Source organism: Bidens hawaiensis, unplaced genomic scaffold (assembly GCF_021521415.1).
Source record: "Bidens hawaiensis isolate Kalapana, Puna unplaced genomic scaffold, B.hawaiensis_p1.1 tig00035898_1, whole genome shotgun sequence".
NCBI classification, from domain to species: Eukaryota; Viridiplantae; Streptophyta; class Magnoliopsida; order Asterales; family Asteraceae; genus Bidens; species Bidens hawaiensis.
In genome coordinates, this window is record NW_027496245.1 from 32,214 (window position 1) to 104,302 (window position 72,089).

At 37.5% G+C, this 72,089-nt stretch overlaps 4 protein-coding genes and 2 pseudogenes across 6 annotated transcripts; 3 read left to right on the forward strand and 3 right to left on the reverse strand.

The window, feature by feature from the left end:
- Nucleotides 1-10,053: 10,053 nt before the first annotated feature.
- Nucleotides 10,054-19,622, forward strand: LOC143587827 (putative pectin methyltransferase QUA2; annotated as a pseudogene). The gene is made up of 14 exons (XR_013144976.1): nt 10,054-10,234; nt 10,580-11,290; nt 11,359-11,494; nt 12,111-12,351; nt 13,096-13,321; nt 13,455-13,630; nt 13,721-14,024; nt 14,540-14,678; nt 15,374-15,571; nt 17,626-17,631; nt 17,837-17,854; nt 17,935-18,122; nt 18,248-18,372; nt 18,931-19,622. The product of XR_013144976.1 is annotated as a putative pectin methyltransferase QUA2 (transcript).
- Nucleotides 19,623-19,989: 367 nt separating this feature from the next.
- LOC143587833 (CASP-like protein 4D1) lies at nt 19,990-20,766 on the reverse strand. Its single transcript, XM_077069005.1, has 3 exons — nt 20,582-20,766; nt 20,381-20,516; nt 19,990-20,277 (listed from the first exon to the last, which is right to left on the reverse strand). The coding sequence occupies exons 1-3, from the start codon at nt 20,725-20,727 to the stop codon at nt 19,990-19,992; spliced, it is 570 nt and encodes a 189-aa protein (XP_076925120.1). The 5' UTR covers nt 20,728-20,766.
- Nucleotides 20,767-21,261: 495 nt separating this feature from the next.
- Nucleotides 21,262-23,363, forward strand: LOC143587826 (nodulin-26-like). Its single transcript, XM_077069002.1, has 5 exons — nt 21,262-21,653; nt 22,160-22,378; nt 22,514-22,720; nt 22,792-22,853; nt 23,084-23,363. The coding sequence occupies exons 1-5, from the start codon at nt 21,516-21,518 to the stop codon at nt 23,310-23,312; spliced, it is 855 nt and encodes a 284-aa protein (XP_076925117.1). The 5' UTR covers nt 21,262-21,515; the 3' UTR covers nt 23,313-23,363.
- Nucleotides 23,364-23,421: 58 nt separating this feature from the next.
- On the reverse strand, nt 23,422-26,779 carry LOC143587825 (putative mitochondrial adenine nucleotide transporter BTL3; annotated as a pseudogene). Its single transcript, XR_013144975.1, has 4 exons — nt 26,192-26,779; nt 25,558-25,861; nt 24,516-24,983; nt 23,422-23,690 (listed from the first exon to the last, which is right to left on the reverse strand). The product of XR_013144975.1 is annotated as a putative mitochondrial adenine nucleotide transporter BTL3 (transcript).
- Nucleotides 26,780-32,902: 6,123 nt separating this feature from the next.
- On the forward strand, nt 32,903-33,580 carry LOC143587835 (uncharacterized). The gene has a single exon (XM_077069008.1). It carries the CDS (start codon nt 32,903-32,905, stop codon nt 33,578-33,580), a length of 678 nt encoding a protein of 225 aa, XP_076925123.1.
- Nucleotides 33,581-70,217: 36,637 nt separating this feature from the next.
- Nucleotides 70,218-71,962, reverse strand: LOC143587834 (uncharacterized). Its single transcript, XM_077069006.1, has 2 exons — nt 71,276-71,962; nt 70,218-70,897 (listed from the first exon to the last, which is right to left on the reverse strand). Exons 1-2 carry the CDS (start codon nt 71,456-71,458, stop codon nt 70,472-70,474), a joined length of 609 nt encoding a protein of 202 aa, XP_076925121.1. The 5' UTR covers nt 71,459-71,962; the 3' UTR covers nt 70,218-70,471.
- Nucleotides 71,963-72,089: the final 127 nt, after the last annotated feature.

A 72,089-nucleotide genomic window follows, 5' to 3' on the forward strand; every position in this document is an offset into this window, starting at 1 on the left:
AAATGAAATTAATGTGTTAAACGTGAAAATCAAGCAGAGTAATTATATATACAAGTAGAGTAATTATGTAATTAATTATCATAGAGTAATTACATAATTACTCTACTTGTATATATAATTACTCTACTTGATTCTCACATTTAGCACGCTAATTTTGTTTGTATTTGATCCAAGTCCAATAATATTATGTGACATTTATGTGTGTAGCGATTAATAATTAATCATGGATAAGCTTTTTGGGTTTTTAGTTTTGAGGCGTCGGCAATGTACACAAGTCACAAGGGAAGGAAAGTAAAGCTTAAAAGCGTCACCGACACAGTAACGCGCCTCCACTTGGGCCCCATACACATATTTTATAAATAACTATTTGTTTATGGAACGTGTCTGCATGTGAGCTTCCTCTCCTACATTAATATGCATCATCATTATGTCATATATTTAAAGTTATCATGCCATGAAGAGGTAATTAAATGAGGTACACAACTGACCAAACAATTAAAGCTTATAAGAATGTATAATAACTAGTATGATGGTTTGGACTTGATCTTTATGGTTTTAGATTTGAAATTTGATAAGGGTCAAAACTTTGTTCAATGTTTTAAAAGGACCATACTAAAATTTAAAAGGCTTATAGAAGAAATACAAAGATTTATAACAAATGAATACTCAACTTAAAAAAAGGTTTTTTCTTTTTAAGATATCAATTATAAGAACCTAAGGCTATATGCTGTGATTGAAGCCACCATAAGATTCATCATATCATATTACGTCACGTGGTTCTGACTGGATCTAACCCTTCATTCATTGCTAGCAGTTCGCGCCACATACCCTTCTTTTAGCGACCGCTAGCCGGCTAGCGCCACCGCTGCTCGCGCCATCTCGATGCGGTGTTCGCCATCAAGGTGACTCGCGACAGCCGGTAAAGTGCCACAACGGACAGTCTAACCTGCATGTAAACGCAAAACTCGAAACATTTGGGCTGAATATTTAGGTATGGGATGATTGGGATCCGATATGTGAATATGTTTAAATTTTTTTATTGGTATCAGTTGGGTATGATATTAGATGATGCATTGTAACATCCGGCCCCTCGCACCACCAATATTGTCCGCTCTGCTCACGAAGAGCTCACGGATTTGTTTTTGGTTGCCCAAAACGCGTTGGTGATTGAAGAGGCATGACATTACTTATGAACCAGTGATCTCTCTTGTCCACGGCCGATGTGGGATAGCCTAAGAGTGGGACGATGTTGTGTTTGCCAAGGGTGTTACAGACAACCCCCCTTTGGACTCATCGTCCTCGATGAGGCGTGTCCCAACATCCCGAACGACACAAGAGTGACTTTGATACCAATTGTAACATCCGGCCCCTATCTGTCACACCCCGACCAAAGCCGGCGGAACATGCCGGGGTGCAACGTGATTGGACAAATACACAAGACACTATTTAAAGTGACAATATTTATTTAACTCATTTTATTTCAACAAATCAAATAATCAACACGTCTCGTCCACACAAACAAGTTGAATACAAGTAACAATTATATTGTTCGTTTTACTAATATCCTAATGGTCTTGTTAAAGTTTTCGTCAAGTCCTCGAGTCAACAAAAGTCAAACCTGTAACATTTCATAAAATAAAGCTTGTCAATACAAATGTTGGTGAGCAATTCATAAGTTTGAGCATATAAATATATAGTAATAAAAAGCCATAAAACTTGTATATAAAACAATAAATAAAAGCAACAACTTGGATAAATTGACAATCGCTAATAGAATTACGTTAGCGTCACCTAGCTACAAGGGGTTTCAAAGTAGTCTAGGATTTAATAGAATATCGTTAATTGCATTACGTTAACGACACCTTGCTACATGGGATGCCAAGTAGTCTAGGATTTATAGACTTCCACCAACCAAAAGCGATAAACACATAGACAAATAAGCATAGAACACCAAATCGAGCAATTATTCAAGTAAGGTATACAATCATGTTTGTGGGTTTAAGATTCAAATAAAATAAAGCATTTAGTTTGATAGGTATGAAATGTCACCCCAAAACGAAAGATGGAAAAGGGGTATGAAAGTACTCACCTCGATTGACGAATCGAGAAATAATAAATGATCGACAAATAGAAAGCTTGTTAACGAAACGAACGAATCCGACTTGAAACGATAAACACCTTAGCTAAAATAAATAATGTAATATATATTAATGAACTTGAAACCATAATGAAACTATATTGGAAACATTGAACAATGAGGTTCGGTTGTAAATCGGATTATCAGTTAATTTGTTAATGGTTAGGGACTCGTACTTAATTGACAATTAAAATAAAATAATATTATTTTATTGGGCTTCTAAGTAACTAAACCAATCTTAAATATAAGCAAGACGGGTTTTAAATCAAGGGTTCGGTTTTATAAAAATGAATTGATAATAAAGTTTATAATAATATTATTAATGATAAGATAGTAATGATAATAATAATGCTAAAAGATATGTTGGACATATATATATATATAGATATATAAGATAATGATGTTAATAATAGCAACAATAATTATTTTTAATAATACTAATATAGTATAATAATTATAACAATAATTATTATTAATAATACTAATATTAATAGTTGTAGAATAGAAATCTTGGTATTAATTATAATGTTGTTGATAAAAATGATAATAATAATAATAATAAATAATATTGATAGTAATAACGATACCATACTCGATGTTGGCTCGATTTCTAAACGAGTTCACAAATTAAAATAATAATATTATTGCTAATAATTATGAATAAAAATATGATTTTACTAAAATAATAATAATATGATTCTTTATTAATAATAATAACGACTTCAATATTTATAATATTAATGATAAAAATAATAGTATTATTAATGGATACATATAATAGTAAGTTAACCATAATAACATTAATAATAATTCTTATGCAGCAATATTAGTACTAATAATAACCCTTATTTGATAAGTATAAAAATAGCATCAAAACCGGTCTAGGACGAGACCCGAACCCGCGACCTCTAGTTTAATAATTAACGTACCAACCAACCGAACCAATATAACAATTTGTTAAACAAACCCAAAAATTTAGTAACATATCCATTTCCCGGGTGTTCATCCTTTCCCCAAATCAAAACAACTCTATACTCAATCCAATCCGTTTCAAAATTATATAACCAAACATATATAACCGGTTATTAACGACTTTAAATCCGACAATCTCAATACGAAAATAAACGATACCAAAACCCAAATTATTTACCTATTATTCTGTCCCCGAGCCGTGGCTCTATACTAGAGAGTAAACGAACCGAAACCGCCGGAGCCGAAACTGCCGGAGGTGAGAGAGATAGCCGAAGAGAGTGAGAGAACGGAGAGAGAGAGGTAGAACAGAGAGAGAGATAGAACGGTGAGAGAGAGAGAGCGCCGAGGGAGATGGAGAGGCTGCGGTACAGTCGCGGCTTCTCGCCGGAATCCGGGTTCGCCGGAAAAACGCAAACAACGGGAAAAAAGGGCTGCCGGTGTGAAACCCAGGAAAAATTAGCCTTAAAACCGCGACTTATGTAACAGTGCTTATCCGAATAAAATATTGTAATAAATAAAATAATAATATTTTATTCCAAAGTCTTCAAAATATGTGTTTTAAAACTGTTTATGTTCAAAAAGTTTAAATTTGTCGCGTAGCGGACATTGCGCATAACAAACACTGGCGATACCCCGGGAAGTTGAAAAGTCCAAAATAGTCGGGATCAACCCGGAAAATTTTATTATTAGTAAAAATAGTTGACATAAGTGACGAACCTATTTTTAGGATTTTTCGTTGTGCAAAAATCAATAAGTTTGTGGCTGAGAGCCGGTAGCGGACACCGTATGGAGCCAAAACCCAACACCACCAAAAATTATGTTCTTAGGCTTATTGCGTCAGGAATCCAAAATCGGATAAAGTCTGACAAAATTTATTAGAAATGGAGTTCGTTTAGATAGTTAAAGTTCGACAAACGTTAAACTAAAAGCTTAAGACTTTGTTTAAAAAGCCACATCATCACAAAATTTCCTCCCTATTTTCCCCACCTAAATCGTATACCACTGGTGGAATCCATTGTTTTGTAAGAAATCTTTCTAATAATCATTAGTATCTTATGGGAAACCTGGAACACCTCCACCTCACACCAATCAATTCATTTTACTTACACATGTCTACTCTATCACCAACTCATCAACCTACAAACTACTTTCCTTCTCTCTTTAAAAATCAAACGAACACTCTATTAACCATCACCGAATATTTTATTTTTACTCTTTAACTTACTTTTCAAGATGCAAGACATCAAGTTCTAATCACAAATCCCAAAACACACTACCACTCTCTCTCTCTCACTACCGTCAGCCACCATAATACCCCACCATTTCCATCATTTTCTTTTATTCCATTAAAAAGCACTCAAAGAAAACACCTAAGAATGGAGGTTTGAAGTTATTTAGGAGATAACAAGAAAGGATAGGAGCATAAGCAAGCTGTCACATAGAGATTATAATCATTCTCACATTCCCTATCACTGTTCGTCCAAAAATTAAGGTAACCATTTTAGATAATATATAATCTTGCTTTTGGATGCTTAAAATGCTTCACACAATAATAAAAGATCTATATATATATATATTTAATATGCATGATTGTGTGTGTCGTGAGTTAGAATGTGTGTGTATGGTGGGTAACAAACACTTACCCACATGCATACATGCTATGAGTACTATATTATTTGTTTAATCAAATATAAATAATGCAAAACCTTAATTATACATGCATGTTATAGTTTTGGGTCGTGTGATAAGTTTTGTTTAAGTTATTATTTGCATTCTGTTGAAATGGGTCACGTTGTTAAAACAAGTATATGTATGTGTTCTTGCATATATATACTAGTCTCCACATTATAGATTTTAATGTTCAAATTTGGGGTAATATATATATATATACATACGTGATTTTATTAGCTTCATGGGATTAATGTTTTATTTGAGTACAGTGTGATTCCAATAAATATATATAGTCTCATTAGTATACCTTGATGAAATAATGATTTGGTTTTGCACATGAACATAGGTATGCTTGAAACTTGTTAACATTAATTAGGTCCATATTAGAAATTAAACATCATAGTTGTATGTTATTAAAATGGCTTTTTCACTTGGATCGAAAATTATGGATAAATTATTGACAATAAGATGATATGAGAAAAATAGAAACTTTGTTTGGTAAAAATAAGAAATCACTAGTTGTGCAATAGTTTAATTATGCTAATATAAGATAGAACCATTGTATGAAGTAGTCAAAATGGTTGAATAAGATAACTAGTCAAGAATGTTTGCTTCTTAAAGTGTACAAGTTTTAATGTTTAGGATGCGTGCTAGAATTCATAAACATACTTAAATATGAAACTAAAATAGATTAAATATTTGAATGTCTTGTATGAAAGATGATATAATAAATGTTGGGTAAATGTAAAGGAATCATGATAAGATGACTAGATATATATAATATGAAAACATGCAGTATGTTAGGCTGAGGGGTGTGGAGCGCTAGGAAGGGCGCAAGAGGCCAGACGATCGCGCCCCGGGGCGCGAGCACCACACCACCGAGGCGCGATAGGGGCGCGAGAGCGGAAAACGATGCAGGCGCCAGGGGGCTCGCGGGAGCTGTTGCGCGTGAGGGTGCTTGGGGAATGGTGAAAGAGCCGTTGGAGGCTTAAATGTGAATAAAAAAAAAAAAATTTTTCCTCTATATATATCACAATATATATCACATATATCCACACCCAAAACCATTCTCACATACCACACCCAAAACCAATATCACATACCACACCCAAAACCCGAAATCACCCCATATTCCAAACCTTTTTTTAAAAACATGGCTGGAAATTGGTACCCAAACCTAGAATCAGATTACAGTTACGACGATTTATGGTCGGCACCGGACCAACCGATGTTTTATTCGGGGTCGCAACAACCATCCGGCTTTCAACCATCCAACATACAACCGTCTCCTAACTTTGTAGTTCCGGAGACACGAGAACCAGAACCAGAAGGTGAAGCTGCGGGACAAAGAAGACGCGTCCACCGGAAAAAACAAGTTGCAACGGACGGGTCGGGTTCGGCTTCGACCGGAAGGGCGAAACGGAAAATCACTCCGTAGTCATCGGATGAGAAGGAAGCCCTGTGTCGGGCTTGGATAGCCACTTCTGAGGATCGGCGTTGCGGTAATTGTTTTAACGTTTTTAAAAATGATTTTTAATAAAAAAGTTAAATAAAAAAGTTAAATGACATACAAATTTATTATGCATTTTGCAGCGGACTACCAAAAGAGCAAGGTCTTTTGGACAAAGGTTAGGGAGACGTTCTATTCGCTCGTTGGGAGTACAGAGCGGAACGCCGATATGATTTCGGGTCGGTGGACCGAAATCAGAAAATTTGTCGGCTTGTTTACTAATCTGTTCAACAGGAACGCCGGTCGTATGAGACCAAGTGGCAGTGACGATTTGGCGGTCTATAATTTCACTGTCGAAGAGTGGAGGCAGGAGTGCCTGCGGAGGTATGGGACGGTGAAGACGTGGGACGATGTAAAGGTGTGGGAGAGGTTGAGAAGGTGTTCCAAGTGGGTTGAGCTAGTGGCGCCGGACCTTGATGCGGAAGTAGGGCCGAAACGGACTAAAACTAGTTCGTCTGGAGCGTACAGCACTTCCGCCGGGTCGGATTGCCGGGTTGGATTCGACCTAAACGTTGCGGGGGAGGAAACGTCTTCACCGCCGAGGAGGCGGCCATTGGGAAGGGACGCCAGGGGGAAAAAACCGGCTGAGGGGGAAGCCGTAAACATCAACGATCTTGTTGAATCCCTCAATAAATTCGACAAAACCATGGAGGTGGTCTCTATTGACAAAAAGGAAAAAAAAAAGAATGAGAGATTTGGACTTCCTTGCAAGAGACTTCAGCCACCTAAATCCGGTCGACCAAATGCTGATGGAAAAACAAAAGGAACGTATCCGGAAGAGGTTGATCGAAGAAGACGAAGCCGAATAATAAGAATAATGTTTTTCTTTAGTACTTTAATTTTTTTATATATATTAATGTGTTTTTTTAATTAATGTGTGTTTTTTTAAATAATTTCTTGTTTTTTTAATAATACGTTTTTTTAATACATTTATAAAAAAATAAAAAAATAAACCGCTCGCGCCCCCTCTCGCGCCCCTCCACACCATGGCCCGGGGCGCTATCACCACTACCAACACCCATCTTATCAAGTTTCTCTCTCTGCCACACGTCACAATATTATTGGCTGACGCCCCCACTCACGCCCCCTCTCGCGCCCCCCCACACCCCTCAGCCTTAGAATGTTAAAAAGTTAGATTTTGGCATATATGGAATGAATATGACATGAGCATGCATTGAGATCTACACATTTAAAAATCATTTTATATCACATGAAAAATGATTTTTTTTTGAACTTTACTATATTTAGTAAATTAAGATTTGTCTATTATGCTTGAAATTTGTTAAATAGAATATTTATGTATAAAATGTGCTAGTTGCTACTTGGGTTAAATTTATAAGTTTAGAGACCGTGTGTGTGTTGAATGATCATATAGGAGTTGGACTTGAACGGAATCGCCAATGTATCGTTAAAACTAAAATAAACACACGAACAAAAGAATAATTTTTTTTAAGAAATAAGATGTGTGAAATATTTTAAGTTGAAGAAACAACTTGAAATATGAATAAATTATTAATTGTGTGCTATATAAATTAGGACACGATTCAAGTTGGAATAACTGATCATCTACCAAAACGGTGAGTTTTCTCGTAAAATCCCCACTTTTAAATGTTTTATGATTTATAATTGTTTTTGGGGGAAAAGTGTGTAAATTAAAGAGATATATATTTTACAAATTGTGTTAAATGGAATGAGTCATTACAAAGGGAAAAACCGTTAACCGAGGAAAAGGGCCTAAAAATATTGATAGATCTATCGGGGCGACGCCCCCCACTCTTCCAGTCGCTCTGGTTGAAAAGGTGGGAATATTTTGATTTTGGTATGTTTCGAGTTTATTATAATGATAGTCATACATGTGTTGTACTCTTTGCTCGTTTACAACTAACACGTTTTGTTTAAGAAATATATAACTATGTTTGAAAAAGAGGAAATTAAATTCCCATTGAAAAGAATGGTGAATAACAAAATTATCATTGATAAGAATGATTAATAAATGGGTGTAAAAGCCGAGAACTGTTACACCCCGGTTTTAAATTGAGAAACTCACCAACATTCGTGTTGACAAAATTATTTTACCATACTTTTCAGGTAAATGAGAAAGATGAAGGCACCGCGAGGGCTGAATGGGATGGAACCGAGAACGCGTGTGTTTTGATGATGTGGAACTGTAGGCTTGTAATAATAATAAACTATGTAAAATATGACACGTGCACTCTGATGAATAAACAAGCCTTTTTATATATTTAAGCGTTCTGTTTCGTGATTTGGCTATCGGCATCTGTCATAACCCGAAATTAACCTAGTTAAGTCTTCCGCTGCTAAGATAAGATTTTCGGGGTGTGACAGCCGGAACGCGAGGGGGAAATGAGGGGTGGTGGAAAGTGGTGGTTGGAGGTGCGGTGGGAGGTAGTGGCCGAAGGTGGAGGTGGCGTTGGCCGGCGTCGGCTTCTCGTCGGAATTGTGAGAGAGAAAGGGGGTGGCTGTGTTGTGGTGGTGGCCGAAGGTGATGGCCGGAGATGGTGGCGGTGGCGACGGCGGCTGGGATTAGAGAGAAAGAGATGGAGGTTGTATGTAAATGTGGGTAGGGTTTGGGTTGGGTGTATATGTATGCATATTTTCATAACAGCCCCCTCAAGTTTCAATAAATGTTTAAAACGAGTTTAAAGGTTTTAAAAGCTTTTAACAACTTAACGAAAATTAGTTTGAACCACTTATGTTTTTTTTATTGACGACTCTATAATATGACTAACACCGATTTATTGGTGATCGAGATATATAATAATATTATATGATAAATAAATAAAGAAACAAAAAAATGCTGAGTCAGGTTTGTATAATAAAGGTTTGCAACACGAATACAAATTGATATCCGAATTTTGACGAATGTCACATACATGCTCTTATGATTATTCAAAACATGCATATCCATCACTAGATATGTCAAGTGAGCAATTGCCAAAAAAAAAAGACCTCAAAAACTTTTTTCTCACAATACAAACACCTTTTCTCCCTCCTTTTTCTTTCCTCACGTTTTTTTCATCCTCTCTTATCTACCTATCAACTCATCTAGAACTCGTTTTTACCAATCTTTAATAGCATGTTTAGTGAGTAAAAAGGTAAAAGTGTAACTGCTCATTCATTTCTTTTTTTACTTTGATGTGTAATGATTTAACTTGTAATGAAATAATAAATAAAATAAAAAGTGCGAGATTGGTGAAATGTTGGCGGCTCCCCCACCCAATGAGTAATTAATTACATAATAAATATTTGACATTTGTTTGTAGGGTTTATTATTATCTGACTGACCTGGTGGAGCCTCACACTCCCATGCCGTGTAACTGTGAAAGCGAAGACACACACAATCTATACATATAATATAAATGTGTATATATAGTGCGTAAACTCCGGCGGTAGATCTACTAGTAGAGCTTCACGGTGGCGGTGGCGGTGGCGGTGGCGGTGACACCAGGTAAATCTCATTAATTAGATTCTCGTAATTCAAGTCGATATTATTCTTTTATCTATTCTATGAAACTAATTCTCTCTGTCTGTAACATAGTAATGGATCAACTTATTATTATTATTATTATTAATATTATTTATTCCATTCATTCAATTCAATTCAATACATTACATTATTTAGCGGCGAATCTCATAGTGTGATCCATTAATCACACATCTAGTTTCATCACTCTCTCTATTAACGCGTCTATAATATATCTATTTATATATTATTCTCTCTTTCTGATCTTGTTATTATTATAGAGTGTTCAAGTGACTAGCTAGCTAGTGTCTTCTCATTGGATCCTTCAAATCCACACCTCTGTTTTTAGCTTTCTTAATATTAATAATTCAACTTCAAACCCTAACTCACAACAACAAATGATGATGCCAAATTGCTCAATTGTTGCCTGAATTGCTTCAATTCATCACATCTAATTGAGGTATCTGCTTTTCAATTATCTCAATAAGAACCCTAACTTATCAATTTGGTATTTTTGTCAATTCAATTTCAATTTGTGCTGTTCTGTTGTGAATTTGATTATCCTTCAAGTGTAGGATCTTGAATTTTATTATGATTATTGGATCTGATTGATTGAATGATTATAAGTAGGGGTGTAAACGAGCCGAGCCTGAGCTCGATTAGGCTCGACCTCAGCTCGTGTTGCATTCCTTATTATATGAAAATTTTGAAATAATATGAATAATTTGTTATATGTATCATTGTTTCCTTTGAAATTGAGCTCATTTGAATGATCTTATGATATGATTTTGTGGTTTAAAACCAGTAAAATGGCCCGGCCACTTCATCGAGGTGTTGGAAGACTTTCAGGAAACATTCAAGATTATTTAGAAGACACGCAAATGAAGATCAAAGAAGATTCTGATAAAAACACTAAAACATCCTCTGATCCTGTTACTTTATCTCTAAGGAACCCGTTCCAGATCTTATTTCCAGAAAACAATTCATCCAAACAAGATACCATTGAAAATGGAGTTCTAGCTTCTGACCAATTCACCGCCACAAATTCGAAAAACCGTCATTTGTTAACTTTACTTATCCTCAAATTCAGTTTGATTTTGATAGTGATTCTTGGTCTCACGATATCTCTTTTATGGACTATTTCACTCACAACCGGTAGTAAAAGTCCTATGATTCGTGGGTACAGACGGTTACAAGAACAGCTTGTTTCAGATTTGTGGGACATTGGTGAGCTGTCACTTGGTGCCACTAGGTTTAAAGAATCTGAGTTTTGTTCTCCGGAGTTTGAAAATTTTGTACCATGTTTTAATACTACCGAGAATCTTGAGATGGGATTGACCGATGGGAAAGAGTTTGACCGTCGATGTGGGCCCGTTTCGAAACAGAATTGTTTGATTCTTGCTCCATTTAAGTATAAGATTCCTCACAGATGGCCTACTGGAAGAGATGTAATTTGGATTGATAATGTTAAGATTACAGCACAAGAAGTGCTTTCATCTGGAAGCTTGACAAAACGGTCCGTTTTACTTAATTATTTGATTCTGATATTCAAGATCTTAATTTATCATCATTAAATTATTGCAGGATGATAATGTTGGATGATGACCAAATTTCATTTAGTTTTGCATCTTCCATGGTAGATGATAATATTGAAGATTACTCGCATCAAATTGCAGAAATGATTGGTTTAAGAAATGAATCTTATCTTGTACAAGCTGGAGTAAGTATAAAAAAACCACTTTCCAAAATTATACTCGTATGGTAACAGGTCAAAATGAGTCTGGTCGGGTTGGGTTGACCTGCAAACACTGTTTCATTCCATTCTTTGAACTTTTATATTAGCTAATGTAATAGTTATGATGACTAAAACAAAGTTATTACAATAATAATCTGAATCTTTGATAACACAATTTAAGAGATTGTATGAATTAATAATAGACTTTTGGTGGTTGTCAACCCTTTCTTGACATGTTTAATCCAAACATATTGATTTTTTATTTTTTCACACAATGATACTTTCAATGTACATTTTACAACAAAAAGCACAAGTGTATATGAAACAATTACATTTTAGTGATATATTCTTATGTCAATTTCTCTTTTTAAGTTTATAAAATTTAGCAAAAGATACCCAACCAATTAAATTAATGGTATAAAACACATTTTAGAAAATAAAAAATAAAGATAAATGGGTTAAGCGGGTGAACATGCAAACCCATTGGGTTGACACGAATACGACTCGTTTAGCTAAATGGGTTGAAATGGCATCTCTACTGTCTACCATCCTTACGATGAAATTGCGTAGTTTAATCACAGTTTTTATCCATTTATTTCAGGTGAGAACCGTATTAGATATAGGTTGCGGTTATGGTAGTTTAGGAGCACATCTATTTCCAAAACAACTTCTAACAATGTGTGTTGCAAATTATGAGTCTTCTGGTAGTCAAGTTCAAATAGCACTTGAACGCGGTCTCCCTGCAATTGTCGGCTCGTTTGCTTCAAAACAATTACCGTTTCCATCACTTTCGTTTGACATGATTCATAGTGCATGGGATGGTGTCCAATGGGATAAAAAAGGTATTTTTTTTCTTTTTTAGTTGTATGCACTAAATAGAAAATTAGTTTTCAGTTTTTCTCAATTTTAGCAACTAACTAGAAATCATCTTACACTTCATTTCCAATTGTTGCAACGAGAATATGCTGTTTTACCAACTCTATATGCCATTCAACGTCTAATTTTATATTAAATAAACTATTTTGGAATACAACACTAGAATAACTTCTTTTCTAGGTTTATATAACTTTTTAAGAGTAAATTACGCTTTCTGTTGTTTAGGCCTGTAGAAAATTTCAGGTTGTCCTTAAACTAAGGAAATAACAACAATCGTCCTTTATGTTCAAATTTCTTACACATTGCGTCCTTTCCGCTAATGGGGCGTTAGATTTTCGTTAAGTCTGGTAATGTGACTTGCATGTGAGGTTATTTTCGTCTTTTTGAACATAAAGGACGACTGCTGTTATATCCTAAGTTTGAAGACAAACCTGAAATTTGCTGTATACTAAAGAACAAAAAGCGTAATTCACTCTTTCTTTTATTTCAAATAAGTAGTTTTTCATATGTGGCATCAATAAGGTTAAAAGCAAAGTTGGTTTCTATAATAAATAACAAAATTGTAAGTTGGATGCTAAAATCAGGAAAAAGTGTAATTTTTGTTTTTTTTTCTTGTTGTTTGCCCTTTGTCTTATTTTTGCATTTATTTGTTGTTTTCATGAAGATTGAATTTGAAATTAATATTTATTTTTCATTTTTTTTTGTTATAGATGGTGTATATTTGATAGAGGTTGACCGAGTTTTGAGGCCGGGTGGATACTTTGTTTGGACCTCACCGTTTGCAAACACACCAGCTTCTGTTCGTGATAAAGAAAGTTTAAAAAAATGGGATTTTGTTCAAAATATCGCTAAAAATTTATGTTGGGATTTATTATCACAACAAGATAAAACGGTCGTGTGGAAAAAACCTAGCAAGAAAGATTGTTATGCTTCTAGGTATGTTACCTATATTTTCCTTTTTAAAGATAATTAGAAGTGATATGATGAGCTTGTTGACCAGGTCAAGCTGGGTTTCGGTTGAAACAGGCCACTTTTATTATCTTGAGTTATCTTATTTTAACTATTGTAGGAAACATGGGCCAGGCCCATTAATTTGCAAAGTGGGCCATGATGTCGAATCTCCATATTACCATCCACTTGAGGCTTGCATAGGTGGAACCCACAGCCGGAGATGGATTCCTATTGAAGAAAGAGCCAAGTGGCCTTCTAGAGCTACCTTGAGCTCCAAGGAACTTGCAGTTCATGGTAATCTTCTATTGTTCTTGATTTTTCATATTAAATTTATCTGGTAACTAATAATAAATGTATTCACATAACTGTATATGGTTTTATTAGGTGTACTGCAGGATGATTTTGCAGAAGATGATATTAACTGGAAATCATCAGTTAGAGATTATTGGTCTTTACTCTCCCCACTAATATTTTCAGATCACCCAAAAAGACCTGGTGATGAGGACCCAATTCCACCATATAATATGGTTCGGAATGTGTTGGATATGAATGCACATTTTGGTGGTTTTAATTCTGCATTGTTGGATGCTAGAAAATCTGTTTGGGTGATGAATGTGGTCCCCACTAGCGGGGTCAACCACCTTCCACTTATCCTGGATAGGGGATTTGTTGGCGTGTTACATGATTGGTATGTTTTAATATTGTTTATACTATCTTGTCCCCTTTAAGTTGGGGTGTAAACGAGTGGCTTGTTTAACTTACGAGAGTACTCATGAGTAGCTTTTCAGCTTGGGCTAGGTTCATTTATTTATAAATAAAATAAGTTATATATTATTTAATTAACTTTATCATAACTTTATATATAATAACAATTATTGAATATATCAAATAAAAAGTTATATAAATAACAGCCTCATTTAGGCTTAGGAGCCTACTCGAGCTCGATATCTTTTATTAAACATGCTTGTGTATAGGCTCAAGCTCAGGTAAGCACGGCTGGATTCAAATTTTTGGCTAGCCAATCTTGAGTCGCACACGGGCGCCCGTTTACACCTTTACCTTTTAGCTGATCTTTTATTTTACTCTTTTTGAATTAAGCATAACCCAAACGGCAACTATCACATCTAGTTGGAACAATTTGTGTGAATATAACAATCTACATAACAGTTATTTATTCTTTTTTTGGGCTGGTAATGTTGTTAGGTGTGAAGCATTTCCAAGTTACCCTAGAACTTATGATCTGGTGCATGCTGATGGGCTTTTATCCCTTGAAACCGTAAAGCAGTCTCGGTGTAGCTTGCTTAATCTTTTTTATGAAATTGATCGGTTACTCCGTCCAGAGGTATTTATCTTTATTGATTTTCTTATTATATCATTCATCTAAACAAGATATTATAGATTAAGTAGCTAGTTGATGCAAAGGTAGGGTGCATGGATACAAGATTTATGTGCTTATCTATGTGTGTATTTTAAGTTGTGTGTTTTTTAAACTGATTATGAAATACTAAGTAATTAGATTGAATCACTTTCTCTCATCAAAAGAGTTTAATCTTTTACAAATTTAAATGTTAGTTTAATCTTTGACAAATTTAGACATTAAAGTTTAGTTTTATACGAAGTTAGACGTTAAAGTATAGTTTTTGACAAACCTAGACATTAAAGTTTAATTTTTTATTATTTTAGATATTAAATTTCGACTAGTTTTTTATGTTAAGTAAAATATTTGACGATTTTTTTTTTCAAATCATAATTTTTGACGAATTTAAACGTTAAAAGTGTAGTTTTGACAAATCTAGATGTAAAGTATAATTTTTGACGAATCTAGACTTGGTGCTAATTTTTGACGAATTTAAACGTTAAAGTGTCGTTTTTGACATAAGAGGAGTGAAATTTTATTTTGACAAATATAACCATGGACTTCGCCTTCATCTCTGATCTTGTAATTAGTGAATTTCTTTTTCTGTCTACTAATCATTTAGTTTTAATTTCACTTCATTTTTCTAATTTCCTAACCCTTACTATGGAAATCGAACACAGGGTTGGGTGATACTCCGAGACACAACTTCGCTCATCGAATCAGCAAGAGCCATCACATCAGGATTAAAATGGGAAGCGCGTGTTGTTGAAATCGAGAGTAACAACGACGAAAAACTCCTTGTGTGTCAAAACCCGTTGATAAGAAGCCAAGCAAGTTCATCATGACAATATAATTCAACCTTTGTTTATTTCTTTGTTGTTGCATCATTTATTAATCACCAAACCGAAAGGACTTTTTGGCAGAAACAGAAAGCTTAAAGGAACTTAAAGTTGGTGATCTTAAAGAGAGAACGAGGTCTTTGCTGACTTGGATATAGGCGCGGGATCGTTATACTTTGATATGATATGTTGAATTTAATGGTTATAAGAATAAGGTGAGGTTAGTATATATATAGATTTGATGAAAGCAGATATCTTGAAGATGTTGACAATATTTTTTTCGATTCATAACATTTCAATTCCATTCTTTATTACTTTATTGTTGAAATCCATTATGTTTTTTCTTTTGAGTTTGTGTTCTTTGGGCATTAAATGCGTTGCCGGTTGAAGCAAAAGGTCAATGGTCAACACGACTGGTTTGGTTGGTCGATCAGGGCTGGTGAGACCAGCATGAGTAGATTTTAATTAAGGGGTGTGTTCATCATTAAAAAAACAAGGTTTTTGAAACTAAGGGAAGGGCGTCGCTTAAAAGCAACGCTTTGTTGGAGTGTTTAGGAAAGTCAAAGAATGCCCTAAGTATCCCGATCATATTCGTGTAGAATTTAGACACTATGAAAAGATGCAAAACAAAGTAGAGAAGAAGCTATTTATATTACATAAAAACGGAAATCAATACAGACAAGATAGTAATAACAACCTAACCAAAGACGTTACCATTTCTAAACAAGCAATCGGCCCCTTCGTATGATGATTTCGATTTGCCATATGAAGAGGAAAACATATGGTCACGGGTTGTGAGAGAAATTGTGATTCTCAGTCTCAAAACTATCAAATATTTGATATAGCCTAAGCACAAATTTAAGAGGTTTAAGGTATGAGTTTCTTTAGCTCGAAGCTTAAAATAAGTCATGATGTCGCCATGTATGACCAAATCACCGAAAATTGTGGTGGGTTTGTGACCCATGGGCGGAGGAAAATGCTAGATGTCTCTTGCTTAAAAGTCGTCTACTTCTGCTTTAGAAGGATGATTGATGCAGATGAAGATCTACGCTGTCGGTTTTTAAGTCTGATAAACGTTTTGGTGTAGAGTCACAATATTTGAACAAATTGAGACATGAACTATTTGAACAATATTTGAATAATATATTTAGTTAGTTGATTAACGGTTGAACCTGTATCTTTTATTTAAAATTCAGTTAAAAGTAAACAAACCTATTTAGTACATACAAGTCAACCAATTATTAATATTATGTTGTCAACCATTCATTTCAAGGGATGATGACTAATTATGACTACCAAACAATTTCTTTTTCTTTTTTTCAGAGTGGATGATGCATTGATGATACCAATAATAATTGTAATAATATTATTATTATCTTCCTCTCCCCTACAATATACCTGAGATTCAAAAAACCCATTCATCTCATCACAAACACCATTTGCAGGTTTTTTGTTTCTCAACATATTCAATTCAATACACCATAACTTCAATTCGCTTGCAATTGATCCTATATAATATACAAATTAATATCATCGTTAATCATGAGTCAAACCATCATCTCGCGATTAGGGTTCCTTCTATTGGTGATATTATATGGTACGCTAACATCTGCTGTAGAGGAATTTGAGGATGATTCTAGGGTTTCTAATTGTATAGGTCCGCCCAAATTGATTATGGATTTCATCTTTAGCTCTCAATCTCCTATTTGTCCGTTTGATAATTCTTCAGGTGCCATTGCTGTTATTGAGGTATTATCATTACAAATTATTTCAATTTTCTCATTATATTTCAAATTCGGTGTGCATGGTTTGGTTTGGGCTAAAACCATAACTTCGGTTTTTGAATTTTTGTTGGTTTTACTGTTTGAGCTTGAACATTTTGGGCCGATAAAAAATTGGCCCCAAAATAATGAATTCGAGCTTAAATCATTTTGTTAATTAATAACTAATTGATTATTATACATTTGGGCTTAAGTATTTGAGTTACATATTTAATAAATTCTTATAAATTACTTAAAATATAAAATGAAAATCTATAAATTCGGTTTGGGGTTTTCGGTTTTTTTACATGCAGCACCAAAACCGAACAGTAGTTTGGTGTTTACAAAAACATAAAAACCAAACTGCCCATTTCATGCACACCCCTATATTCTATAATAAAATTGCTAATTGATTAACTTGATCATGATTCTTAATTGCAACAGAAATCTGATAATTTAAGGACTTGAAAGAGGTCAAAATAGTCATAATCAGATTAAGATAATCTGTTTGAATTAGCTGCATTTTTGTCCCTAAAATAATCAGAATATATTGTTTGTAAATGTATGATTGGATAAAAATAGGATTTTTATTGTATTTTTAATTGGAATCCTCACACCATTTTGCAAAATCTTTAATTTTAGGGAGATGAGTCATCTTTGCAAAAGGCGTTAAATACGATTCACAAGAACACACAAAGTTATGTTATTATCCTCTTCTATGCATCTTGGTGTCCATTTTCGAAAACATTCAGACCAAAGTTATCAATTATGGCTTCATTATATCCTTCAATTTCTCATTTTGCCTTTGAAGAATCTGTCATAAGACCAAGGTTTGAGAATTTTATATTCACAAATATTTTCCTCTTTAATGAAAAAAGTTGGATATTGGGTGTTATATACATACATTAATGATTAACTTTTATATAAGCTATTGATATTTTTCATTAATGTGTAGCATACTCTCAAAATATGGTGTTCATGGATTTCCTACACTCTTTGTCTTGAACTCAACAATGCGTACGCGCTACCATGGATCCCGAACTATAAGTTCGCTTATGACTTTCTACACTAATGTTACGGGTAAGGGTAATTTTACTTTTCCTTAAATACCCTTAGTTTATCCGTATTTTCATAACCGAGGTTTTATTGCATGCGATGGTAAAAATGGAATATAAAAATTGTTTTATTCCCACACTCTCTGAATTAGTCTATGTACCCAAAAATGATAGAATTTAATCACGGTTTATCTAAAAATGGTGGAACCGATAAAACTTTTAAACTTAGTTATAAATGAAACAAGTCAAACGTGTCAAAAGTCAACCTCGCTTTGTTATAATATAGAGTTACATTAGATGTTAATAGTTTAGTTTTCTAAAGTATATTTAACACTTTTTGCTATATATGTTTAGTCCAGTGGTTTTCAAGCGGGTTGGATGGCCTTATCATTTTCGTTAACTGACCAAAATACCCCTTTACTCGCTCCACAACCACCGGATTAAACATGTAAATTTTAGGGAAAAAAATGTGTCAAAACGCGTAATATAGTAGGTACACCACAGGGACCAACCGTGTATGTAGTTCTAAATACAAGTAATCCTTTTCTTGATTACAATTAACATTAAACAATTGTATGTATAGGTATCCAACCTGAATCCATCAATGGAACATCTCTCGGTGAAACCATATACGAGCACGATACCCAAAACATGAAGGGGCCCGACAGCTGCCCGTTTTCATGGGCACGGTCTCCTGAAAACATGCTTCAACATGAAACATACTTAACATTAGCCACCATTTTTGTGGTTTTAAGGTTGTTGTATTGGAGTTATCCATATATCATGGCACGTGCTCGGGTTTCTTGGAGAAGAAGGATCCCAAACATAAGGTTTAAAAGCTTGTGGGAGCATCCTTTATCGTACATGAAGCGAGCCATACAATTATTCACCTCATTGACCGAGCCTTGCAAAAGAAGCAACCTTCGTGGGACCATGAACGCCAAGGCTAAGGCTGTGTGGGCTTCAAAGTCATTAGCTTCGGTTTCGTTTGGTAAGGCGAGCACGAGCCGGGATTGAGTTTGACTCGTTGACTGAGATGATTTGTGGTTTATGTGTATACTTGTGGAAGTTAATGTGGTTTCTTGATAGGGAGGGTTTTGCACTTTTGCCAAATTGGCTTTTTGTTGAATGTATATATTCCATTGTGGTGATAGGAAAAAAAGTTGTAACAAGCTTTTTTATAATTTTCTATTTTTTTTTATTTAATCTTTTGTTTGTTATTTTTACATCTTGGTTGTAATTCTAACAATCCACAGTAGGCAACCGCACACCAACAGGTGATTCGCGTTATCATGTTTGACAGTCCTGATCCGTTCGTTGGTGTCTTAATCGATCAAACGTCACCGCTGACTGATTCAAATGTAATACAAGTTAACTACTTTATTTTCTCCTATTCTACTTTTTTTGGTGCAAAAGAAATTGAATAACTAATCTATGATTCTTGATTAAAGATCCAAATTTGCATTGCAAATAAAAGTCAAATAAAATCCACTGATTCAGATGGTTTGACATGGGCTAAAAAGGTATAATATAGAAATATATATTATTCTTGTTGTATTAAACAACTAAGACTTATTAGTTGGATGTTTTAAATTAATCATTTTCATTTAGTTGAATAATATCATTATTCATAAAAAGTACTTTAGCCAAAGAACTTTCTTTCATGAGGCCTTTGGAGAGAGGAGAGAACTGAGGTCACAGCCATGCAGGCAAACCCAAGAGTCAGGAGAACCGTAGCAATGATACCGCGATCGAGAAACTTATCTACTTTGGAATGGAATTGATCAATGTCAAACCCCAGGTTGATGCCTGATCCTACAGCAATTAATATTAATGATAGTAGAGCCACCACACTATCCACAACTTCCTTCAACTCCATTGATGCTGCAAACCCTGCACCAACCGCGGTTGCCAATACGTAGCTGATCAACTGTAACATTTCAAGCGATCAATATCAGTGTTACGGCTTATCCACATTTTTTACATGGATTACAACATATTATTAAAAAAAAACTCATTTTTACAATACGAACCTTATCAGCGTAGAAGTCGAATTGAGGGAGACACAGATGGCGAATCATCCTCTTCCCATTGCATGCATAGTAAAAAGCGAAAGGAAGCTGAATCAACGAGTAGACTGCACCAATGACCGCAGCTGCAAAAACAAACCTATTGGCCATACAAAATTTGAGTTACATGGTTGGACAATGAATTAAAGACGTTTAATAACCGACCTGTAAGTCTTGATGTCCTTCCAAGTAGTCTTATCACCGGCAAGCTTGTAATTGTTGCACACCATGTACACAGCAGATGCAACTAAAAGCGTTAGAGTCAGGATCCTCAACACCAGGGTGGTGTATGCTATAACTTTTACTGCCATGATCTGTACTTAACTCAGTTAGAGTTATTTTTGTAAACTACACAGATCAGTTAACTGTTCCTTGTTTAACTTAAATATTAATTTATATATTGATCTGTTCGTTACAAACAACAAACAAATATTGTTGTGCTTAGATAGATGTTTTCATTGTACCTGCAGCCGGCCTGTTCTTTTAACATTTTTTAATATGTTCTCTTTTTGTCTAAAGCATCCAATAAAATAAAATAAAGATACTCTAGCTCTTTATTCATATCTGAAAAATAATAGTACCGTACCATGTACATAAACAAATAAATATAAGAAAATAAAATTTCATGGGTAGAAGGTCAAGTGCTAAAAACAAATTGATTGAAATTCCATTTTGCTCTAAATCCGTATTTACTCGAACCTGTTCAGACTGAACCATTTTTGACCCATTACCGAACCCGTCAAGTTTGATGGGCTTAACTGGAATGCTAAAATGTAAGATCGAAACGTTAAACAATTTGCTGTTTTGTCCATCTCTTTTTGGAAGCAAATGTTATCACTGAATGCAAACAAATAATAATATATCCCGGTAGCCATATTTCACATAAAACTCAGTCAGATTATTCGCTTACAACTTTCCATTTCAACGGCCGGCTTCATCTTTGTATCAACATTTGGAGATTACTGTCTTCTTCAATCAAATTCCAACCACATATATCCAAATATGCCACAAAAACAGTACTCAGTTCAAGTTTAAAAACACTACTACCCACAACACTAACATAAGCATATCTATCTGTTCAAGCTCCAGACCTCATACAATGGCTGCCTCAATTTCAACATCTTACCCATTCTCACCAAGCAACAACACCCTGCCAATCACTCAAGAACAACCCAACATCAAACGTAACCACAAGAGATCTTTAAATAATGTTGTGCTTCCATCTTACTGTCAAAAGGTAGTTCATTTTCAAGAGTACGTTAATAATCAGTTTTCTTGGTTCAGTTCGGTTCCAATCGGTTTAGTTCAGTTACGTCCGTTATTTGTAAAAAAAACATAAAACCAAGTCGTTGATTTTTTCCTATGCTCGATCATTTTGGTTATGTTACGTTAATTGGTTTGGTTATTTTGGTTTCATGCATACCCTACCCACTATAAGCTTATACGGACCATATAATCAACTTATGTGACAACACACCACGATCACATAAGTCAAGTTCGAAAAGTTATATAGGCCGTATAACTGTATAAGGATACATGGGTCGTAAACTAGCATAACACCTAAAATGATTCATGTTCCATGTATCATACTTTTTTTTATACGAGGTTGTATAACATTTTCCACATATCATATGGAAAAGGTTGTATAGTCTTTACAACCCATCGATGGTGCGCGTATACCCTGCCTCTTGTTAATAAAGTTTATATGTATTCATGTCGCTATTGCTAAGAACATAAAAACAGATTGTTGCAGAGTTTCTAGGGACATATATCTTGATCTTCACAGGGTGTGGGGCTGCAATGGTAGACCGAGATCAACCTTTAACAATTATAGGGATTGCAATGGTGTGGGGCTTATGCCTAATTGCTTTACTATACACACTTGGACATGTTTCCGGTGCCCATTTTAACCCGGCGGTTTCTATTGCGTTTGCTGTTACCGGAAGATTACGTATATTACAAGTAAGTATTAGAGAAAATATATTAGTTAGGGTTATTATATTATTATCATATCTTTTAACTATGGTATCACACCTTCACCTACAACTCTACAAGTCACTTTTTGTGTGTTAACAAGATGAGATTTGGTTCTTGTAGGTTCCAATGTATGTGATGTCTCAAATATTAGGTTCCACACTTGCATGTCTCACTTTGAAGGTTTTGTTTGATTACCAAAACGACATGTTGCCAACTTTAACTCGGTTTTCAACTCCGGTAACTGATTTCGAAGCTTTCTTGTGGGAGTTTATCATCACTTTCATCTTGATGTTCACCATTAATGGCGCTGCAACCGATGATAGATCAGTATGGTTTATCTTTTTATTTAGAAAGTTATTATGGAAGGTACTAACTTTGATTTTGAAATGAGGGTGTAGAGCAAGGAGCTTGCAGGAGTTGCGATTGGAGTGACATTAATGTTTAATGTGCTAATTGCAGGGTAACAATATTCCATCTTTCTTTCACTTATATAAAATGATTAAAATGCAATTGAAGGGTATAATAGTCATTTTACTAAAAACATATAATTCTCGAATTCGAAGGGTATAATAGTCATTTAACTGACTTTCAACACAAATTTATTGGATTTGGTGTATATAACAACATTCGAAGTAAAAATAAGTTTATATTATTTCTAACGACAAACTCACGAACTTTTTATTTCTATAGGCCGATCACGGGAGCTTCTATGAACCCTGCGAGAAGCATAGGCCCCGCCATTGTGGCTAACGAATACGAAAACCTATGGATTTTTATCGCGAGTCCCATTCTCGGCGCTCTAACCGCAACCATAGTTTACAGTCTTCTTAGACAACCAAAACAAGAAAATCAAGATACCGAGACCGAAAGGACGAAAAGCATCATTTACAACAATGTTTATTCACACTCGACTGTGTAACACATCACGAAACCGAGGTTGTCAAAGTAGTTAGAACGCATTGATAGGTTGTGCATTCGAGTACAACAATATCTATTTACTTATAGCATATTGTTATATGTAGAAAGAATTAAGAAAAAAAAAAGAGGTTGAGTTGAATTTATAGCTAAAAACCAAATATTTATTTCCTTAACACCAAATATTTATATTCTTTAAAGCAATCAACAATCTTTACTGGAGCTATGGAATATAATCAAGACAATGGTATCAGTCTGTAGTAAAATTACATCTATGAAATCAAGAATTATCTATGGACTGTTATGTAAAAACTCACTCCACCTTGAGAACGATCTTCATGAACTCGTACACAAAATAGCTTATTGCAGCCGACGGCAACACCTGCGAATACAAGCAAGTCAAACTTCCAACAGTTATTTTCACAAAATAGGTCATCTTAACTGACAATGCAAAACAATATCATAGAATTTGTTGACAACGTATATTTTCATGCAATTTGGTAAGACTGTTCGCATGCACAAACATCAACACATGAGTTTACGCTAATTGACTTTGAAAGTCAGGCTGAAGTTTATAGGGGTCAAATAACAATCATCCAGAAAGATTACTCTAATTCATTATTATTGACTGGTGTTTTAGACACTTAAGTAACCGGCAAGAATTGTAAAATCAGATCATGCATTCATGCATATAAACGTTCGTTCATTAATTTTGAAAGTGAACCTTTTGACCTGAAAAAATTAACTACCGTTGTCCCAATGTTTAAGGGAGGTGTTTGGGATTCCTTATTTTATCTCCTTATGACGTTTCAATAAGTTAATAAGTTACAAAAGTGTAACTTATTAACTTTTCTCTCTCACATCAAAAGCAATCCCAAACACCTTATTCTTTTTTAAAAAGTTAATAAGTTATAAGTTGGTGAAAATAAGGAATCCCAAACACTCCTAAGTATAAATGAAATATCAAATACGCCCCTTGACTTCCATTGAACTTACTTATAACTAACTATAAGCCCCTAAACTTTAAAAACCTCCACAAAAGGTCCTTTATATAAAGCTTAGGGAGTTAATAATGCAAAAGAGACTACTTCAATCACATCTAAATTCAGGGGTATATTTCTCATTTCACAACTCTAGATATGCTAACAATTATCATGCTTATTAAGTTATTAGCCAATAAAAACCATTAAAAATATAATATACGTACCTGTAACAAGCTCGGAATAAGTCCAGCATAAAGAGCCGAAACACCTCCATTTTCAACAATTTTAAAACACGTTGCTAATGCGCTCATTTTATTTGCTCTAACTTGCAACTGTAACTGCCTTCTAACAACCTCAAAAGGGTATGTCGCCACCTCAGCACACGCACCAGCAATGGCACCGTGCAACAACGTTCTCATTGGTCCCAATTCTAACTGCTCCAGAATATTTAAATCTTCACCCTGCTGCTTCATGTATTTAATTCTTTGTTTTCCTTCGGGTGAATTTAGATAAGCTGATTTTAATATATCATAAACACCATAAAATACTGCACTCGAAGGCGCCATGCTTAATATTGAAGGAACTAATCCTTTGTATAAAGAAAAGAATCCTTCGGTTTGAACGATGTGGTTAAATGCTCCTATCACCCCACCTAAGGATTCGCCACCTGGTGCCACCAGCTTCGTTCTAATCTGAAAGAAAATTGAAACTGTGATTATAGTTACCTTTTTAATAAAGTTAATCCAGTTTAATTAAAAACTAAAGCAGCGGGATGCTTAATATCTAGGTGATGATTAGCACATAAGTGTACATTTTAAGAACCTTAAAATCTATTACTAATTCAATATAAATATTAATATAAATACCATCCTTTAAAAAATCCTAAAAAAGCAAAAATCTTTACATATCTAAATCAAATTCCGGGTTCTTGTTTGACCACAAAAGTCAAATGTATTGGGAAGCTCTCATTTGCAGCAGAAAAGTAACAAGAAATGCCGAAAAAACCCTAGACTTTCTCTGAACTCGCACAAAAGCCCCTAAACTTTATTTCTGCAAGGTTAAATCGCTTAACTTATAAAAAACTCTACGAAAAATCAACATACTTACTTTTAACAAATTGTCATTAGCATAAGTCCCTTAACTTATAATAACTCAACATAAAGTACCTCTTCGTTGAGTTTGATATATTTACCAAGAAGATAAAGTCCAGGGAATTTAATTTAAATCCAGCAATAGTCCAAGGGTTATAACTAAAAAAGAGCTTACAGTGTCGAGCGGTAAGCAAAGAATACTAGCAGTCATGCCAGCACCAGCGCCAGCAAAAAGCCGTTCAAAATTCGTTGTTTCTTGATTTCCAGTGAACCTCATAAGCTGCTTTCTATAAGAATCGTACGCACAAAAGTTTAACACTTTAAACGGTGCGGTTCGAAGAATATTAACAAAATTTCCCTTCCAAAATCCTCTTAAACCTTGAGATGAAGCAATGTATTTAATTAACTCAAATAAATTCTTCTGCTCACCACGAACCATATACTCCAGCTTTAATCTTTCAAGTGGCGCCACAAACGTTCTGTTAAAAAAACATAACCTTTTTCATCATATTTCAAATTTCATATCATAATTGTTTTCATTTGCATCTAAATCTTTCATTTCAGTATCCACTGGTTCTAAACTTCTAACTTCTAAAGTTCACTATTGGCACATAAGTTTGACTTTTAATGGTCACACCTAACAATTTCAAGACTCAAAATTTAACAAACTTCTTCATTATTGTTTTCACATTGGTACTACTAGTTTCAATGTTTCATCAACTACCAAATCTTATCACCCTAGACTTAAACTACCACTACCATTTGACCAAAAAGTCAACACAAACTCCAACAATCAAACAAGCACAAACCTAGATACCATTGCAGCCACAGCACCAGCCCACAAATGCTTAGTAGTATTCATAGCGGCAGGCTTTCTTCTCACTCTCAAACTCACCTTCTTCTTATTCTCCTCAACCACACCCGCAGCCGCCGCAGCAGCCATAATATTATTAGTTGCATTTTTATCAACCCAATCACCATTTCCCTTAACCGATAAACTAACCGACAAAAACCCACCTCCAAACCCAATCTTTTTCGCGGGAAAACGCCTCCGCCGTGATTCCGCCTTGAAACGGCGGCGTTGATGATACAATTGGGAAGAGCGTTGTTATCGAGAAACAATCCGCCGGGTTTGTAAATACCCAATTGGGTATCCGGATGTTGAAGTGGGTGGTTGTTCAATTGGGAGATTTGACATGTTTTTTGTGAATTTGGGATTTTGGGTATTAGGGTTTTGGGATTTGAAATTAATTAATTACAAGAACATAGGAGGAAGAGTTGTTGGTGTGGAAAGTGACGTGGCGGAGTCATCGCACTGCTACTATCGCCGCACACTGCTGCTGCATGTTGGTTAGTGAGTGACTGAGTAGTTTCAGCCACAAGCTGTGGCTCGATTCGGTTGCTTATTCGTCTCGGTCTTTTAATATTACAAGGAAGAAAAACTATACATTAGAAACAAATCATGAAATAATTAATTATTATAATAGTTTGATATTAAACAAGGCTAAACGTAGTGGGGCGACAAGCCCAACGATTTTAGGTGAAAATTGCCCTTCATGCCAGCCCAGGAGATTTTATGGTGTTTTTTGTGTGTGTGTGTGGGTAGGGGGGGGGGGGGGGGATATTACTCCCCTAAATAGCCCCTCCATTACACATTATATAATGAGTAAACGGAGGTTTTCATCCATCTTGTTTGTCTAAATTTACAGTATTAATAATCCCATAGTTTTAAATTTACGATTTTTGTTTCTATGATTTTATTTTACTTACAATTAAACATGAATTCACTACCCTCATTAAGTTTGGTTGTTAAAGCCATCAGCATGCCCCTCACGTGAGGAGCAGTTTTGTCCTTTTTCTTCCCAAATACAATTCAGCCCCTCATGTGAGGGGCTTGCGAATTAGGACAGAGGTTTATTTTAGGAGAAATGATAAAATTGCCCCTCACGCGAGGGGCATGTTGATGGGTTTAATGACCAAATTTAACGGTGTTAGTGAATTCGGGTTTAACTACAAGTAAATTGAAACCACATGGACAAAAAACATAAATTTAAAACTATTGGACTAAAACCGTAAATTTGGACAAACCACATGAACGAAAACCACAGTTTACTCTCATCTAAGTAATAATATATGTCACGTGTTTTAATATATAAGTTTAAAAATTTCAAAGTTAAAAACATATTATTTAATTTTTTATTTAATCAGCATATTATACGAATTTCTAACGTAGTATATGTATATACGAAGAGAAAAGTAATAATAAATCAAACTGATTACTAATTAAAAAAATAATATTTTTATTACATCTTTAAAGGTAATTGAGAAAAAATGTATACTCTATAATTATCAATAGTCGAATCTTTTTAAATGAATTCACGTGATTTACTTTCCATGCATCATTAATTTGTCGGTTCATAAGGCGGCATCGGACAAGGTTGCTAAACATAATAAAACTTGTTTGGGCATCGGGCAAGGTTGCTAAACACAATAAAACTTGTTTGGAGAATCAAAATGTATTTATCCCCTTTGTCTTTAAGACATTTGGTTTCTTAGCTCTGGATTGCGTGGACCTTTTGAACAAAGTTCAGAAAGTCGTGCATATTAATTTGTCGGCCCATAAAAATTGAAACTTTATTTTTAGCAGCATTAAGTTTGTTATTCAAAATGGGGTTGCGACACAGCTTGTTGCCCGCTTACCTGCCACTTTATCATAAATCATTACTGAAAATATGTTTCTTTATTTTGAACTTTTAACTTGTTTAATGTTTTGAAATGATTTCACTTGATTTGCTTTCCCATGTAACATGTTTCATTATTTTAAATTATGTTAAAACCCATGTATTATATTAATACATGGTTTGAATAAAATATATTAAGTAGGTATTAGATAATAGGTAATAATTAATGATTTATTTTTTTTTGGGTGGGGTGGGGGTGATTAGGAGTGGAAAACAAATCTTACTATACTATTAAAACAAATGAGACTGTCTCCACATGGTCCTTCTCTATTGGTCAATTCCTTTTGTTTCCAAATATATCTTATACTTCTTTAATTTTCTTAACAATTAAATAAATCAAAAAAAAAATTACTAATAATTAATGTAAGCATTTAACTTTAAGTTTCAAAACCAGCTTTATAATAGTATATTGTTTCAACTTTAATACTCGGTTTCCTTCATATTCAATTCCTTTTAACCTAATCACCCAAAATCCTCTTTCAATAAGCCATTATTTTACATCGATCCTATGATGATTTCATTAGATCCTGAAAATGTAATCGACACCGGAGTTTGGCTAAATAAGCGTGATCGACGATAGCGTAAGGCTCCATTATTTGAAGACAACGATTGATTTGATTAGATCCGGCAATTGATTTCACTAGATCCATAACGAAGTACATTTGCTCAGCATGTGGAAGTATACTGTTAATCATATCTTCACATTCATGGTTGTTTTCCCGACAATCGAAGTTTTTTCGGGTTAGTATGTTTAATGTTTAATTCTTAATGTTAATTGATATGTTTCCTACGTTTAATGTTTAATGTTTAATTGATTCCAAATTTCAATTTATGTTAAAAAAAATTACTTGTATTTTAGATTATTAACCTAGGTTAGTATTTTACATTCTTAGGTTAGTATGTTTAATGTTTAATTTGTTAATTGATATTGTTAATTGATATTTTTCATATGTTTAATGTTTAATTGAATCCAAATTTCAGTTAAAGTATATCTTAAATTTTATTTATTTGTATTTCAGATTATTAACCTAGGTTAGTATTTTACATTCTTATGTTAGTATGTTTAATGTTTAATTGTTAATGTTAATTCATATTATTAATTGATATGTTTTCTATGTTTAATGTTTAATTGATTTCAAATTTCATTTATAGTATTTGTTAAATTTGGAATATTTGTATTTTAGATTAGTAACTTAGGTTAGTATTTTACATTCTTAGGTTAGTATGTTTATATTCAGTTTAATGTTTAATGTGTAATGTATATGTATGTTTAATATTTAATTTAATATATAATGTTTAATTGAAATTGCATATATACGATTCAATATAAAAGATCTTAAATACTGATTACAATTTAAATTTTGAAGTGATCATTATTTGGCTTATTTTTAGATGTATTGTGATTGATTTGCATTTATTTATATCATTACTAGAACCTAACAACTTTTTGCGAATTTAAATTTAAATTCAAAGTCAACTTAATGTGTCTAATTTATAAACATCAATTATAATATAATATAATTTATATTAGTTATTATTATTCGGTTATACAAAAATCTTTATTAATTACATTCTCTAAATTTACTATATTTATTATTCGGTTATACAAAAATCCCTAATTATATTTTTTAAATTTACTATATTTATTACTACCAATATAAGTTTACACCAATTATCAAAGATCCCTAATTGTAATTCCTAAATCTAACTATATTATTAAAGCAATAGGCTTTAAGTCCATATTCCTCTTCCTATTGGTTGATTCTCATACTTTCCATGTATATCAATGCCTTCTCTAATTTTCAACTTAATAAAATAAATCAATAATATATTAAAATAAGATTCATCAATGTTGTTAAAGTATTATCTTTCCTCTTTCATTTAATGTCTAATTTTTCATTTTAAATATTCTAATTAATGTAAAATTTTAAAATCGTAGCTATAATTGAAAACCAAATATTCAAAATTTCATTTTGAATATTTTATTATTTTTGGTTGATTTCATTCACCACCTTTGTTAATTTTTTAGATAATATATAATATATAATTTAGATAATTATTAGATATTTCATCAATATAAGAGATTACGGATTTAATATATAGATTGCAGATAATATATATAATATAGAGATATTACCGATTTAAAATATTAAAATTTTGTTAAAATATTATATTTATTTAAATTTATCAAATTCATAAAGTTGTAAAGGTTTGTACCATTTATGTTAAATTTAGGAAAGGATGACCAATTTGATTAAGGAAATGGTTTAATTACAGAATTTGTAAATTTGAATTAATTATTATATATTCTTTGAATGTAATTAATTAGTAATTTTGAATTAATTATTGTACAAATTCTGGTGTCAATTCGAATGTAAATTTAAATTAATTAACAATATTAAACACCACATAAAGAAGCATGGGTTGGGTGTGGAGGGAGGCAAGGGAGGTTAGGAGGCCGAATAACCCCGGAGAACGTTCAGAACCTACCAAGGAAACCTCATTTTTTGTTTCCAATATTCCGGATGGTGCTAATAAATTGGATTTGCGGAATGCATTTAAACACCTTGGGGTGATGTCGGATGTTTATGTTGCCCGGAAGAAAGATGTCGGAGGGAACTTCTTTGGGTTCATTCGGTTCAAGGGAGTAAAGGATATTCAAGAGCTCCTGGTGGGATTGAACGAGGTTAAAATCTTCAATGCCAAGGTCTCGGTATCGGTGGCGTTGTATGACAAGTCCCACAAGAAGGTGGAGGAACAACCAAAGGATAGAGGGGTGGAATACCATAGACAGCCACATGCTCACCAAGCTTATCGAGTTCAGGGAACGGCTGGCCTAAGGAGTGGCGTTTCGTATGCAGAGGCGGTGGTAAGTAAGGGGGAAAGTTGTAATGGAGCTGCAAAGAAGGTGGTGACCTTGGATAGTTCAAATAGTTGGTTCCCATGCCATTGTAGGGGGAGATCGGTGATGGTTGTTGCAACAGATGTAGTTGCTCTATGTAATTCTAGAGCGCTATTGTGTGAAGCAGGTTTCCCGGATGCTGCAGTTTCGTACGTAGGGGGCCTGAGGGTTATCTGAATCTTTAAAGACCGCGATCAGGCAAACAAGTTTTTGTTGTCTAAAGCTGCGATTTGGGTGAAATACCTAAAGGAAGTGGCCATTTGGAACGATCAAGAAATCCCGTTAGAAAGGGTAGCGGAATTGAAAGTGATCGGTCTCCCGGTTTTGCTCCGGGATAGCAGTAATATTAATAAAATTGGGGCCTTGTTTGGAAATGTTATTATACCATCCGAGTTCTCGTGGCAGGACTTAAATAACTCGGATGGATCTTGCTACGTCCTTACATCGATTGGGAAACGAATTGAAGAAGAAATACAAGTACAGTGGAACGGGAAGTTTATTTCGGTATGGGTGGTGGAAGGGCTGGATTCCAAGTTTTGTCGACGAGTCATTCCATCATGATAGTCTGGAGACGGCTTATTCTCCGTTCGTTGGAGAAGTTCGTCCGATGGAGGGTATTGTTACCGGAGATTTGGAGGATGGTGAAATTAGGGAGGTTAGCGCAGGAGTTTTGGCCGAGAAAGAAATTCCCGTCAATATTGCGACAACTGTCCGACGAGAAGGTGAAAAGGTGCATAATTTTGATCAGAATGCTATTCTAGGTAACGTGCATGGAACTAATGTTTCTTGCATGGGGAATCAAAGTAATAATGACATGTGTGGGGCCAAAGAGTTGCATGCTGAGGCTGGGGATATATCCTTGGAAGTTGAAGTAAATGTTGGGGAGGTGGAATTCGATTTGAATGGGGGTCCAAAGAAAAGGATGGTGGGCCTAATGACTCAACCAGTGGGCCTCATTCACCTTTGGGCGACCCGAATATCACTCTCTCAAGAAAGAGACCCAGGAGATTTAGAAGCCCACGAGCAGATAGTCCATTAGATGTTATTTCAGGGGGTCCATGTTCTAATTCTTCTTCGATACTCTCTTTTCCAAATCTAGATATGGAGACTTCTACTGGAGTCTATGAGGACTCCGATGGCCATGGCCCAGGCCATCAGGCTGGGATGTCGCTAGACCGAATGGAGACAGAGGACGAGGTTGATGGTAACATTCCTAGGATGGATAAGGATGAATTAGAGGTGGAGCTTACGGTGAAGGTAGGGGAAGTTCTGGGAACTGATTTGTCAGCACATATAGATCTGGTGAGATCAGCAATTCAAGGTGTCGGAGGCCAAATCGGTAATCAATGAATATGTTATCTATTAATATAAGGGGGGTGAACGAAGTCAGAAAAGCAAACTGGGTTCGTGGCATAAGAACTAGTTTTGGGGTTCACTTTGTGGCGCTTCAGGAAACTAAATTGGGTAATTCTGCTTGGTTTCAAGTTAGTAGGTTCTGGGGTAGATCGTTAGTCGAATTCGATTTGGTGGATGCGGTAGGACAGTCGGGAGGGTTGATGAGTTTTTGGGACCCCACTTTTTTTCTTAAGGATGGGGTCCTTAAACATAGGAGGTTCCTGCTTATTAGTGGTATTTTGAAAATTTCTGGAACCCGTTTAAATATTTTCAATGTCTATGCTCCTAACGACCCCGGAGAGAGACGTAGACTGTGGTCGGAGCTCTTGTAGGTTCTGGGCTCTATCTCCGGTTTGTGTGTTCTGGTTGGGGATTTTAATGATGTTCGGGAACCTTGTGAAAGGAGGAACTCGGAGTTCGTCGCTTCTCATGCAGAGGCTTTTAATGAATTTATTTATAGGGCGGACTTGTTGGAATACCAGATGGGTGGGGGTAATTTTACGTATGTCTCAGATCATGGGGCGAAATTAAGTAAGATTGACAGAGTGTTTGTGTGTATGGGGTTCATGTCTACTTGGCCTCTTGCCTCTTTTACTGTGTTGGCAAAAGGTTGTTCGGACCATAGACCGCTTCTTTTGGCTCTGATGGCTTCTGATTTTGGTCATATTCCATTTCGGTTTTTTAGTTCTTGGTTGGACCTTCCCGGGTTTGTGGACTTCATGGAGTCTCAGTGTGATCAGTTTAGGTTCTTCGGGCCGCCTGTTTTGGCCTTGTCTATAAAACTAAGGTGGCTCAAGTTTCGTATTAAAAAATGGTTGGACCGTACTCGGATGCTTAAGGAGGGGGAGTACAAAGAGAACAAGTCCAAGATCAAGAGGCTTGAAGAGCTTGCGGAGTCCCGTCCTTTGACCGAATATGAGCTTGATATTAGGGCTGGTTGTATGAGAATGGTAACTGAATTTGAAAAAACTTCACAGAAAGATATTCAGCAAAAATCCCGTGTGCGGTGGGCCATAGATGGGGATGAAAATTCTTGTTATTTTCATGGGGTTCTGAGGATGAACTTGAGCTCAAATCGACTCCATGGTCTGTACAAAAATGGAGTGTGGACTTCAAATCTAATGGAGTTGAAAGAGATGGTTTTTGACTTTTTCTCTTAAAAGTTTAAAGAACCTTATACTTCTAGGCAGAAATTGTCGTGCCCCAATCTCAAACGACTGGCGGATTGGGAGGCAGAAATGTTGGTACAACCGGTTACGGGTATGGAGATTAAAGAGGCGGTTTGGGAGTGCGATGGGGAAAGAGCCCCAGGACCGGACGGATTTAACTTTAAATTTCTAAAACGGTTTTGGGGTTGTGTTCAGGGGGATTTCATAAAATTTTTTGATGATTTATTTAATTCTACCACTTTTAGTGTGGGCAGTCTGTCCTCCTTCATTACCTTGCTTCCTAAGGTGAAAGACCCGAACACGTTGGGCGATTTTAGACCGATTAGTCTAATTGGGACTATTAATAAGGTGATTTCTAATGTGCTTGTTGTAAAGTAATTTCGGTAGAACAATCAGCATTTTTATCAACCCGAAGCATTCTTGATGGCCCGATGGTTCTTAATGAGATGGTCTCTTGGTTAAAGAAATCCCATCAGAAAGGTATGTTTTTCAAAGTTGATATAGAAAAGGCTTTTGATTCTTTAAGCTGGGACTTCCTTGATTCGATCTTGGAACAAATTTCCCGGCTCTTTGGAGGAGATGGATTTCGGCAATTCTTGCTTCTAGTCGGGCGTCGGTCCTTGTTAATGGGTCACCGACTAGTGAGTTCCAATGTTTTCGAGGTCTTCGCTAAGGTGATCCTTTGTCTCCCTTCTTATTCATTATTGCTATGGAAGCATTATCGGGTATGTTGAAAAAAGCGATAGATTGCGGTATCTTTAATGGGTTGCGGTGCGGGATTGATGGTCCAATGTTATCTCATTTTCTTTACGCAGATGATGTTATTTTCGTTGGTTTATGGGATGTTGCAAATGCGGAGAATTTATGTCGTATATTAAGATGTTTTTATTTGGTGTCAGGCCTAAAAATTAATATGTCTAAAACTCGGGTCTATGGAACGTGTGTACAACCAAGTGAAAGAAGACAGTTGGCGGAGAGAATTGGATGTGAAGAAGGGGTGTTCCCGTTTATTCACCTTGGGTTACCAATTGGTTGTAATATGAATCTTATTAAGTCATGGGATCCGGTGGTCGAACTTTTTAGAAAACGTTTATCGAATTGGAAAGGTAAGAACCTATCAGTTGGAGGGCGGATTACGATCCTGAAATCAGTTCTTAACTCTCTTCCAACATACTACTTTTTGTTGTTTAAAGCTCCAAAGGGTGTGTTAGAAAAACTGGATAGGATAAGGCGAATGATCTTTTGGGGCGGTTCAGAAGAGAAAGCAAAGATAAATTGGATGGCTTGGGATAAAGTCATCGCTGCTAAGAAATATGGTGGCTTGGGGTTCGGTTCATTAAGAGACACGAATTTCGCTTTGCTTGCGAAATGGTGGTGGAGATTCAAATTGGATAGAGACGGGCTTTGGAGGAGGGTAGTTTGGGCAATACAACATAATTCACACTCTTGGCAGGCCATTCTGGCTAACTTTTCATTAACGGGGCCGTGGAAGCATATAGTTAGCATTTCATCTCATTTGGTTGAGGCAACAATCAATTTGCACGATCTTATTCGGGTCTCGATTAAAAATGGGGGTGGTGCAAGGTTCTGGCTTGATACTTGGTTAGGAGACAACCCGTTTTACTTAAGATTCCCTAGACTGTTTAATCTTGATGAAGGAAAAACGTGTGGTGTGGCCGATAGACTATGTATTATAGATGGTGAGGTATGTAGTACTTGGAACTGGGTGAGCTAAGACAATTATTACTGGCTTGTTCTTCGGTTGCTTTTGAGGAGGGTGGAGATTTGTAAAAGTGGTTGTTAGATGAACATAATGGGTTCACGGTTCGAAGCATGAAACTTAAACTTGCTGAATTTGTTGGAGTGGTTCCAGATTATCTTTTCAAATGGAACAACTGGGTCCCGTTGAAGGTCGGAGCGGTTGCGTGGAGGGATGATATGGAGCGGCTTCCGGTAAGAGTTTTGTTGGCGAGGAGGAACTTGATCCACCATTCAGTTATGTGTCCGATTTGTGAAGAAATTGAGGAAACAACTGACCACTTATTCGTTTCTTGTGGTCTGGCCCAAATGATATGGCAAATTATCTCGCAATGGTGTAAAATCCCGAGCGTTTATGCATTCAGGTTCCGGGACTTATTGGACATTTGAAGGGGTATGCACCCGCCTTAACATCGAGTGGGACGGGTCAACCCACAAGACATAGACAAGAGGCTTGAAATCAGGATGTCATGAAGACACAAAGCCAAAACCTATGCGCAAGCGCATAAAACATCTGCGCATGGCCTTGCGCATGAAACATCTGCGCGTGACCTATGCGCATGAAACATCTGCGCGTGACCTATGCGCAAGCCAAAACCTATGTGCAAGCACACAACACACACATTTAGTGTGAGAATAAAAAGAAGACCTTGCGCATCCCCGGGATAGGTGCATAAAGGCAGCGCGTAAGCGACACACAACAACTGAGACAATAGTCTTATCCAAATCAGGATAAGGACAACCATGATTGTACTCATCAGACAACCTTCCAGAAGGTATCTTTTAAGGAATAAAGAATGTGCTGATGTTGACAGCTGCCAATGAAGGGTGGACAACTCAGCAAAGCCCATGTGCCACCGCGTGATGGCACATGGGTCAGGTGAAATACCTTGGTCAGAGAATAATCAATGAAAAAGCACCAGGTGTCCTAAGTACACGTGGCGCGAAGCAATAGGTGGAGGCCAAAAAGGCCCTAATTGGGTCTGAGCCCAATCATTGGAAACCCTAATACTATAAATACCACACCACCTCCACAGTTGCAGGCAAGAAAATATATTCTACGTCCTTTACTCATTTTTACATTCTGATTATCCTCTCCTACAATATCTTATTCTCACACCGGAGGGTTACCCCAAAGAGGACCCCTCTGTCCCTTTCTGAGGGGTAAGCTCACGGTGCTGTTCGTTTTGTAGGTGGAAGAACTCGTATCTAGGAAAACCATCGGTGATATAGCACACTCGTACCTGAGGAACGTTGATCGTATTCAAGTAAGTCGATCCACGCTTCTTCATTGGCGCCATCACCTGTTACAACGGCAACAAAACCACTATTTCATCAGTTTTCTCTCTGAAAATCTTCACCATGGTTTCCGGTGTTCGAAACAGCGATCAAGTTCTGGAGGATAATGAGCTTGAGGATGTTAATGAGGGACATCAGGTTCTGAGGGCGCCGCGTGACACTGCGCGCACCACCAGTAACCATCCCTTCAACACAACACCTCATGGTCAAACTGAAACTCCCCCAGACGATCTCACGTTCCAAAATCTGACTGGTACAAAACAAAAAGGACCAATAGGCCCGGAAGTTGAAACCAATGACCCTAAAGAATGGCTCATAAATGAACAACGGCGTTTAATGGACAAATACAATGAGTTGGTAAAGCACAAAAAGTTAGGCGATTTAACATAAAGGCTCGCATTTGATAAACAAACCATTCAGGGACAACAAAAAAGACGCGCGCGCTGGAAGACGGTCATTCTGTTCACACCGAACAAGCTGATATTAGTGATGAGGAAGAGGTGCACAGCATGAAGAAGACGCGAGATACTCATGCAGGAGGTTCACAGCTTCGCGCACACATGCACATAGCACCTGGAGCCAAAGCCGATATGGATCTGTACACACCGTACAACCCACCAGCGAGAGGGCAAGTGGACGTAACCACACCATACAGGCCAGCCATCTTGGTGAAGCATTCAAAATTCACTGAGCGCATCGCGAAGGCTCCCATTCAGCACAAAACCAAGATGCCAAGTGGTTTGGGCAAGTACGACGGCACAACAGATCCAGACGATTTCTTACAAGGTTTTTACAACACTGGAAACCTAGAAAGCTGGACGATGCCAACATGGTGTCACATGTTTGCTCGCTGCCTCACGGGCGCAGCGCGTGTCTGGTTCGAAAGCTTGCCGACTGGACAAATCGATGGGTTCGAAGAGCTATTGGAGAAGTTCCAGGCTCACTTCGTACAGCAGCGCAGACACACGCGCGACCCCGATGACATCATGCACTGCGTGCGCAGGAATGATGAAACCATTGAAGACTACATAACCCGTTTCAATCAGGAATCTCTTGCAATTGGAGGTATCACTGAGCAACTCTTGCGTGTGGCCTTTATACAAGGTGCGCGCAGTGATCAACTCCGCAGAGCTCTAGTGAGCAGAGATGGCATGCCAACCACTTGGGCCAAGCTAATGGAAGCATCGCGAGTCTTCGTGCGAAATGAAAAAAAAATTGCCCAAGATAGAGCAAGAGATAGAGGGCATCAAACAGAAGCGCCGCGCAGCAATGAAAGGAGGGGCAAACAGAACTCCGTATGGTCCAGGTTGCAACAAACCAGTTTTTCTCCCGCAGAAAAGCAGGCGCAACCAAGTTCACCCCAGCCCCAAAAAGACATTCTTAATCGCGGAGAAGGTGACAAGAAGGAGGGCGGCAGAGAGCCTAATAGACCTCTACCAAGAATATGGACTCCCCTCACCAAAACGCCCTCGCAAGTGTTAAGTGTGACATCTGACCCGATCCGACCCGACCCAGGTACCCGTTTCTCTGACCCGATCTCTTTCTTTTATGATTTAATATTTATTTATACTTATATTTTACTTTTTAATAATAATAATATATTTTCCTTCCCGCCTCTATCTCTCTCTTTCTTTCCGCCGTCCCGTCCCTCTCCTTCTCTCTTTCCGCCTTCTTTTCCCTCTTGTCGCCGTCCCGCCCTTAAGCCTTGTTTCCCTCTTTTTCTTCTAACTCTTTTGTTCCTTCCCGCCTAAGGTTGTCTGCGCAGCTCCACGCGCCAGACCCCTTACAAGGAAGCCTGCGTGAAGACCATCTGTTCCTGCGATACGCGAGACGAACTCTTCTCGCAGCGCGCTAAGTATCGTAGTTCATCCCTCGACGCGCGAAGAATTATAGTTCTTCCCGCGGCGCGCTAGGAATTTTAGTTCCTCCCGCGGCGCGCTAAGAAATGTGATTCTTCCCGCGGCGCGCTTAGAAATGTAGTTCTTTCCGCGACGCGTTAAGGTTAGTTCTGTCTGCCTTCGCGCTCGCGCTCTCTTGACCTTCTGTGTCTGCCTTCGCGCCTTAGCCTTCTCGCGCTAAACCCTTTGAGTTTTCTTCTGTTGAATCTAGCCGTTTGCTTTTGTGTTGTCTTATCTTTTGAGCTGTTGACCTAATCTGCTTATGTCTGAAAAACCACTTTTGGCGCAGCATGCGCACCAACCCCATTGGTTGGCAGAAAAAGTGACTGACATTATCTTTTGAGATCTGCTTTTGCCATGCTTGACCAGTACCTTTATCTGATCCGCCCATGCTTTTTACTGTTAACCTGTCAGCTTTATCTTGCCCCCTGCAGCTGCCATATCTTTTGATATCTTTTGCTTTTGGAATCTTTTGCTTTTTGAGATCTTTTTTCCCTTTTCTAGGGATTGTGTTCCCTAGGGTTTCCCTATAAATAATAATAATATTTTCATAACACTACACACACAAAACACTTAATCTCTCCTGTTCTCTTGCCCCTTGCTCTCTCTGCCGTCTTCCTCTCTGCCTCCGTCTTCCTCCCTGTTCTGTCCTGCTTTTCCGGTAATATATATATATTATATATAATAATTTACTTATTAATTATGCTAACTTATAATCAAGACTTAAAACAAATCATTAAAACGATAATCTTATTTATAGGTTAACTTGTGCTTGTTTAAAGTTGGTTCTTGCTTTATCTTACACCGCATCGTTTATCAAGTGAGTAATCTCGTACCTAATCCCTTTTTGCTTTTAATGTTTTGGGATGTTCATGTGTTCATACAAACTTAGAGTCTTAAACTTGTTTATGAACTTTAGTCGCGCAGTATCCCATGTGTTGAGGACGTAGACTTGGCTGTTTATTTGTATGTGTGGATCATTAACCGTCTTGTCGGTCTATTCCGCAGTTTTCATGGTACCATTAGATGAACACGGGAGAACTATCGTTTATGATTTTCTCTTTTGTTTACACATGCACAGTTTGTCTTGTTTGTGAGCTCAATTGTGAGCACTGGCAGTCTTATGAATCTTAGAGTTGGTCCCGATCAGATTACACCCTTGTTGAAAACCAGACATACACATGTTGCGCGCAGATTTATGATTATCTATGTATTGTATTAAACTTGATTTCTCACCAACACGCAAGTGTTTGACGTTTATTTTAACACATGTTCAGGTTTGCAGTAGCTGTTTTGGAGCTTGTGGACACATAGGAAGTTTCTTTATTTTGGACCTAGATTAAAATGTATCAAGACAAGTTATTGCTGTTCGAATATTATGATTTATAATATATTGATTTATGATGATTTATGTTATCTTGTGTTTACCCTGCGCGTGCGCGAATGAATGTATTTATTAAATATTGACACCCAATAGTGTCACGAGTAATGAAACAATATGTGGCGCCCCGATGTATAATCCGCCTTTGGTCGGGGTGTTACAGATTGGTATCAGAGCTCGTTGACTTTAGGATAGGTGGTTAGACGTAACGGCCTAGAATACCTAAGAGTCCCTTCTCGCGCATGAGAGAAATCTCATGTTTGCGCGCTTATTGTTAATTACTCGTTGTTTATGAATATGCTCGCGCTTGCGCAGTATATGATTTTATGTTTTATTTCGCGATATTTCGATTTTTGTTGAATTTCGATTTTTATTGATTTTTCTTACATATTCGTTTGTTGGGTTTGAAAATCCGAAAAGTCATGGTGATACATGAATAGTTGATTTTCAATTTCCATTTACGATTATGTTCTGAGGTTGGAGACTTGAAAAGTCATGGTGATACATGAATTGTCACTCTCCAATACTCATTTTCTTGTATATTTTATATTGAAGATTGAAAAGTCATGGTGATACATGAATCGTCAATCTCCAATACTCGTTTGCTCGTATATTTTAAATTGGGAATTCGGAAAGTCATGGTGATACATGAATTGTCGATTCTTGATTCGAATTTGTTACCTTTATTAAGTCTGCATTTAGGGTCATTTATTTTACTTTAACTTTTGACAGTAACTGACTCCGCGAAACCAAGCTTTATAAGATTAAAACTTTGCGTTAAAACCAAGATATTAACTAAAATTAAAATTTTTATAGAATGCCTCCGCTATCTCGCCGATTTCAGATAAGAGAAGCCTCGCGCATGCGTAGACAGCAACGTTCCCAGGAAATGGCCGCCGCAATAGCCCAAGCCTTGAGCCAAAACAATACCTCCGGTTATAACATTAAGTCCTTTAACGCGGGTAACCCTCCAAAGTTCACAGGCCTTGAAGGAGCCACCGTGATGCTCCAGTGGCTTGAGAAAATAGAAAACACTTTCCTCCACACCCAATGCCCCTCAGACAGACGAACCCTATATGCTTCCAGTGTCCTGGAATCCAGAGCGCTTACATGGTGGAATGGAGTAGCTCATGCGCGTGGCGCAGAAGCTGCTTCCAGCATGCTCTGGGAGGAATTTAAGGATCTCTTGACGCGAGAATTCTGCCCTCCCAACGAAGTTAAGCGCCTGGAGGAAGAATTTTGGAACCTGAAGCAATACAGTGGAGAAGCGCACGAGTACGCGACGCGCTTCCATGAACTAAGCCTGCTTGTCCCTCACCTTGTTACCCCTTCCCGCCGAGCCATAGAGAAATTCCTTGGGGGTCTCCCCATGGAAATTCAAGATTCTGTATGGGCCAGAAACCCAGTAACCCTCTCTGACGCCATTGAGTTGGCCGCTGTGCTCAGCGACAACCATGTCAGAGCAGGAACCCTGTTCCTGCGGGGAACAGAAAAGACCAAACCCACCAAGACTGCCCCTGAACCCGCAGAAACCAAACCTGAACCCTCACACCATAACAACCCGAAACGTAGGCGCAGACAAGCCTATGCGCTTACCAGCCCACCCATGGTCCAGCAACCCATCTACCAACCCCCAGTTTATGCGTCTAACCCTCTGTCAGCCTACCCAACACCCCCTATAGTCCACAACTATGCCTTAACCAATCCAGCACTCCCTGCCCCGCCAACTAAGAAACATTACACAGGAAACCATCCCTTTTGCCCAACCTGTAGATTTCACCACCCAACCCAAACCCCGTGTCGACTTTGTAACCGATGTGGCCGTACTGGTCACACTGCTGAGAACTGTAGAGTCCTTCCCGCCAATCCAATTGCGCCAACACCACCAGTCTACCCGCAGAACCCACAACCAACCTACCAAAACCCACGACCCAGATCGTGCTTTAACTGCGGTGATCCCAGTCATTTCCGGAACGCGTGCCCGAGACTACAAGTTCAGATTACACAAGCGAATCCGGTGAACCAGATTTCGAACCAGGCGACGCGTGGACGAGCTTTTAACATAACCGCGCACCAAGCGCAAGCGAATAATGACGTAGTTAATGGTACATTTTTGCTCAACGGATTTTATGCTTCTATACTTTTTGATACTGGCGCCGATCGAAGTTTTATCTCTCGCGCCTTCGAGCAGAAGCTTGCGCGACCGCGCAGCGATTTAAAAGAAGATTTTTCAGTTGAATTGGCTAATGGTGAAATTATTTTAATTAACTCAGTGATTAAAGATTGTACGCTTAATCTTAACGAAAACGATTTTCTGATTGACCTCATCCCCATGCCTCTTGGAAGCTTTGATGTTATCATTGGTATGGACTGGCTCTCGAAGAATCGCGCCGAAGTTATTTGCGCCAAGAAGTTGATTCGCATACCTCGAGAAAATGGTGATCTTCATATCTACGGCGAAAAACCCTCCAGTGGTCTTAAACTTATGTCTTGCGCCGAAGCCCAAAGACTCATGCGGAAGAAGTGTATTGCATTTCTAGCCCATGTGGTTAAACCTGCTGAAGAAAAGAAGCTTCGCGATATCCCTGTTGTGCGTGATTTCCCTGAAGTTTTTCCTGATGATCTTCCTGGTATCCCTCCCGCTCGTGAAGTCGAGTTTCGTATTGATCTTGTCCCTGGTGCTTCCCCCGTGGCTAAATCTCCTTACCGTCTTGCGCCCGCTGAGATGCAAGAATTGGCCAGCCAACTTCAAGAGTTGACTGCTAAAGGATTCATTCGCCCTAGCTCTTCGCCCTGGGGTGCTTCGGTGTTGTTCGTTAAAAAGAAAGATGGATCGTTTCGCATGTGTATTGATTACCGCGAGTTGAACAAACTCACCATTAAAAACCGGTATCCCTTACCGCGTATTGACGACCTCTTTGATCAACTCCAAGGTGCCTCTTGTTTCTCGAAGATTGATCTCCGCTCTGGCTATCACCAGTTGCGCATCCGCGATGAAGATGTTCCGAAGACTGCTTTTCGAACTCGTTATGGCCATTTTGAATTCTTGGTCATGTCCTTCGGTTTAACCAACGCACCCGCCGTTTTCATGGATCTAATGAACCGGGTGTGTAGGCCTTTCTTGGATAAATTCGTGATTGTGTTTATCGATGATGTTCTGGTGTATTCTAAGACCAAGGCCGAGCACGAGCAACATCTTCGGTTGGTGTTGCAAAAGCTTAGAGCTGAGCAACTCTATGCTAAGCTTTCCAAGTGTGAATTCTGGTCTGATGAAGTACAGTTTCTTGGTCATGTTGTAAACAAGATGGGTATTCATGTCGACCCATCCAAGATTGAAGCAATCAAGAACTGGTTTACGCCATCCTCTCCTTCTGAGATCCGTTCCTTTCTGGGCTTAGCTGGTTACTACCGGCGATTCATTTCGAACTTCTCGAAGATCGCTTTGCCTTTAACAGCTCTAACGCACAAAGGTAAACCGTATATTTGGGGCTCGAAGCAAGAAGAAGCCTTTCTGATGCTCAAGCGTTTGTTGTGTGAAGCTCCTGTTCTTGCGCTACCTGAGGGTAATGATGATTTTGTCGTGTATTGCGATGCATCCAACCAAGGTCTCGGTTGTGTTCTTATGCAACGAGGCAAGGTTATCGCTTACGCATCAAGGCAACTCAAGGTTCATGAAAAGAATTATACAACTCACGATCTCGAACTTGGTGCAGTTGTTTTTGCCTTGAAGATCTGGAGACACTACCTTTATGGTACTAAGTGTATCCTTTACACCGACCATAAAAGCCTTCAGCATATCTTTGATCAGAAGGAACTTAACATGAGACAACGCCGATGGAACGAACTCATCAGCGATTACGATTGTGAGATCCGGTATCATCCTGGTAAGGCTAATGTGGTAGCCGATGCGCTCAGCCGAAAACCCTGCCAGCTTAACTGTATCTTGCCGCGCACGCAGCTTCACTTCGCGCCGATTCAAAGCAACCTTGAATCGCGTATTCGTGACGCGCAGCGCGCATCCATCAGTAATGGTAACCTTCGCGCCGAGTTAGCGTGTGGCGCGGAAGCACACTTTGTCCCTAATCTGAGTGGAATTCTCTGCTATCTCAATCGCATCTGGATTCCCTTTGATGAGAATCTTCGCGCTGATATCCTGAGTGAAGCGCACAAATCTCGGTATTCTATTCATCCTGGCGCTGATAAGATGTACAAGGATATGCGCATTACTTATTGGTGGCCCGGTATGAAAAAGGATATTGCTGTGTTCGTAGCTAGATGTCTGACTTGTTCTAAAGTAAAAGCTGAACACCAACGCCCATCTGGTTTGCTCGAACAACCAGAAATTCCTACGTGGAAATGGGAATGTGTAGCGATGGACTTTATTACCAAGTTACCTTTGACAGCAAGCAAACATGATAGCATTTGGGTAATAGTGGATCGATTGACTAAGTCTGCTCACTTTCTGCCCATTCGTGAAAACTACCGTGTTGAGCAACTCGCGCAGCTTTATGTCAAGGAAATTGTCTGCCGCCATGGTACTCCTTTGAGCATCATATCCGATCGCGATGGCCGTTTTATATCTCGCTTTTGGAAATCTCTCCAATCTGCGCTAGGAACTCGCTTGGACATGAGTACGGCATATCATCCCCAGACTGACGGTCAGTCTGAGCGAACTATTCAGACTCTTGAGGATATGCTCCGATCTTGTGTTCTTGATTTTGGAGGTAATTGGGATTCACACCTGCCTTTGATTGAGTTCTCTTATAATAACAGCTATCATTCCAGTATCGGTATGGCCCCATTTGAAGCACTTTACGGTCGTAAGTGCCGCTCCCCGATTTGTTGGAGCGAAGTGGGTGAAACTCAAATCACAGGACCCGAACTTGTTCAAGAGACAACCGATAAAATCGCCAAGATCCGTGATCATCTGCTGACTGCTAGAAGCCGACAGAAGAGTTACGCAGATCGCAGGCGAAAGCCTCTCGAATTTCAAGTTGATGATCTTGTTCTCCTCAAAGTGTCGCCTTGGAAAGGTGTTGTCCGCTTTGGGAAGAAAGGTAAGCTTGCTCCTCGTTATGTTGGTCCATTCAAGATTCTTGCGCGTGTGGGAAAAGTTGCCTACAGACTTGACCTGCCGCCCGCGCTCAGTAATGTGCATCCAACGTTCCATGTATCCAATCTCAAGAAGTGTTTAGCTGACGAGAACCTTCACATTCCTCTTGATGAAGTTCAAGTTGATGAATCTATGCATTTCGTTGAGAAGCCTGTTGAGATTATGGATCGCGAGGTAAAGCAAACCAAGCGCAGTCGTATCCCTATCGTGAAAGTTCGTTGGGAGTCCAAGCGCGGAGCCGAGTTTACATGGGAAAGGGAAGATCAAATGAAGATCAAGTACCCGCACCTGTTCTCTGCGCAACCTACTTCGAGATAAATTTCGGGACGAAATTTCTTAAAGTAGGGGAGACTGTGACATCTGACCCGATCCGACCCGACCCAGGTACCCGTTTCTCTGACCCGATCTCTTTCTTTTATGATTTAATATTTATTTATACTTATATTTTACATTTTAATAATAATAATATATTTTCCTTCCCGCCTCTATCTCTCTCTTTCTTTCCGCCGTCCCGTCCCTCTCCTTCTCTCTTTCCGCCTTCTTTTCCCTCTTGTCGCCGTCCCGCCCTTAAGCCTTGTTTCCCTCTTTTTCTTCTAACTCTTTTGTTCCTTCCCGCCTAAGGTTGTCTGCGCAGCTCCACGCGCCAGACCCCTTACAAGGAAGCCTGCGTGAAGACCATCTGTTCCTGCGATACGCGAGACGAACTCTTCTCGCAGCGCGCTAAGTATCGTAGTTCATCCCTCGACGCGCGAAGAATTATAGTTCTTCCCGCGGCGCGCTAGGAATTTTAGTTCCTCCCGCGGCGCGCTAAGAAATGTGATTCTTCCCGCGGCGCGCTTAGAAATGTAGTTCTTTCCGCGACGCGTTAAGGTTAGTTCTGTCTGCCTTCGCGCTCGCGCTCTCTTGACCTTCTGTGTCTGCCTTCGCGCCTTAGCCTTCTCGCGCTAAACCCTTTGAGTTTTCTTCTGTTGAATCTAGCCGTTTGCTTTTGTGTTGTCTTATCTTTTGAGCTGTTGACCTAATCTGCTTATGTCTGAAAAACCACTTTTGGCGCAGCATGCGCACCAACCCCATTGGTTGGCAGAAAAAGTGACTGACATTATCTTTTGAGATCTGCTTTTGCCATGCTTGACCAGTACCTTTATCTGATCCGCCCATGCTTTTTACTGTTAACCTGTCAGCTTTATCTTGCCCCCTGCAGCTGCCATATCTTTTGATATCTTTTGCTTTTGGAATCTTTTGCTTTTTGAGATCTTTTTTCCCTTTTCTAGGGATTGTGTTCCCTAGGGTTTCCCTATAAATAATAATAATATTTTCATAACACTACACACACAAAACACTTAATCTCTCCTGTTCTCTTGCCCCTTGCTCTCTCTGCCGTCTTCCTCTCTGCCTCCGTCTTCCTCCCTGTTCTGTCCTGCTTTTCCGGTAATATATATATATTATATATAATAATTTACTTATTAATTATGCTAACTTATAATCAAGACTTAAAACAAATCATTAAAACGATAATCTTATTTATAGGTTAACTTGTGCTTGTTTAAAGTTGGTTCTTGCTTTATCTTACACCGCATCGTTTATCAAGTGAGTAATCTCGTACCTAATCCCTTTTTGCTTTTAATGTTTTGGGATGTTCATGTGTTCATACAAACTTAGAGTCTTAAACTTGTTTATGAACTTTAGTCGCGCAGTATCCCATGTGTTGAGGACGTAGACTTGGCTGTTTATTTGTATGTGTGGATCATTAACCGTCTTGTCGGTCTATTCCGCAGTTTTCATGGTACCATTAGATGAACACGGGAGAACTATCGTTTATGATTTTCTCTTTTGTTTACACATGCACAGTTTGTCTTGTTTGTGAGCTCAATTGTGAGCACTGGCAGTCTTATGAATCTTAGAGTTGGTCCCGATCAGATTACACCCTTGTTGAAAACCAGACATACACATGTTGCGCGCAGATTTATGATTATCTATGTATTGTATTAAACTTGATTTCTCACCAACACGCAAGTGTTTGACGTTTATTTTAACACATGTTCAGGTTTGCAGTAGCTGTTTTGGAGCTTGTGGACACATAGGAAGTTTCTTTATTTTGGACCTAGATTAAAATGTATCAAGACAAGTTATTGCTGTTCGAATATTATGATTTATAATATATTGATTTATGATGATTTATGTTATCTTGTGTTTACCCTGCGCGTGCGCGAATGAATGTATTTATTAAATATTGACACCCAATAGTGTCACGAGTAATGAAACAATATGTGGCGCCCCGATGTATAATCCGCCTTTGGTCGGGGTGTTACATTAAGCACAGAGAATGTCCAGTTTAAAAACCCCAGGCCATTACTCCATAAGGGACCACCGAACAGTGGCAAATATTGTGAGTTTCACAAATCCACAGGGCACAACACCGATGCATGCCATCATTTGAAGGATGCGATCGAAAAAGATGTGAAATCAGGCAAGTTGGCTCACCTGGTAAAAAATCCAAGACCAGAGAACGAACAACCAGACGGAGCCTCAGCCAGTAAAAAATTCAAAAGAATCTGTGTAGCTGAAGGAAGAAGGCAAGGGCAAAGATCGAGGAAGAGAAGCGCGCAAATCCAAGGGGATTGGCGCGAGCAACAAGTAATCTTTCCAAGAATCAGAGGAGGCCCGTCTATCAGCAGTCCTCTAGTCATCACTGCACACATCGCTCATTATGAGGTGTCAAGAGTCCTGGTGGACACCGGTAGTGAGTCAGACATCATGTATGAGCAATGTTTCAGGAAGTTGGATCCAGCAGACCAAGCAAGGCTCGAAGTTGTGAGTGCACCAATCTCGGGTGTCGCAAACGAAATTATTCACCCCCTAGGTCAGATACAATTCGAACTAACTATGGGGGATGAGAAGCACAAGCGAGCTGAAATTGTCAACTTCCTGGTCTTGCCCACCACTTCATGCCATAGTATGATCTTGGGTAGAGGAACGATTGCCCAATTCAACGCCATACCGTCACCAGCGCATGGCGCGTTGGGGTTCCCAACACCAACATGAGTAACATTTGTGTACCGAGATCATTTATGCGCAGTAATAAGTATACCTCGAGAGGGGAGAATGAAGCTTCCAGTGGCAAACAACGCGCCAGAGGAATGGATTCTCAACCCAAAATTCCCAGAACAAACAATCACAATCGGAGCTACTATATCAGATGACACAAGAGTGAGAATGAAAAGATTGCTCACAACGTATATGTCAGTCTTCGCGTGGCAACATTCTGATATGACTGGGGTTCCGCGAGACCTGGCGCAGCACTCTCTCAACACATTCAAGTCCGTGGAGCCAATTGCTCAAAAGAAAATAGTCATGGGAGACGAGAAGACAAAGGCCATGAATGAGCAAGTAGAAGATCTACTGCGCGCGAATATCATTCGCCCAATACGATATCAAACATGGGTAGCCAATCCTGTGATGGTAAAGAAGAGCAATGGGTCATGGAGAATGTGCATTGATTTCAAGGACCTCAACAAGGCGTGTCCAAAAGATTGTTACCCCCTCCCAAACATTGACATAAAGGTGGACTCTGTGGTGCCATTTAAGCTCAAATGTTTCCTGGATGCCTATAAGGGCTATCACCAAATTCAAATGGCACCACAGGATGAAGACAGGACTGCTTTCAGAACTGACAAGGGTGTTTTCTGTTACACAAAAATGCCCTTTGGTTTGAAGAATGCAGGAGCCACTTACCAAAGACTCATGGATGCAATTTTCAACGAGCAGATTGGAAAAAACTTAGAAGTCTACGTGGATGATTTGGTGATTAAAAGCAGGGAGGAAAAACAAATGCTCAAAGACATCGAAGAAACCCTTCGGCGCTTAAGGAAGTAAACATGAAGCTCAACCCGAGCAAATGCACATTCGGCGTGGAAGAAGGGAAATTTCTCGGCGTAATGGTCACCAAGGATGGTTTCAAGGTGAACCCAGAGAAGGTGGAGGCTATCCTCGGCATGCCCTCACCATCCACCATGAAGGAAGTTCAAAAGTTGAATGGTAGATTGGTATCAATTAACAGGTTCCTAGCAAACCATGCAAGCAAATCTACCCCATTCATTAACACATTGAGAAATTGCTTAAAGAAAAGCCAATTCAAGTGGACGCCTGAGGCCGAGCAAGCTTTCAGTGAGATAAAAGAATGTCTGATAAATCTGCCTGCGCTCACAGCTCCACTACCTGGTGAAACTTTAACGTTGTACTTGTCAGCAGGAGAGCGCGCCATTGGCGCAGTATTATTGGTAGATCGCAAGGGAATCCAAACACCAATTTATTATGTAAGTCGGGTGCTGACAGATCCTGAGACGCGCTACACCATCATAGAAAAGTTAGTTTTATCACTAACGCATGCGTCGCGCAAGCTGCACAGATATTTCAATGGTCATCCTATTGAAGTCCTGACTGATTACAACATCCAGCAAGTCTTGCGACGTCCCGCGCTCTCAGGAAGGCTGACAAAATGGGCGCTGGAATTAGGGGAGCACACGATCACCTATAAGCCTCGTCCAGCAATCAAGGGACAAGTCTTAGCTGATTTCATCGCAGAAATCCCTGAAGGAAAAGTCGAAGAGGCTCAGCGCGAAGTAAACCCTACGCAAGCCAATAATGAAGAAAACGTTTGGAGATTATTCACTGATGGAGCTTCAAACAACGAAGGGTCCGGCGCAGGCCTCAAACTGGTGGATCCAGAAAATCATGAGTATACTTACGCAATCAGGTTGGATTTCAAGAGCACCAACAACGAAGCTGAGTATGAAGCCCTGCTGGCTGGTTTGCGCATCGCACACAAATTCGGAGTTAAAAAGCTAGAGGCTCATGTAGATTCATACCTGGTAGCAGCACAAGTCAATGGCCTTTATGATGCCAAGGAGAACACCATGCCTCTGTATCTAGAGCAGGCGAAGAAACTCACCGAACAATTTGACTTTTTCAGAATCATACACATTCCGCGCAGTGAAAATAAATCTGCCGACGCGCTAAGCAAGATGGCATCAACCAGCTTCGATCATTTTGGCAAAGATGTCAGGGTGGAAGTAATGAGCAACCCATCAGTGGGAGCAAAGTCTGTTCTTGTAACTCATACAACACCTTCATCATGGATAACTCCAATAATGGAATTCCTGAAGGAGGGAAAGTTACCAGACAATCGCGCACAGGCGAGGAAGATAAGACACAAGTCGCAGAACTACGAAATGCTCGATGGTACGTTATATCGACGCTCTTATCTTGGACCACTCATGAAATGCCTAGACGTTGAGGAAGCAAGCTATGTGATCAGAGAGATACACGAAGGAATATGTGGAATACAAGCTGGCCCGCGCATGGTGATCGCCAAGGTAATGAACGCAGGTTACTATTGGTCGGGCATGTACTTGGACGCGTTAAAAGAGATCCAAAAATGCAAAGCGTGTCAGAGCTATGCGCCAAATGCCATGCGGCCAAAGAACAACTTGATTCCGGTGACCTCTGCATGGCCTTTCCACAAGTGGGCAATCGATATTGTGGGTCCCTTACCACAAGCGCCAGGGCGAGTAAAGTTTTTGGTAGTGGCAGTAGACTATTTCACAAAATGGGTTGAAGCCAAGCCACTGGCAAAAATCACAGCCGAGGCAATGAAGCAATTTATTTGGAGCCACATCGTATGCCGTTTTGGCCTGCCCATGGAAATCGTGAGCGACAATGGCAAACAATTCACTGACAGAAAGATATCCAGTTGGTTCAAGGAATTGCACATCAATCAGGTCTTCACTTCAGTATACCACCCTCAAGGGAATGGCCAAGTGGAATGCGCGAACCAAAGCTTGCTGAATGGGCTGAAGAAAGGTTGGAGGGAGAGTCCCATGCATGGGTCGAGGAATTACCTAATGTCCTGTGGGCGCACAGGACATTAAGCAAAACCAGCAATGGCGAGTCCCCGTTCAGCCTAACCTATGGAACAGAGGCTATGATTCCAGCAGAGATTGGATGCCCATCCTATAGAGTGCTCATGATGAGTAAGATGGATAACGAGCAAGAAAGGAGGTTGGATCTCAATTTACTTGAAGGACGCAGAGAGGCGACTATCATCAGTGAAGCCAAATACAAGAAAACGCTAGAAAAATACAACAATCAGCGCGTGAAAGAATGCCACTTCAAGAAGAATAATTTTGTCCTTCGGAACAATGAAGCTAGTCGCGCAATACCCCCGGGAAAGATGTCTCCCAACTGGGAGGGACCTTATCAAGTCTCGGAAGAATTGGGAAAAGGCGCATACGCTTTAAAAGATTTAAATGGAAAGAAGATCCAGCGCACATGGAACGCAACACAACTTATAAAATGTTTCATGTAAAAGTTGTCAAGTTTGTAATCAAGGCTTTTTAAGTCATTACGAATTGATACGCTCTACTTTTTCTTAATATGCGTTCTATTACCTTTTGCATACATGTTTCACACTTCCCTTTATTAATTTTGAGCAATATGACAACATTGTATTGACATCAAACTAAAAATAAAACGAAGTAAAACATACATGCGCGAGCTTCACGCTCAGACGCGTTAATGAGTTTTAACTCTAAAACGTCAGGGCCTTAGCCCAATAATATGAGCCTTAGCTCAAATTACTCATAGCGCGAGCTTCAAGCTCAGACGCGTTAACGAGTTTTAACTCTAAAACGTCAGGGCCTTAGCCCAATAATATGAGCCTTAGCTCAAATTACTCATAGCATCCATCCTACGTATTGCGCAGCTGGACCATAAAAATACCTAAGCACAACTAAGACAAAGCACATGCCAAAGCATAGTTGTTAAGGTCTCAGGTCGGGGCCGCGCATGGGATTATAATGGATATAGACAGAGTAACACATACTGACACGTAAATGCTAAAAAACTCATTCATAATTCCCTATAATAAATGCACGATAACGTCGCACAAAAGAGGAATAATGAAATGCCAAGGCACGTGTCAGCATATTCAGAATATCGCAAAGTAACTTGAAATATGACAACTGTTAAGGATTAAGTAAAAATAATTTCCTTACAACCTTGTTCAAGTTTCAATGTGTAAGCATACCTTATATTCAACAAGCACACACATGCAATATAAAGAGATGAATTGGGAATGCGCAAGATGCGAATAAGGGAAAAACAAAATTTCATTCCGAAACATAGAAGTTTACAAATTTACAAATGATAAGGTAAAAACTACAAACACAAAAAAAAAAAAAAAAAACAAGAAGGGCTTTTCAAGTCTCTATGTTAATATCAGCCTCTTCATCTGCCTCATCATTATTTCCTCCCTCAGCATCTGGCGCAACCCGCTCCTCGTCATCTACAAACTTACCATAATCAAGCTGTTCGTCTTGAATATAGTCGTCTTCTGTCATGATAGTGTCAGAAGTAGGTCCTTTGGCCACGCCAGAGCCGCTGGCAGAGGTAGCGTTGCCCGCGCCATCATCACTGCCACCAGTCCCTTCACATTCATCAAGTAATTTCTTTAAAGCGCCAAGATCGGGCTGGTCAGCAAGCGCGGCTATCTGCAAGTCACAAGGAACAGTATAAGTACAAAAGATTATGAAAATAAGTCAAGTAAACTCATTAAGGTTAAAATACCTGTTCAAGGATGGGAACTGGAGTATTCAAGTACTTCTCCCCCACCTCAGCCATGTCAGCACAGACAGCGTCGAGCTGATAAGGGTAGTCGGATGGATTCTTCTTTAGCATGCCATATTCATAACCATCCTTAAACCCCTCAGCCAGACCCACCAAGCGCGACGCCACATTACAGTCCATCACAAGGGTCTGGAACTCGTCTGAATATTTCATGGCATAAGCGCAACGAGTCACACCCTGTGAAATCAGCCAATGACGATCCTGCGCAAGAGAAGAGACAGACGTCTCAAAAGCAGGAATCTGAGAGTTTAACAACTCAACAGTTTCTTTGGCTTGCTTCAGCTCTTCCTTTTCGGACGCCACTGCCGCCAAGGCCTCTTTTTTCTCTGCTTGCGCAGCAACAAGCTCTTCTTTCAGGCGCGCAACCTCACTTTCCAACAAAGATTTTTCAGTATTAACCTGCGCAATAGTTCGGTCACGCGCCTCCACTGCCAACTCCAGGTCACGCGCTTGACGCGCGTGCTTTGCCGCATCTGCCTCTGCCACTTGCAGTTTCTCCCGCGCAGCTTGCAGCTCAAGCCCGCGCTTCACAAAAGCAGCGTTGGAACTTGCCCGGTTCTCGCTAAGTTCTGCTTGGAGTTTCTCAGCTCTCTCTCGGGCATCAGAAAGATTCCAAGCAGAAATCTTAGCCTCTTGCTTGGCCTCCACAAGGGCATCACGCACCTTTATATAATCATTGCGAAGCTCTTGGGAGGCAGCAAAAAACGCAGACCCAGCAAAAAGGTGGTCATTAAGCAAATCCACGCGAGCGCGGTCCTCTTGAAACCTCCTTTCAGCTGGAGGAACAGAGTGAGCCCAAAAGTCTTCACATACGCCCAAGGATTGGAATGAGCTCTCTTCAATGATACTCCAGCTCGGGCGGTATATGTGATCGGCTCCCTACAAACACAAAGCAACGCAAAGAAACGTTTTAGTTATCTAAACACTAATTTGGAAGTCTGCGCAGCGAAGCAAAATAAAGTTATACCAGAGGAGAACTGGCAGAAAGATTAGCGCCAGCTGATGAGCTCCTGCCTGCCCCATGAGAAAAAGGCTGCGCCACGAAATCTCGTGGCGCTATAGGGCTTACGCGGCCACCATCAGAATCTTCAAAATTAACCTCCTCATCATCCTCTATAACAGGTCTCTTCTCCTGCGACTTGGAAGAATTAAAAATAGTCTCACGAGGAGGGCTGCGCGCAGGAGGAGGTGAGGGAGGTCTTGACGCTGTTAGAGTAGCGCGAAAAATAGTCTCCTGCTCCTTAGTGATCCCAATGAGGGGAGATTCAGTACTTGTTGGAGCAGGAGCAGAACTAACGGCGCCAACGCTAACAGTACCACCAGCAGCTTGTGTGCCAGCTATAATGTCTATGAAAAAACCAACAAGGAGAAATGATTCATGACTTGAACTAAAGGAAAAAATCAGACAATCAAAGCGCAATATATACCTTGGCGCACCGTAGTCCGCGAATTAAGCATCGCCATGAAGTCCATTTTTCCCCTTTTTGAGGGCAAAACAGAGGACTTCAAAACAATTTTCGGCATAGCCTTGGCACCTTGCTGCGCCTGAGGTTGAGCCACCAATGTTGCCGGCTCTACAAACATTTGAGTGAACAAAACTTCATTAATAACTCTATCGGAATCACGCTCATAAAACCATAAAGTATAAACAAAGTATACCTGTTGGAGATGACGAAACAGCAGGCGCATCACTGCTTCCCTTGTCCGCCGCGCGCAGAGATGAGGTGGCAGCACCATACCTCGTGTGGACTGGAGGATTGCCCACACCTTGAGGCAAAGAAGACGAGGAAAACTTGGAAGTAAAACCCTTGGTTTTCTCAAGTCCCTTCACTTGAGTAGGAGGAAGATTCTGGGCAACAGAGGCATCATCTTTTTTTTGTTTTTTACTGGCCCCTGCGCCAGTCTTGCCTTTAGCCTTGCGCTTGAGTTTTTGCGCTTCAGCTTCTTCCTCCTCCTCCTCCTCATCCTCCTCCTCCTCTTCCACATGCTCCAACTCATAATTAGCGAGCGCATCTACAATACGCGCAATAGAAATGTTAAAACCAAATTTGGTATTCTAAGGGCCTAAACACAAATACAAGGGCTTACCAGGCGCATCGCTGTCAAAGCAAAATTCTAAGTCGACAGGGATGAACATATCATCGAAGCGATCAGGGAAAGCAACTTCCCCAGCGTTCAAGGTGACAGAGCCACCTTCTGTATGCTCGTCATAGGCGGCGTGGATGTATTCCTTGCTTTCTGCATAAAACAAGACAAGTGATATCAGCAAAACGAATTATACTCGCGCAAAGTTAATGCAATGAACAAACAACCCACCTGAGCCATCAACATGGATGACAGGCTCAGTCTCGCTGTCAGTCCACCTCTTGCTCATACCAACCCCCACCAACGCTTCCTCGAAAATATTCTTGGCAGGGGATGGTTCAGCAGTTAATTTTTTAACCCATGTGCCCGTTGGGTTCTTAAGGACATTGTCATCCGCGGGCGCAGAAGTGATGGCGCGCATAGTCATGCGGATTGGAATCACACCAGCCTTGACGTAGAAAAACTTCTCAGTCCAGTCATGAAGGCTCTTAAAAGTGACAGTAGAGCATTTAACCTTCTGACTGCGCGGAGTAAACGAAAACCAAGAATCTTGAACCTTTGGTTTATAGAAATATTGAAAGCGGCGAGGAGTAGGCTCTTCGCGCTAAGCTTTGCACATAAACTCAAAATGAGTCATGCGCACCAACCCAAAAGGGTGAACTTGGGATATGTGAATCCCATAAAATTGAAGGAGCGCACCTATAAACCTTGTCATCGGAAGACGAAGGTTACAGTGAGTAAAAAAATGAGAATATAGAGAGATACAGCCGGCAGGAGGATCCGCAGCCGTCTGCCCGGCTGCCGGGAGCAGACAACCATACTCAGGGAGAAAACCCTGAGAAGCAATGAGACTATCAAGCTCAGGCCGTTTCAACATGCAGGGGATATCGTCCCATTTTTTCGCCGTTTTATTCTTTCCCCCCCCCCCCCTCCTCCGACGAAGCCTCGGCAACCCGAGTACCCTTGCCGATTTTCTTCAAAGTAGACATAACCACTGATTTTACACGGCCTTTACTAGGGGAAATTGTGGTGTCTGGGTTATCAGACATACAATTGCGAATAGAACAATATGGTTACTTTAAGCACGGAATTCAGGGACAAAGACGAAAGCTCTTAATCTGAATGTAAAGGATAGGCAAAAGCTCTGAAAATGACGGTGGAGATGAAGAAAAAACCGTTCAAAAGGTTTGGTTTTATAGGCCTAGGAGAGAGAGAGAGAAACAAATAATAATCAGATCTACGCTCACGCGCCCCCACTCGCAGGCGTAGGTCAACATAAGCGCGACACGTGTTCCTGACACTGTATGAGGAGACGTGAAAAGCCGCTGTAGCACCTTGAGCACACGAAAGGTCTGACACATAACGTCTCCATCTCTGATGCATGTCAACACCAACCAACCACGTGCATTGACGATTCGTTTTAACCAAAGGGATGGAATGTCGCGTAACGCGCGTACAAGAAAAGAAAAAGGAAAAACAAGCCCTATTGAAAAAGCAAACTATTAAGTCTAATATCTATCTTACCTCGCTCGCGCGAGACAAGACACACATTAGACTGGGGGGGCTTGAAGGGGTATGCACCCGCCTTAACATTGAGCGGGGCGGGTCAACCCACAAGATATAGACAAGAGGCTTGAAATCAGGATGTCATGAAGACACAAAGCCAAAACCTATGCGCAAGCGCATAAAACATCTGCGCGTGGCCTTGCGCATGAAACATCTGCGCGTGACCTATGCGCATGAAACATCTGCACGTGACCTATGCGCAAGCTAAAACCTATGCGCAAGCACACAACACACACATTTAGTGTGAGAATAAAAAGAAGACCTTGCGCATCCCCGGGATAGGCGCATAAAGGCCGCGCGTAAGCGACACACAACAAATGAGACAATAGTCTTATCCAAATCAGGATAAGGACAACCATGATTGTACTCATCAGACAACCTTCCAGAAGGTATCTTTTAAGGAATAAAGAATGTGCTGATGTTGATAGCTGCCAATGAAGGGTGGACAACTCAGCAAAGCCCATGTGCCACCGCGTGATGGCACATGGGTCAGGTGAAATACCTTGGTCAGAGAATAATCAATGAAAAAGCACCAGATGTCCTAAGTACACGTGGCGCGAAGCAATAGGAGGAGGCCAAAAATGCCCTAATTGGGTCTGAGCCCAATCATTGGAAACCCTAATACTATAAATACCACACCACCTCCACAGTTGGAGGCAAGAAAATATATTCTAAGTCCTTTACTCATTTTTACATTCTGATTATCCTCTCCTACAATATCTTATTCTCACACCGGAGGGTTAAACCAAAGAGGACCCCTCTGTCCCTTTCTGAGGGGTAAGCTCACGGTGCTGTTCGTTTTGTAGGTGGAAGAACTCGTATCTCGGAAAACCATCGGTGATATAGCACACTCGTACCCGAGGAACGTTGATCGTATTCAAGTAAGTCGATCCACGCTTCTTCAACATTCATAATCATTCTGGTTTGGGGAAGAAGAAGGCCAAAGCTCTAAATGCTATTGTTTTAATTACAATATGGTGTTTATGGAAGGCTCGGAATGCTTTGGTTTTTGATGGGAAGCCGATTGTCATGGCGGAATCGATTGAGAAGATAAAAGTTCAAGGTTTTTTGTGGATTCAATGTAGGTCTAAACTGGCTTTGTCTTCGGATGACGGGAAGAGATTCAATATGTAGTTGGGTGGTTTTGTGTTTTCTTTTTTTGGTGTTTGTTTGCATATCTACTTGCTGAGCTGTTTTTATTTTAATAAAATTGTTTGTCGTTTAAAAAAAAATTTAATTAACAATCATTAAGTTTTACTATAATTAATACATTGACCCATTGACCCATTGACCCACTGACTTAATTACGGTCATTAATTAAGTTTTAACAATTATAATACAACTTCATTGACATATTATTGTTTAACAATAACAATTGAGTTACAAATTCATTGTTGACCCATTGACTTATAATTACGATTTACTAATTAACAATTGAGTTACATATATATAACAAAATTAGTAACTTTTATTTTCACACCTTATATGAATTACATTACATAATATATGGTGTTATAATTGATGATTAATTATATTATTGTAAATAATATAATTAGTAACTTATATTTTTACATTATGTAACATTGCATTTTAGGAAAATAGGCATTTTAGAAAATTCAAAAATTTGGAAATGTATTATTTGTATTTCTAATCTAATTATGTAACATTGCATTTTAGAAAATTCAAAATTTGAAAATCCATTAATTACGATTTCCCTTCTATTCGTTCTTACTATAACTTTTTTGAAAATTTTTGAAGTTTCCTAAATTTATGTTTCTAATCAATTACCTGTATACCTTCCTTCTATAATTCAGTCTACCCTAATTCATTTCGTATAAATACGTACATTTGAGAGGCTAATTTTTACACCATCATAGCCTCTTTAGTAAAAACGATTAGCTTTGTGCCAAGGTTTTTACTGTTTGCTGTTTATATATCTTCCATTTTCATCTTTCATTTTTTTGCTCAATAGTGTTATTGTTCCTAAATGATTTTTTTATTTTTTTAATTTTTTCACCACTAGCAAGATGGAGCCAACAAATATCACCATGTTGAACAAATTGGATGTTCTTAACAGTGAGTGTATCCTAAAGGTGCGTATTTTGAAAATTTGGTGGCTGAAGGACAACTCAAAGCCCGGGCAAGATTGGTCCATCGAAATGATTGTTCAAGACGAAATGGTATTGTTAACACATTCATTAGTTTACTATATCATTTATACAACTTTTTACTAATCTTAATAATAATTTGCAGGGCAACAAAATGCAAGCCTATGTAAGGAAGCCTTGCATTCCCAAGGTTTTGAGATATGCGAAAATATTGTTGATTTATTTTCTTATCGAAATTATTAGGTTAATTATTCCGATTACATTCATTGATAATTCTTACTAATTTGTTTTTTAATAGTTCAGTATATCTAACATTAATTTATTTAAAATAATTTCAGTTTATGTGTAAGGCCCCGTTACCGGTAGCCCTACTTTCGTGTTGGATTTACTCATAAACGCAGTTCTAAATATCAGAGTTAATTAAAACATTCGCGGAACATTAAAACTTTCATAAAACATTTCGTAACAATCCAAAACTTGTCTTAAACAAACAACTTGTCTTTCAAAAAGAAAGTAATTAAAACATATCACGTCTTGAGCCTTCTGATGCCAGCCTCTTATTCAATGCCACGTGTCTCCTCAAGCGAGCTGCCTCATTCTACTCACCTGCGTGCATACTAAAAGTCAGCTACGCTGAGTGAGTTCTAGTTAATCATACATTATACAATACACACAAACTTATATTCTTTCATTCATACTTTCATACTTTCTTTTGTACTAACTTGCTTTCATATCTTACGTTATAAAGAGCATTACGCCCTACATTCCTCGAGTATTATTAGGGCTTGGTACCCTCCTTCCTCGAGTATTATTAGGGCTCGGTACCCTCCTTCCTCGAGTATTATTAGGGCTCGATACCCTCTTTCCTCGAGTATTATTAGGGCTCGGTACCCTCTTTCCTCGAATATTAGTAGGGTTCGGTTCCCTAGTTCTCGAATATTAGTAGGGTTCGATTCCCTCTTCGTTACCATACAACCATACATCATACCTCGAGTATTATTAGGGCTCGGTACCCTTTTCGTAACCATACAACCATCCTTTCCTTCTCTTATTAACTTTATCACATTCATACACATAAGCATACATATCATACTTACCTTATACATAGCGTTACAACCTGACAGTACGTGCAACATCCGAAGATCGTTCACGTACCGTCAAGCAATCATTCATACATTTCACATTATTCACATAAGACATACACTTATCTCTTAGGATAAGCGTATTAACAAACTTATTGAGTATGCACACAGCCCCGAAAACATAACACATAAATGGGGCTAGAAACTCACCTGAATCCCGTTACGCTCTCCGTTAATCGTTATTCCCTTCTTGAGCTGTGCACGGCTAACTGTTTAATATTTACATGTATCAATTAACTACCACTACTCATATCATCTTTCTAGTCTTAGCTACTACCCACAACGAACGGGGGTCCGGGGGCAGCGCTCCTGGCAGCGGGGTTCTAGAGGCGGCAGCCCTTAGCAGGGTCCAAGGGGCAGAGCCCCTGGCTGGGGTCGAGCTATCTTAACACATTTTTCATTAGGTTTTTAATTTATTTTCTAATTCGCTAACTCCAGCGAACTTATCATTAAGCGAACTTAACAATGAGCGAACTTACTGTAAGCGAACTTAGTGTTAAGCGAACTTAACATTAAGCAAACTTACTGTAAGCGAACTTAGTGTTAAGCGAACTTAACATTAAGCGAAGTTAAGCATTCAGCGAACTTAACTCAGGCGAAGTTAGCATTGAGCGAACTTATCACCAGGCGAAGTTATGGCTTGGCGAACTTACTCAGATAACTTATGTACTCGGCGAAGTTGATTAGTTAGGCGAACTTGCTTGCAAGCGAACTTGCTTGCAGGCGAAGTTGTGCAGCAGCCGCCGCTGTTCATCCTTAATCCCCAAAATCATCATCGTTTTACCGAGAAATCCATGGGTATGGTATTTGACTAACCCGCGATCATTCCTATGGTCGTTTTTGGTTAAGTTTTGACCCGAAAACACGTAAAGTTTGGACCTTTAATTCCAGAAACGTTTAATACAAGATCTACGGTTTATCTTAAACGAACCGTACTTGTTTAAGGGTTTATTAGGTTCGTCCTAGCATCAAGTTCGCTACTTTATGCTTCGTTTAGATCCGATCTATTATCGTTTCAAGTTTCATGGCAAACCGTCTATAAAAACATGAACTTTAAGATCGAAATCTTACCTTTATGTGTTCGGTTTGCGTGGTTATCTCGTATCTAGCTCGTATATCGAATATCTAATAATGGTTGGCTAGATTTTGGTCTCGGGTCCTGTTCTCTCTCTCTCTCTCGCGGCCGTGTGAGGTGGAGGATGTGTGTGTTTTTGAGTGTGTAGAGATTAGGATGGAAAGAAATGAGGGTTTAGGGTTTTAGGTTGGTTTAAGAGGGTATTTATACCTCTTGAAGCCCATGGACCTAAAGCCCATTACCACTTAATCCACTTTAATTAATCTAAGTCCATGATCCGTTCTTTACTCGATATTAATTAATTAATAATGCGAAATCACTAAACGTAACTTTCTTTATTTAACGTTATAATATTTTAGGATGTTACATTATGGCGGCCCAAATTGGTAGATTGGCTAATTGCATGGAAAAAATATTTGATGGAGAGTAGTTTGATTATGTTTGTTTTAGTCATTACTAATGTATTTTAGTTATTAATTTTCTATCATTTTTTTATTTTATGTATCTTAGACAATTCATGTAAATTATTTCATTTTTATATGAATAACAATCTTTATTTTTTCCGTGTTAAAGTTTTTGAATCTTATCTTGAAAGTTTTAACAATTATTTATTGAACTTCCTAAAAATCGAACGTTTTTTATAATAATCTTTACAATTATTTATTTTGGTTTTCAAAATTCAAAATTAACCATTATTGCAACAATCTTTTTTTTAGTAGTATTCAATCTCAACAAACTTTCCATCTTTTATATTTTACCAAATTTTAATTAGCATAAATGACATATTTAATATGTACCGGAAATTTTAAATAATTTACTTTTGTATTAAAAAAATAATTTATTTGACCAATTTAATATGTGGTGTATTACTTATTTCAAATGTATATTTAGAAAATCTTATATATTTACTATAATTGCTTATTTATTTTAAAATATTCGCCATCTTTAATTTAATGATACATTCTAATCATTTATACATTAATTTATTTCTATTTTTAAGAACCAAATTTGGCCACTCTTTTTTAGTTTTAATATTCTCCAATCTCAATAAACTTTACATCTGTTATGTTTGACCAATTTTTAATTAGGCATAAATGTCAAGAATTATCGACTCGTTTAAATTATTCAGGTGAAATTAAAAAATAAACTAATAAACTAAATAGAAAATAAAAAATTTCCATATTTTATATTTGACTAATTTTTCATTAGGCATAGATGTCAAGATTAATGTATAAAATTGAAAAAAGAATTATCTAATGAATTTATTGTTAAATAAGTTAATGATGCTAGAGTTTTGACAATAATTTCGTGATAATTAAAAAAAGTTAATAGTATATTGTTTAGTTAGTAAACTTATAACAAAATGGAAAGTTTTTTATAATAATATTTACATTTATTTATTTTGTTTTTCAAAACCGAAATTGACCACTCTTGCAACAATCTTTTGAATTTTTTAATAGCTTTCAATGTAAAAAAACTTTCCATCTTTTACATTTGACCAATTTTTAATTAGCATAAATGACAAATTTAATGAATACAGGAAATTTAAATGATTTACTTTTGATTTATACTGAAAAGTTAATATGTGTTATATTAAATACACATAATTTTGAGCAATTTAATATGTTGTTAATTACTTATTTCAACTTTATATTTAAAAAATCTGGTATTCACTATAATTGCTTATTTATGCTAAATAATGATCATCTTTAATAAACGAATTTGACAACTCTTTTGTAGTTTTTAATAGTCTCCAATCTCAACAAAGTTTTCATCTTTTATATTTGAACAATTTTAATTAGGCGTAAATGTTCAGGTTAATGTATACAATTGAAAAAATAATTATATAATGAAATTGATTTTAAATAAAGTAATGATGTTAAAGAGTTTGAAACATAATTTACTTTAGAATGCAGTCAATTTAAAAAAATTTTAATTAGGGAATGACTTCTATGTAATAAAATTAAAATTAACCGATTTAATTTTAATTATCTCTATATTATTTTAATTAGACTTAATTAGTGAAATTAGTAGAATAAAACTTTATTGCTTCAATTTAACTTAATACATTTAACTAAATGGTCTTTGAATTGAAATAAAACAAAAGTTTAATTACAAAATAATTTATAATAAAATATACCGTTATTTACTTATTAATGTTGAAATGAAACTCATAATACCTTAAAAACGTTAGCTGTATATTTAATCAGGCTGTTATGGTTTATTTTGTTTTTTAGATTGTGAAGCAAAACGAATTTTTTTGTAAAATATCGAAGAAGTTAATGGTGGGCTAATATGATTATAACATGTTCGTATCTTCATTTGGTTTTTTAATTTAGGTATATAGTAAGTTTGTGTAAGTATTAACTTTTTATGTATACAGTCTAAATGTTTAATATTTTGGTTACAAATTTATGTTAAATATTTTTGTTGGTTTAATATGTTAGTTATGAAATGGGCTTATATTCTAGAAATATATTGGTGGGTTAGATACTTTTACGTAAATGAATTTCTGATCATCTATGTGGATTCAAGTTAGCTGATAGTCTTCATATCCAGTAGAGTAAGTTGTGTTATTGTTGTTGCTTGTGTAATATTTCTAATTTTCATGTCTTTAATATATTTATGAACACCAAATATAAATAACCTACAATTGTCACTAAAGTTAATAGTATTTGGTTTCCCGGTTTTCTAAATTTTTTGTTTTATGTTTTAAAATCATTCATTATGTAAGAAAAATTGAAACATCATACTCTATAAAATTTTGTTCTTATATTTATGTTGTTCATTTTTTTCATATGCTAACCATATTATATTCTATTACACATGTCTTCAAAATTAAAGAAAACGTAATTTTTGGTCAATCAACGCCTTCCAGTAAGAAGATTTCAAATGGTTAGTTATTTTCATATTTTTTAGTTACCCTTTAAAATTTTTAAGTATGCATTTTTTTGTAAACGTGTAGCTTCAACGCCAAGAGAACTGCTTATTAACATTTTGAACGGTTACATTTTATTTTAAACACGTTAATACACTATATTGTATTAAAGTATAATTTTTTATTAACTAAAATATAGTAAATAAAAATTAATATGTTATTACCTAAAAATTAGGCACTTGTAACAGAAAATTTTAAACGATTTTTAATATTTTTATTGTTAATACATTATACCTTTTTGATAAACAAATCTTTAATAACATTGAATATATGTTTACATATTTCTTTTTTCTATTTTCTTTTTAGAATTGATACGAAACATACTTTTTAGTTATCCTTACTATTTTATTTTCTTAAAACCAATTAAAATATATGTTATAATTAAGATGTGTATACGAATAAATTATGTTAATTAGAGGCGCAAAGATATTATTCCTTATTTTTTACTTATATCTGGTTTACTCAATTTATATTGTTTCCGTACTTGGCAACAAAATTAACAAATTTAGTTGTGCTCCATATAAAAAAATCAATTTTTTGGTTTTTAATTAAGATCATACCAATTATTTTTTAGATTTTAATTTGAACTAGAATTTTCATAAACACATTATGCTAAATAAAATCAAAAAGACCAAAATTATTTTGACTCATAGATTGGTTCTAAAAGTCGATGTGTCAATAATGTTACTAAGGAATATGAATCAGAAGAACGGTTTGTGTAATGGAACTAGATTGCGAGTAATTAAGTTGGGAAAAGTGTTTTGTTGAAGTAAAAGTTATTTCAGGTACTAATACTGGTTATTGCACGTATATAATTCGTTGTGGTCTAACACCTTCAGATATGAAACTTTCGTTTAAATTGAAGAGAATGTAGTTTTTTTTTCAGTTGTAATCTGTTTTGTAATGACCATTAATAGAAGTCAAGGTCAATCTCTAGCAAATGTTGACATATATCTCAGAGACCCGGTATTTACACATGGACAACTATATGTAGCTTTATCAAACGCGAAGAGTGGTGTTAAAATTCTTATTAAAAAAAGGAAGAAAGTTACAAATAAAGAATCAATATGGTTTATAAGAAAGTCTTTTTATTAGCTTATGAATTTTACATTTTTAACTTTTGATTATGTTTTCAAATACTGTAATTTGAATGTTATTTGGGTTTATCTTTGTATTTCACAATCATTTGTATTCGTACAAATATTATTTACAACTTAAAGTATGTTGTTATCCTGAATAACATATAACAACTTATGATGTCCTTTCAAATGAATGTGTTTGTTCGAAAATTTTAATATTTATACACGTGTCATACACGGGTTAATAACCTAGTTTACTATATTTAGACATTTCCTTATTATGGTACAATTCAAACTTTCTAACAAAATCTGTTTATCTATATATACTATAATCCGAATACACAAATTCTCACACTTCTCACTTCCTTACTCAAAATTCATATTTGTGTCATTTTCAAGGTGTAAGGCCCCATTACCGGTAGCCCTACTTTCGTGTTGGATTTACTCATAAACACAGTTCTAAACATCAGAGTTAATTAAAACATTTACGCGGAATATAAAACTTTCATAAAACATTACATAATTCATAACTTGTCTCAAAACATCCTTTGTCTTTCAACATTAAAGCATTAAAATTAAAACATCATAAGTCTTCAGATGCCAGACTCTTGTTCAATGCCACGTGTCTCCTCAAGCGAGCTGCCTCATCCTACTCACCTGCGTGCATACTAAAAGTCAGCTACGCTGAGTGAGTTCTTGTTAATCATACACTATACAATACACATAAACTTATATTCTTTCATTATACTTTCATACTTTCATTCTTTCATACTTTCATTCTTTCTTTTGTATTATCTTACCTTCATATCTTACGTTATAAAGAGCATTACGCCCTACATTCCTCGAGTATTATTAGGGCTCGGTACCCTTCTTCCTCGAGTATTATTAGGGCTCGGTACCCTCCTTCCTCGAGTATTATTAGGGCTCGGTACCCTCTTTCCACGAGTATTATTAGGGCTCGGTTTCCCTCTTTCCACGAGTATTATTAGGGCTCGGTTTCCCTCTTTCCTCGAATATTAGTAGGGTTCGGTTCCCTAGTTCTCGAATATTAGTAGGGTTCGATTCCCTCTTCGTTACCATACAACCATACATCATACCTCGAGTATTATTAGGGCTCGGTACCCTTTTCGTAACCATACAACCATGCAACCGTCATTTCCTTCTTTTATTAACTTTATCACGTTCATACACATAAGCATACATATCATACTTACCTTACACATAGCGTTACAACCTGACAGTACGTGCAATATCCGAAGATTGTTCACGTATCATCAAGCAATCATTCATACATTTCACATTATTCACATAAGGCATACACTTATCTCTTAGGATAAGCGTATTAACAATCATATTGAGTATGCACACAGCCCCGAAAACGTAACACATAAATGGGGCTAGAAACTCACCTGAACACGGTTACGTTCACCGTTAATCGTAATCCCTTTCTTCAGTTATGCACGGCTGACTGTATAACAAGTATACGTATCAAACAACTATCACTACTCATATCATTTTTATAGTCTTAACTACTACCCACAACGAACGGGGGTCCGGGGGCAGCGCCCTGGCAGCGGGGTCTAGGGGCGGCAGCCCCTAGCAGGGTCCAAGAGGCAGAGCCCCTGGCTGGGGTCGAGCTGCCAGGTCAGCTTGGAAAAATTTTATTTCCATTAACTGTCTTAACACATTTTTCATTAGATTTTTAATTTATTTTCTAATCGAACTTGACTTTAAGCGAAGTTAAACCTTAGGCGAACTTAGCTTTAGGCGAAGTTATCAGGCGAACTTGGCTTTAGGCGAAGTTAAACCTTAGGCGAACTTAGCTCTAGGTGAAGTTATCATCAGGCGAACTTGGCTTTAGGCGATGTTACCAATTAGGCGAACTTGGCTTTAGGCGAAGTTACCAGCTAGGCGAACTTGGCTTTAGGCGAAGTTACCAGCTAGGCGAACTTAGCTTGAAGGCGAAGTTCATCAGGCGAAGTTATCGCTTTGAAGGCGAAGTTGCCCAGTTGCAGGCGAAGTTGCCCAGATCAGCCGCTGTTTTAGTTTCTGACCAGCATTTCGAGCTATTTTAACACCCTTGCTATGGTTCAACATCACCCACTACGCTTCCCGACCATTTTCGGTCGTATCTACACTATAAAATTTGGATCTTTAAACTTCAAAGGTCAAGAATCATACATTTCTTGAGCGTTTTTGGATCTCGGTTAACTTGTTAGTCACAACTAGTCTCTCTCTCTCGCTCTCTCGGATCTCGATCTCCCTCTCCCGGCCGCCGGCGAAGTTATGGTGTGTGGTGTGTGTGTTTTGGAGTGTTAGATAATAATAAGATAGAATGAAAGATATTTTGGGTTTAGGGGATATTTATATCCCTGAAATCCCATGGATCTAAGGCCCATTCTCATTTAACCCATCTCAATTAATCCAAGTCCATGACCCGCTCCTTACCCGATATTAATTAATTACGCGAAATCACTAAACATAACTTCCTTTACTCGACATTAAATTTTAGGATGTTACACAAGGTTTATAATTTTCTTCATACATATATAATTTTTTTATTTTTAATTTTATTTGTTTTGTTCAAAGTATAAATATTAATTATTGAATCTTTAATCCTTGCTTGAATTTGATTGTTTCTGAAACAGCAACATGGAAGCATCAAACATTACCATGTTCAACAATTTGGATGTTACTAACAACGACTGTGCACTGAAGGTTCGTATACTGAGACTGTGGCGTTTGAATGACACCAATAAACCCGGAGAGGATTGGTCCATAGAAATGATTTTGCAAGATGAGATGGTATTATTATATACAAATATAATTGTTTTTATTCCTTTTTTTATTCCTCATTATATAAATGTAATAATTATAATGTTTGACATATTAATAATGTAATAGGGTATAAAAGTCAAGGCCAGTCACTAGCAAGAATTGGAATATGTCTTCGACAGCCGGTGTTTACACAAGGTCAGTTATATGTGGTTTATCCCGAGTGAAGAGTAGAGACGGTGTTAAAATGCTTATATTAGATAAGGAGGGTAAAGTTACGAATAAAACTACAAATGTGGTTTATAAGGAACTATTTAGTAATATATGAAGTTGTCATTTTTAATCTATCGAATGATTGTAAAATGCATTTTATTTTCGTTTGAAAGTTATGTTTAATAAAGTTTTTATTTTGTTACGGACGTTATTAAAACTTGTATATTCTCTTATCGTCTCCATATGTATGTATGAAATTTTGTTTTCCACTTTCATATTACCGGTTGATCTTACAAAATTTAATTGTTTCCACCCGTGGCGCCCACGGGTAAATAACCTAATTTGTACATTATTTGAAGAAACAAAAGTGAGAAAACTAAATGATGTAATACATATTTAATTTAAGAATTAAGAAAGAGAATTAGAAAAACAAACTTATTTATTGAGTAACGAAATAGAAACGGGAAAGGTAAACGATGGCTCACAGAATTGTGACAAATGACGTTTTCACTTAGTTAATATATATATATATATATATATATATATATATATATATAATTCAATCACTCAATATTCATCAAGAACACAGTTGTTTTGTTCTCGATATATTCTTCAATGAACCCTACTCAAACGCACGACCAACATCATCACCAACAATAGCGACCCATTAGTCTCGACTGAGAGACCACCCCATCAGTCTTTTAGAAATCTGTACTTGTTCCTTAAGATTGGAGAGTTATCAAATAGGGAGCTAGGTTATTCGAAAATTACGTCAATGATTTTACAAACACAAATCACTCTCTTCATTCCCCTCCCTTGGGCCACTACGAGCCGCTCACCATACCCCTCGTCTGTTGCCACGAAAAGAAACCAGCAAAACCGGTTCTTGAAGACAAACAGAAAGTAAAAGTTAAAGTTATGTTAGTATTAAGTTATGTTCGGATCCAACCTAAATATTCAAATCCTATCACAATAAAATAGGCTTGATCGAGCAGCTGATGAGGCCTTGCAAGGTCCAAGGGGCAACGTCCGTAACGGGGTCACACCAACCAAATCTCCATGGATGGTTAATTTGCATGAAACTGACCATCAATAATAATTGAGATTATTGGAAATTGATCATCAGTGGCAACTTGTCATCAGCTGCTGCTGCTATGAAAATAGTGGATTAGTGGCAACTTAGTCTGACACTAACAAAATGAGTATTAGTTGCAACCAAGGGGGTGTTTGGGATTCCTTGTTTTACCTCCTTATACCTTATTTAAGGCATAAGGTATAAGTTACAATGTTGTAACTTATACCTTATACACTTACAAAACTCAACTTTTCCAAACACCTTATAACTTATAACCCATAAATTATAAGCTATAAGGAGAAAAATAATGAATTCCAAACAGCCCCCAAGTGACCTGTGGTAATGCAGTTAAAAATTCTACTAAAGTTTCCACCGATGGTTTCCATATAACTACGTAATTGTTGTAACTACTAGCAGTTAAATCGTCTTCAGTTGGATCGTCAAATGCTAACCACCTGCTATAAAAGATCGAATAATGTAGTCTCATTTAATTAACTGAATGAATTTTATATGAAAGTGAACTAATACATGATTCAAAACGCTATGAATAAAATCATTTTTCGCTGAAAATTTTATTTGTAAAAATGTCTTTTTGTCTGATATGATTAATGATTTTGTATCAACAAAATACTTTCATATGAAAGTTGACTAATACATGATTTAAAACGCTACGAATAAGACATTGAAACACAAAACATCATGGTATAACTTGTTGATTTTTTGTGATTCCAACAAAAGCGGCGAGAAAGCTTGTCAAGAAACCTTAAAATAAAGTTTAGTGGCCATCATTTTGGAAAGGGTGGAGTTAGATTGCGTTGGTGGTGGCGACGATGTAGGATTTAACAGTCAAACAAGTGGGGATTTGTAGGAAGAGACGACTAGAAGGTACCACAAGGAAGTGTTTTCCGATGAAATGATATGCGAGTGATGATGGTGAGTGTCCTTCACAAATAATAAATGAAATTAAGCAATTATTTTATATGATTTTAGTTTGTTTTATTTAATGAGAAAGGTAAATCTATCATTTAAAAACATAACAAAGTTTTTAACAATATCGAAGAGACAACTTTTTAAACTATTGATAGTTTTGACGAACCATAAAAAACCGTACTCTTTGTGTAGCTTACTATTAAAGTAAAGGAGATACATGCTATGAAATAATTTCATTAAAATAAAATTGAAGTGTAAAAAGTATAAATGTTAAAATATTTAGAAATGCTAGTCATTAAAAACCACGTATAAATACAATTGTAAGAAGTTGACCTTTGTACATATCAAAAAAATTATTTTGATACAGGAAACAAATGGTAAAAGAGTTTATGTATTTTATTACTAAAAATATATATAAACAGAAAACCGAAAAAGGCTTTATATGATATACGTTAACGTAATTATATGTACTAAAAAATGTTGGTTCGATCGTTTGTTCTTACACATAGACCATAAAACATACGTCATAAAATTTACTGTCCTTATGGATGGATCTAAAGGACAATATCATTTGCGGTTATCAGTTAAACTAATTCGGTAAGTCCATATTTGTATTGGCTTCATAGTCACCTTTCATAAGACACAAACCTAACCTTTTATAGCAGTTAAATTTTACACATGATCATCCTTATAAACTAACATATGTAGCTTAAATAGCTAGCTAAAACACTTAGTAATTAATCAAACCTTAATTAATTAATTAGCTAGCACAAGAGGCTTAATTCTCTGTTAAAGAGGCTTGTAGGGGCTTGATTGGGAGGATGCATGAATTTACAATTAGGGCATGAAGGTGAGATCTTGAACATCATCACCAACATATGACACTTCTTACACACTGCTGTCATCATCTCTTGTTGTTGATCTCCTCCTTCCAATGCCAACCATGACGGTCCACCACCGCTGCCACCACCACCGTTGTTGTTCTTGTTCAACGTCGAGCTTGAAGTCTTGTACTTGGTAAAGTTGTCAGCAACATGGTGTTTCTTTGTTGTGTCACATGATGGTCCACATGGTAGGTTGAGCTCAAGATCAAGACTCATGTTCTTGGGTGGTTCTGCCTCTGGGCTACTTCTGGGATCCATTGAGGTCTTTTTATGAGTTCTTGTGTTGTAATAGTGTATTTGGCCAGACTACAACATTACACAAATTATATAAAATTAATTAAAGATTTTTTTTGTACTTATGAACAACATATTTGTGTTTATAAATATTTATGGAGCTAAGAACAAACTCCTTCCCATTTTAGTTGTAATATATTCGACCTTTCAAAAAAAGAAGAATAAAGTCCTTCAGGGTTTTGATCGATCAGTGAGTTACAAGATAACTCAGTGATCAAAACCCTAAAACTGTTGACTTTGTTTATGATTAAATCACTCAAACGCATGAAAGTTTTGACGTTAATTTATCATTCAAGAACATAAACTAATTAGGGTTTTTTAGAATAAAAGAACCCTACAAAAGGAATATTGAAAACAAGAGTATCGAATTTGACAAGTTTAGTTAATTACCTTAATATCGAGGCAACGTTGCCACTCCAAAGGCATGGGGGTATCAAGATGAAGCTCGGTGTCTAGTACCAATCTTTTCAAGTAATTGGTTTTCGTAGAAGCGTGGTTATTCAAGAAATATTCGGGTTGTAACGATCCATCACGTTTCCTCTTCCTTGAGGAATCCTCACAATCATGAATCATTGTTGATGTTGGCAATATAGATGCATGAAAAGAAGCTAAATATGATGCGTATAATATATAGCAAACCTTTTGACCACTCACTCTTTATGAGTGTGTGTTTAAGGTGTTGTATGTGTGATCAAGATTTTGTAAGGGAGAAGAGATTTATATAGAGGGGTAGAGAAAAAGAGAGGTAAATGTGGTAGCATAAATAAAATAAGTATATAACTGCAAGGGAGAATCTATAAAGGGCAAAATATTAAATGTGAAACTAGTAAGGCCCCATCAAAACCCCCCATGACGTGCACTTGAAGTTAAGTTTTGAGTTTCTGCAATTACTACAACAAACTTGTGTAGCTCTACCAACCGTTTAACGTGTAAACATCTTTTTCGTTCGTATGTAAGATCAAATGAACGAGTAGCCATGTAATAAGGGTTGTGTTATGTACCAATGAAAACACTATGAATGATGTGTTCGGTTATGATGTATGAACTAACAATTCATACTATGTGCGCACATGTACACTTGATTCATGTGATCAAGACAATTTAAAAATATTTTGATGGGCGTTGTTGGTTGTAATTCATGATACATCAAGTCATCACGCCTCAATTCATATTATTATGTCAATTTTGAGTGATGAAGTTAGCA

What these genes read in the sequence shown, in the direction of transcription:
- LOC143587833 (XM_077069005.1), bottom strand. Translation starts at nt 20,727, where the DNA reads ATGGCAGTAAAAGTTATAGCATACACCACCCTGGTGTTGAGGATCCTG. An exon ending in AAGGACATCAAGACTTACAG is followed by an intron (nt 20,517 to 20,581) that starts GTCGGTTATTAA and finishes TATGGCCAATAG; the next exon opens with GTTTGTTTTTGCAGCTGCGG. An exon ending in TCGACTTCTACGCTGATAAG is followed by an intron (nt 20,278 to 20,380) that starts GTTCGTATTGTA and finishes GAAATGTTACAG; the next exon opens with TTGATCAGCTACGTATTGGC.
- LOC143587834 (XM_077069006.1), bottom strand. Translation starts at nt 71,458, where the DNA reads ATGATTCATGATTGTGAGGATTCCTCAAGGAAGAGGAAACGTGATGGA. An exon ending in AACGTTGCCTCGATATTAAG is followed by an intron (nt 70,898 to 71,275) that starts GTAATTAACTAA and finishes GTAATGTTGTAG; the next exon opens with TCTGGCCAAATACACTATTA.
- LOC143587826 (XM_077069002.1), top strand. Translation starts at nt 21,516, where the DNA reads ATGGCTGCCTCAATTTCAACATCTTACCCATTCTCACCAAGCAACAAC. An exon ending in TTCCATCTTACTGTCAAAAG is followed by an intron (nt 21,654 to 22,159) that starts GTAGTTCATTTT and finishes ACATAAAAACAG; the next exon opens with ATTGTTGCAGAGTTTCTAGG. An exon ending in TTTAATGTGCTAATTGCAGG is followed by an intron (nt 22,854 to 23,083) that starts GTAACAATATTC and finishes TTATTTCTATAG; the next exon opens with GCCGATCACGGGAGCTTCTA.
- LOC143587835 (XM_077069008.1), top strand. Translation starts at nt 32,903, where the DNA reads ATGGGTGGGGGTAATTTTACGTATGTCTCAGATCATGGGGCGAAATTA.